Source organism: Bombina bombina, chromosome 6, assembly GCF_027579735.1.
Source record: "Bombina bombina isolate aBomBom1 chromosome 6, aBomBom1.pri, whole genome shotgun sequence".
NCBI classification, from domain to species: Eukaryota; Metazoa; Chordata; class Amphibia; order Anura; family Bombinatoridae; genus Bombina; species Bombina bombina.
Genome location: NC_069504.1, coordinates 1,082,321,090 through 1,082,393,178, shown reverse-complemented (window position 1 = coordinate 1,082,393,178; position 72,089 = coordinate 1,082,321,090).

The following is a 72,089-nucleotide window of genomic DNA, read 5'->3' as shown; positions in this document are numbered from 1 at the left end:
TCTCTGGGCTTGGTCTAGGCTCTGCAATCACAGGTGTAGGATATAAGCAATCATTCTAACCTTGTCCTTTCTGGCATTTCTCCAGCTAGTATCCTGTCTAACTGCAACCTGATTTCTGTCTCCAGCTGCTCACCTCAGTCATGTGTATCCTGCTTCAGACAATCACCTCAGTACCTGTGTATCCTGCTTCAGACACTCACCTCAGTACCTGTGTATCCTGCTTCAGACACTCACCTCAGTACCTGTGTATTCTGCTTCATACACTCACCTCAGTACCTGTGTATCCTGCTTCAGACTCTCACCTAAGTACCTGTGTATTCTGCTTCAGACACTCACCTCAGTACCTGTGTATTCTGCTTCAGACACTCACCTCAGTGCCTGTGTATCCTGCTACAGACACTCACCTCAGTACCTGTGTATTCTGCTTCAGACACTCCCCTCAGTATCTGTGTATTCTGCTTCAGACACTCACCTCAGTACCTGTGTATCCTGCTTCAGACACTCCCCTCAGTACCTGTGTATTCTGCTTCATACACTCACCTCAGTACCTGTGTATCCTGCCATCAGACACTCACCTCAGTACCTGTGTATCCTGCCATCAGACACTCACCTCAGTACCTGTGTATCCTGCCATCAGACACTCACCTCAGTACCTGTGTATCCTGCTTCAGACACTCACCTCAGTGCCTGTGTATTCTGCTTCATACACTCACTAAGGTACCTGTGTATTCTGCTTCAGACACTCACCTCAGTGCCTGTGTATCCTGCTTCAGACACTCACCTCAGTGCCTGTGTATTCTGCCATCAGACACTCACCTCAGTACCTGTGAATTCTGCCATCAGACACTCACCTCAGTACCTGTGTATTCTGCCATCAGACACTCACCTCAGTACCTGTGTATTCTGCTTCAGACACTCACCATAGTACCTGTGTATCCTGCTTCAGACACTCGCCTCAGTACCTGTGTATCCTGCTTCAGACACTCGCCTCAGTACCTGTGTATTCTGCTTCAGACACTCACCTCAGTGCCTGTGTATCCTGCTTCAGACACTCACCTCAGTGCCTGTGTATCCTGCTTCAGACACTCACCTCAGTACCTGTGTATTCTGCTTCAGACACTCACCTCAGTACCTGTGTATCCTGCTTCATACACTCACCATAGTACCTGTGTATCCTGCTTCAGACACTCACCTCAGTACCTGTGTATTCTGCTTCAGACACTCACCTCAGTACCTGTGTATCCTGCTTCATACACTCACCTCAGTACCTGTGTATCCTGCTTCATACACTCACCTCAGTGCCTGTGTATCCTGCTTCAGACACTCACCTCAGTACCTGTGTATTCTGCTCAGACACTCACCTCAGTACCTGTGTATTCTGCTCAGACACTCACCTCAGTGCCTGTGTATTCTGCTTCAGACACTCACCTCAGTACCTGTATATTCTGCTTCAGACACTCACCTCAGTACCTGTGTATTCTGCCATCAGACACTCACCTCAGTACCTGTGTATTCTGCCATCAGACACTCACCTCAGTACCTGTGTATTCTGCCATCAGACACTCACCTCAGTACCTGTGTATTCTGCCATCAGACACTCACCTCAGTACCTGTGTATTCTGCCATCAGACACTCACCTCAGTACCTGTGTATTCTGCCATCAGACACTCACCTCAGTACCTGTGTATTCTGCCATCAGACACTCACCTCAGTACCTGTGTATTCTGCCATCAGACACTCACCTCAGTACCTGTGTATTCTGCCATCAGACACTCACCTCAGTACCTGTGTATTCTGCTTCAGACACTCACCTCAGTACCTGTGTATTCTGCCATCAGTCACTCACCTCAGTACCTGTGTATTCTGCCATCAGACACTCACATCAGTACCTGTGTATTCTGCCATCAGACACTCACCTCAGTACCTGTGTATTCTGCCATCAGTCACTCACCTCAGTACCTGTGTATTCTGCCATCAGACACTCACCTCAGTACCTGTGTATTCTGCCATCAGACACTCACCTCAGTACCTGTGTATTCTGCCATCAGACACTCACCACAGTAGCTGTGTATTCTGCCATCAGACACTCACCTCAGTACCTGTGTATTCTGCCATCAGACACTCACCTCAGTACCTGTGTATCCTGATCAGACACTCACCTCAGTACCTGTGTATTCTGCCATCAGACACTCACCTCAGTACCTGTGTATTCTGCCATCAGACACTCACCTCAGTACCTGTGTATTCTGCCATCAGACACTCACCTCAGTAGCTGTGTATTCTGCCATCAGACACTCACCTCAGTACCTGTGTATTCTGCCATCAGACACTCACCTCAGTACCTGTGTATTCTGCCATCAGACACTCACCTCAGTAGCTGTGTATTCTACCATCAGACACTCACCTCAGTAGCTGTGTATTCTACCATCAGACACTCACATCAGTACCTGTGTATTCTACCATCAGACACTCACCTCAGTACCTGTGTATTCTGCCATCAGTCACTCACCTCAGTACCTGTGTATTCTGCCATCAGACACTCACCTCAGTAGCTGTGTATTCTGCCATCAGTCACTCACCTCAGTAGCTGTGTATTCTGCCATCAGTCACTCACCTCAGTACCTGTGTATTCTGCCATCAGACACTCACCTCAGTACCTGTGTATTCTGCTTCAAACACTCACCTCAGTACCTGTGTATTCTGCCATCAGACACTCACCTCAGTACCTGTGTATTCTGCCATCAGACACTCACCTCAGTACCTGTGTATTCTGCCATCAGACACTCACCTCAGTAGCTGTGTATTCTGCCATCAGACACTCACCTCAGTACCTGTGTATTCTGCCATCAGACACTCACCTCAGTACCTGTGTATTCTACCATCAGACACTCACCTCAGTACCTGTGTATTCTACCATCAGACACTCACCTCAGTAGCAGTGCATGCTGCCATCAGACACTCACCTCAGTAGCTGTGTATTCTGCCATCAGACACTTACTACAGTACCTGTGTATTCTGCCATCAGTCACTCACCTCAGTACCTGTGTATTCTGCTTCAGACACTCACCTCAGTACCTGTGTATCCTGCTTCAGACACTCACCTCAGTGCCTGTGTATTCTGCTTCAGACACTCACCTCAGTACCTGTGTATTCTACCATCAGACACTCACCTCAGTACCTGTGTATTCTACCATCAGACACTCACCTTAGTAGCTGTGTATTCTGCCATCAGACACTCACCTCAGTACCTGTGTATTCTACCATCAGACACTCACCTCAGTACCTGTGTATTCTGCCATCAGACACTCACCTCAGTACCTGTGTATTCTACCATCAGACACTCACCTCAGTACCTGTGTATTCTGCTTCATACACTCACCTCAGTACCTGTGTATTCTGCCATCAGACACTCACCTCAGTACCTGTGTATTCTGCCATCAGACACTCACCTCAGTACCTGTGTATTCTGCTTCAGACACTCACCTCAGTACCTGTCTATTCTGCCATCAGACACTCACCTCAGTACCTGTGTATTCTACCATCAGACACTCACCTCAGTACCTGTGTATTCTGCTTCATACACTCACCTCAGTACCTGTGTATTCTGCCATCAGACACTCACCTCAGTACCTGTGTATTCTGCCATCAGACACTCACCTCAGTACCTGTGTATTCTGCTTCAGACACTCACCTCAGTACCTGTCTATTCTACTATCAGACACTCACATCAGTACCTGTGTATTCTACCATTAGACACTCACCTCAGTACCTGTGTATTCTACCATCAGACACTCACCTCAGTACCTGTGTATTCTGCCATCAGACACTCACCTCAGTACCTGTGTATTTTACCATCAGACACTCACCTCAGTAGCTGTGCATGCTGCCATCAGACACTCACCTCAGTACCTGTGTATTCTACCATCAGACACTCACCTCAGTACCTGTGTATTCTGCCATCAGACACTCACCTCAGTAGCTGTGTTTTCTGCTTCAGACACTCACCTCAGTAGCTGTTTATTCTGCCATCAGACACTCACCTCAGTACCTGTGTATTCTGTCATCAGACACTCACCTCAGTAGCTGTGTATTCTGCCATCAGACTCTCACCTCAGTACCTGTGTATTCTGCCATCAGACACTCACCTCAGTACCTGTGTATTCTGCCATCAGACACTCACCTCAGTACCTGTGTATTCTGCCATCAGACACTCACCTCAGTACCTGTGTATTCTGCCATCAGACACTCACCTCAGTACCTGTGTATTCTGCCATCAGACACTCACATCAGTACCTGTGTATTCTACCATCAGACACTCACCTCAGTACCTGTGTATTCTACCATCAGACACTCACATCAGTACCTGTGTATTCTACCATCAGACACTCACCTCAGTACCTGTGTATTCTACCATCAGACACACACCTCAGTACCTGTGTATTCGGCCATCAGACACACACCTCAGTACCTGTGTATTCTGCCATCAGACACTCACCTCAGTACCTGTGTATTCTGCCATCAGACACTCACCTCAGTACCTGTGTATTCTGCCATCAGACACTCACCTCAGTACCTGTGTATTCTGCCATCAGACACTCACATCAGTACCTGTGTATTCTACCATCAGACACTCACCTCAGTACCTGCGTATTCTGCCATCAGACACTCACCTCAGTACCTGTGTATTCTGCCATCACTCACTCACCTCAGTAGCTGTGTATTCTGCCATCAGACACTCACCTCAGTACCTGTGTATTCTGCCATCAGACACTCACCTCAGTACCTGTGTATTCTGCCATCAGACACTCACCTCAGTAGCTGTGTATTCTGCCATCAGACACTCACCTCAGTACCTGTGTATTGTACCATCAGACACTCACCTCAGTACCTGTGTATTTTACCATCAGACACTCACCTCAGTACCTGTGTATTCTGCCATCAGACACTCACCTCAGTACCTGTGTATTTTACCATCAGACATTCACCTCAGTAGCTGTGCATGCTGCCATCAGACACTCACCTCAGTACCTGTGTATTCTGCCATCAGACACTCACCTCAGTAGCTGTGCATTCTGCCATCAGACACTCACCTCAGTAGCTGTGCATTCTGCCATCAGACACTCTCCTCAGTAGCTGTGTATTCTGCTTTAGACACTCACCTCAGTAGCTGTGTATTCTGCTTCAGACACTCACCTCAGTACCTGTGTATTCTGCCATCAGACACTCACCTCAGTACCTGTGTATTCTGCCATCAGACACTCACCTCAGTACCTGTGTATTCTGCCATCAGACACTCACCTTAGTACCTGTGTATCCTGCTTCAGACACTCATCTCAGTACCTGTGTATTCTGCCATCAGACACTCACCTCAGTACCTGTGTATTCTGCCATCAGACACTCACCTCAGTACCTGTGTTTTCTGCCATCAGACACTCACCTCAGTGCCTGTGTATCCTGCTTCAGACACTCACCTCAGTACCTGTGTATTCTGCTATCAGACACTCACCTCAGTACCTGTGTATTCTGCCATCAGACACTCACCTCAGTACCTGTGTATTCCACCATCAGACACTCACCTCAGTACCTGTGTATTCTACCATCAGACACTCACCTCAGTCGCTGTGTATTCTACCATCAGACACTCACCTCAGTAGCTGTGTATTCTGCTTCAGACACTCACCTCAGTACCTGTGTATTCTACCATCAGACACTCACCTCAGTACCTGTGTATTCTGCTTCAGACACTCACCTCAGTACCTGTGTATTCTGCCATCAGACACTCACCTCAGTAGCTGTGCATTCTGCCATCAGACACTCACCTCAGTAGCTGTGCATTCTGCCATCAGACACTCACCTCAGTACCTGTGTATTCTACCATCAGACACTCACCTCAGTAGCTGTGCATGCTGCCATCAGACACTCACCTCAGTAGCTGTGCATGCTGCCATCAGACACTCACCTCAGTAGCTGTGTATTCTACCATCAGACACTCACCTCAGTAGCTGTGTATTCTGCCATCAGACACTCACCTCAGTACCTGTGTATTCTGCCATCAGACACTCACCTCAGTAGCTGTGCATGCTGCCATGAGACACTCACCTCAGTAGCTGTGTATTCTACCATCAGACACTCACCTCAGTAGCTGTGTATTCTGCCATCAGACACTCACCTCAGTACCTGTGTATTCTGCCATCAGACACTCACCTCAGTAGCTGTGCATGCTGCCATGAGACACTCACCTCAGTAGCTGTGTATTCTACCATCAGACACTCACCTCAGTAGCTGTGTATTCTACCATCAGACACTCACCTCAGTAGCTGTGTATTCTGTTTCAGACACTCACCTCAGTACCTGTGTATTCTACCATCAGACACTCACCTCAGTACCTGTGTATTTTACCATCAGACACTCACCTCAGTACCTGTGTATTTTACCATCAGACACTCACCTCAGTAGCTGTGCATGCTGCCATCAGACACTCACCTCAGTACCTGTGTATTTTACCATCAGACACTCACCTCAGTACCTGTGTATTCTGCCATCAGACACTCACCTCAGTAGCTGTGTATTCTGCCATCAGTCACTCACCTCAGTACCTGTGTATTCTGCCATCAGACACTCACCTCAGTACCTGTGTATTCTGCCATCAGACACTCACCTCAGTACCTGTGTATTCTGCTTCAAACACTCACCTCAGTACCTGTGTATTCTACCATCAGACACTCACCTCAGTACCTGTGTATTCTACCATCAGACACTCACCTCAGTACCTGTGTATTTTACCATCAGACACTCACCTCAGTAGCTGTGCATGCTGCCATCAGACACTCACCTCAGTACCTGTGTATTTTACCATCAGACACTCACCTCAGTACCTGTGTATTCTGCCATCAGTCACTCACCTCAGTACCTGTGTATTCTGCCATCAGACACTCACCTCAGTACCTGTGTATTCTGCTTCAAACACTCACCTCAGTACCTGTGTATTCTACCATCAGACACTCACCTCAGTACCTGTGTATTCTACCATCAGACACTCACCTCAGTAGCAGTGCATTCTGCCATCAGACACTCACCTCAGTGCCTGTGTATCCTGCTTCAGACACTCACCTCAGTACCTGTGTATTCTGCTATCAGACACTCACCTCAGTACCTGTGTATTCTGCCATCAGACACTCACCTCAGTACCTGTGTATTCCACCATCAGACACTCACCTCAGTACCTGTGTATTCTACCATCAGACACTCACCTCAGTCGCTGTGTATTCTACCATCAGACACTCACCTCAGTAGCTGTGTATTCTGCTTCAGACACTCACCTCAGTACCTGTGTATTCTACCATCAGACACTCACCTCAGTACCTGTGTATTCTGCTTCAGACACTCACCTCAGTACCTGTGTATTCTGCCATCAGACACTCACCTCAGTAGCTGTGCATTCTGCCATCAGACACTCACCTCAGTAGCTGTGCATTCTGCCATCAGACACTCACCTCAGTACCTGTGTATTCTACCATCAGACACTCACCTCAGTAGCTGTGCATGCTGCCATCAGACACTCACCTCAGTAGCTGTGCATGCTGCCATCAGACACTCACCTCAGTAGCTGTGTATTCTACCATCAGACACTCACCTCAGTAGCTGTGTATTCTGCCATCAGACACTCACCTCAGTACCTGTGTATTCTGCCATCAGACACTCACCTCAGTAGCTGTGCATGCTGCCATGAGACACTCACCTCAGTAGCTGTGTATTCTACCATCAGACACTCACCTCAGTAGCTGTGTATTCTGCCATCAGACACTCACCTCAGTACCTGTGTATTCTGCCATCAGACACTCACCTCAGTAGCTGTGCATGCTGCCATGAGACACTCACCTCAGTAGCTGTGTATTCTACCATCAGACACTCACCTCAGTAGCTGTGTATTCTACCATCAGACACTCACCTCAGTAGCTGTGTATTCTGTTTCAGACACTCACCTCAGTACCTGTGTATTCTACCATCAGACACTCACCTCAGTACCTGTGTATTTTACCATCAGACACTCACCTCAGTACCTGTGTATTTTACCATCAGACACTCACCTCAGTAGCTGTGCATGCTGCCATCAGACACTCACCTCAGTACCTGTGTATTTTACCATCAGACACTCACCTCAGTACCTGTGTATTCTGCCATCAGACACTCACCTCAGTAGCTGTGTATTCTGCCATCAGTCACTCACCTCAGTACCTGTGTATTCTGCCATCAGACACTCACCTCAGTACCTGTGTATTCTGCTTCAAACACTCACCTCAGTACCTGTGTATTCTACCATCAGACACTCACCTCAGTACCTGTGTATTCTACCATCAGACACTCACCTCAGTAGCAGTGCATGCTGCCATCAGACACTCACCTCAGTAGCTGTGTATTCTGCCATCAGACACTTACTACAGTACCTGTGTATTCTGCCATCAGTCACTCACCTCAGTACCTGTGTATTCTGCTTCAGACACTCACCTCAGTACCTGTGTATCCTGCTTCAGACACTCACCTCAGTGCCTGTGTATTCTGCTTCAGACACTCACCTCAGTACCTGTGTATTCTACCATCAGACACTCACCTCAGTACCTGTGTATTCTACCATCAGACACTCACCTTAGTAGCTGTGTATTCTGCCATCAGACACTCACCTCAGTACCTGTGTATTCTACCATCAGACACTCACCTCAGTACCTGTGTATTCTGCTTCATACACTCACCTCAGTACCTGTGTATTCTGCCATCAGACACTCACCTCAGTACCTGTGTATTCTACCATCAGACACTCACCTCAGTACCTGTGTATTCTGCTTCATACACTCACCTCAGTACCTGTGTATTCTGCCATCAGACACTCACCTCAGTACCTGTGTATTCTGCCATCAGACACTCACCTCAGTACCTGTGTATTCTGCTTCAGACACTCACCTCAGTACCTGTCTATTCTACTATCAGACACTCACATCAGTACCTGTGTATTCTACCATTAGACACTCACCTCAGTACCTGTGTATTCTACCATCAGACACTCACCTCAGTACCTGTGTATTCTGCCATCAGACACTCACCTCAGTACCTGTGTATTTTACCATCAGACACTCACCTCAGTAGCTGTGCATGCTGCCATCAGACACTCACCTCAGTACCTGTGTATTCTACCATCAGACACTCACCTCAGTACCTGTGTATTCTGCCATCAGACACTCACCTCAGTAGCTGTGTTTTCTGCTTCAGACACTCACCTCAGTAGCTGTTTATTCTGCCATCAGACACTCACCTCAGTACCTGTGTATTCTGTCATCAGACACTCACCTCAGTAGCTGTGTATTCTGCCATCAGACTCTCACCTCAGTACCTGTGTATTCTGCCATCAGACACTCACCTCAGTACCTGTGTATTCTGCCATCAGACACTCACCTCAGTACCTGTGTATTCTGCCATCAGACACTCACCTCAGTACCTGTGTATTCTGCCATCAGACACTCACATCAGTACCTGTGTATTCTACCATCAGACACTCACCTCAGTACCTGTGTATTCTACCATCAGACACTCACATCAGTACCTGTGTATTCTACCATCAGACACTCACCTCAGTACCTGTGTATTCTACCATCAGACACACACCTCAGTACCTGTGTATTCGGCCATCAGACACACACCTCAGTACCTGTGTATTCTGCCATCAGACACTCACCTCAGTACCTGTGTATTCTGCCATCAGACACTCACCTCAGTACCTGTGTATTCTGCCATCAGACACTCACCTCAGTACCTGTGTATTCTGCCATCAGACACTCACATCAGTACCTGTGTATTCTACCATCAGACACTCACCTCAGTACCTGTGTATTCTGCCATCAGTCACTCACCTCAGTAGCTGTGTATTCTGCCATCAGACACTCACCTCAGTACCTGTGTATTCTGCCATCAGACACTCACCTCAGTACCTGTGTATTCTGCCATCAGACACTCACCTCAGTAGCTGTGTATTCTGCCATCAGACACTCACCTCAGTACCTGTGTATTGTACCATCAGACACTCACCTCAGTACCTGTGTATTGTACCATCAGACACTCACCTCAGTACCTGTGTATTTTACCATCAGACACTCACCTCAGTACCTGTGTATTCTGCCATCAGACACTCACCTCAGTACCTGTGTATTTTACCATCAGACATTCACCTCAGTAGCTGTGCATGCTGCCATCAGACACTCACCTCAGTACCTGTGTATTCTGCCATCAGACACTCACCTCAGTAGCTGTGCATTCTGCCATCAGACACTCACCTCAGTAGCTGTGCATTCTGCCATCAGACACTCTCCTCAGTAGCTGTGTATTCTGCTTTAGACACTCACCTCAGTAGCTGTGTATTCTGCTTCAGACACTCACCTCAGTACCTGTGTATTCTGCCATCAGACACTCACCTCAGTACCTGTGTATTCTGCCATCAGACACTCACCTCAGTACCTGTGTATTCTGCCATCAGACACTCACCTTAGTACCTGTGTATCCTGCTTCAGACACTCATCTCAGTACCTGTGCATTCTGCCATCAGACACTCACCTCAGTACCTGTGTATTCTGCCATCAGACACTCACCTCAGTACCTGTGTTTTCTGCCATCAGACACTCACCTCAGTGCCTGTGTATCCTGCTTCAGACACTCACCTCAGTACCTGTGTATTCTGCCATCAGACACTCACCTCAGTACCTTTGTATTCTGCCATCAGACACTCACCTCAGTACCTGTGTATTCCACCATCAGACACTCACCTCAGTACCTGTGTATTCTACCATCAGACACTCACCTCAGTACCTGTGTATTCTACCATCAGACACTCACCTCAGTCGCTGTGTATTCTACCATCAGACACTCACCTCAGTCTCTGTGTATTCTACCATCAGACACTCACCTCAGTAGCTGTGTATTCTGCCATCAGACACTCACCTCAGTACCTGTGTATTCTGCCATCAGACACTCACCTCAGTAGCTGTGCATGCTGCCATGAGACACTCACCTCAGTAGCTGTGTATTCTACCATCAGACACTCACCTCAGTAGCTGTGTATTCTACCATCAGACACTCACCTCAGTAGCTGTGTATTCTGTTTCAGACACTCACCTCAGTACCTGTGTATTCTACCATCAGACACTCGCCTCAGTACCTGTGTATTTTACCATCAGACACTCACCTCAGTACCTGTGTATTTTACCATCAGACACTCACCTCAGTAGCTGTGCATGCTGCCATCAGACACTCACCTCAGTACCTGTGTATTTTACCATCAGACACTCACCTCAGTAGCTGTGCATGCTGCCATCAGACACTCACCTCAGTAGCTGTGTATTCTACCATCAGACACTCACCTCAGTACCTGTGTATTTTACCATCAGACACTCACCTCAGTAGCTGTGCATGCTGCCATCAGACACTCACCTCAGTACCTGTGTATTTTACCATCAGACACTCACCTCAGTAGCTGTGTATCCTGCTTCAGACACTCACCTCAGTACCTGTGTATTCTACCATCAGACACTCACCTCAGTAGCTGTGTATTCTGCCATCAGACACTCACCTCAGTAGCTGTGTATTCTGCCATCAGACACTCACCTCAGTACCTGTGTATTTTACCATCAGACACTCACCTCAGTAGCTGTGTATCCTGCTTCAGACACTCACCTCAGTACCTGTGTATTCTACCATCAGACACTCACCTCAGTAGCTGTGTATTCTGCCATCAGACACTCACCTCAGTACCTGTGTATTTTACCATCAGACACTCACCTCAGTAGCTGTGTATCCTGCTTCAGACACTCACCTCAGTACCTGTGTATTCTACCATCAGACACTCACCTCAGTACCTGTGTATTCTACCATCAGACACTCACCTCAGTAGCTGTGTATTCTGCCATCAGACACTCACCTCAGTAGCTGTGTATTCTGCCATCAGACACTCACCTCAGTAGCTGTGTATTCTGCCATCAGACACTCACCTCAGTAGCTGTGCATGCTGCCATCAGACACTCACCTCAGTACCTGTGTATTTTACCATCAGACACTCACCTCAGTAGCTGTGCATTCTGCCATCAGACACTCACCTCAGTAGCTGTGCATTCTGCCATCAGACACTCACCTCAGTACCTGTGTATTCTACCATCAGACACTCACCTCAGTAGCTGTGCATGCTGCCATCAGACACTCACCTCAGTACCTGTGTATTCTACCATCAGACACTCACCTCAGTAGCTGTGTACCATGTCTCTTCTAGCCACTCACCACAGTACCTTAGAATACTAATCTGTCTGCTACTGTGAGTTTGCTCATCTACCTGAACTGCTTTTTGCATTTAAATATCTGCATGCACAGTCATCAGGCTCATTAACCCTATAAGCACCACAATTTAAACCAATCACCTGGCTACACATCAATGCGAAGAAAAAAACAAAACGTTTTAGAGGTTATAACTCTCCAAAAAAAATGTTCTTTTGTAATTCAGACGGAGAATACAATTTTAATTAAAGGGACAGTCTAGTCCAAAATAAACTTTCATGATTCAGATAGAGAATGTAATTTTAAACACGTTTCCAATTTACTTTAATCACCAATTTTGCTTTGTTCTCTTGATATTCTTAGTTGAAAGCTTAACCTAGGAGGTTCGTATGCTAATTTCTAAGCCCTTGAAGGCCGCCTCTTCTCTCAGGGCATTTTGACCGTTTTTCGCCACTAGAAGGTGTTAGTTCACGTTTATCATATAGATAACACTGTGCTCACGCATGTGGCATTCCAGTGAGCAAGCTCTGATTGGCTAAAATGGATGTCTGTCAAAAGAACTGAAATAAGGGGGCAGTCTGCAGAGGCTTAGATACAAGGTAATTACAGAGGTAAAACGTGTATAATTATAACTGTGTTGGTTATGCAAAACTAGGGAATGAGTAATAAAGGGATTATCTATCTTTTAAAACAATAAAAATTCTGGTGTAGACTGTACCTTTAATTTTACCAATTTACTTCTATTATCATTTTTGTTTTGTTCCCATGGTGTTCTTTGTTGAAGAGATACCTAGTAGGTCTCTGGAGTACTACATAGAAGGAAATAGTGCTGTCATCTAATGCTCTTGCAAATGGATAAGATTCTTGCAATACTGCTACCATATAGTGTTCCAGACACGTGCACACTCCTGAGCATATTTCAACAAAAGATAACAAGAAAATTTGATTATCGAAGTAAATTCGGTTATTTAAAAATGCATGCTCTATCTGAATCATGAAAGACAAATGTTAGGTTTCAAGTCTCTTTATGACAAGCCTATGTATGTTGACTTTCCTTTTCTCTGTAAGGGGTTAACTAGTGTGGTTCTAACCTACAGCAGCGAGAGCACGCTATTGCTGAATGTCTCCTGGAGTGAGGCAAACAGTAATAATGCTTCTTGCTGCTTTCTGTGAGATCCAGGCGATTATAGAGTTAAAAAAAACCTTAAAGCAATGTGCAGGGTGCATCTGTGTCATTAAGGGGTTAAATTGCAGAGTGTTCTAGTGTATTACTTAATCATATTTATCTTTACTGTGGCCAATCAGGGGAGAAATAGAAATGAGTAGCATTGTGTAGCATATAGCAGTCACATTTCAGAAGATGCTCTTCAGCATTTCAGAGAGTATTGAAAAAAACTAGACATGTGCGTTTCGTTTTGTTCCGAATTTAAATTCGGACGGATTTGTCAAATTCGGAGATTCGGATCGATTTCAATTTCCAAATTACCGTAGCACTGAATCTAATGAATAAATCCGAATTAGTTCGGATTTATTCTGATGGCTATGGACTAATCACAATTACACTAGTATTGTACTGTATATTAGGTTATATCACTCTGCTATGTGTTACACCTAATATTACAGTACATAATACTAGTCTAATACACAGCACATCCCACCTAACACATACCGAACTTCCGAATTTAGGAATGGAATCCGAACCGAATACATCCAAATTTATTCGAATCCGAAACAAATGCATTCGAATGTATCCAAATTCAATTCGATCCGAAAACAAAATTCGAAAACATCCGAATCGATCCGAAACAAATGTTTTCGCTGCGCACAAGTCTAAAAAAAACACACACAAATGTGTCAATATGCATGAAAAGTGGAAAATTATAAAGCGACGTAAATTTAAAAAACATAATTTATGCTTACCTGATAAATTCCTTTCTTCTGTTGTGTGATCAGTCCACGGGTCATCATTACTTCTGGGATATTATCTGCTCCCCTACAGGAAGTGCAAGAGGATTCACCCAGCAGAGTTGCTATATAGCTCCTCCCCTCTACGTCACCTCCAGTCATTCGACCAAAGACCAACGAGAAAGGAGAAGCCAAGGGTGTAGTGGTGACTGGATTATAATTTAAAAAATATTTACCTGCCTTAAAAAACAGGGTGGGCCGTGGACTGATCACACAACAGAAGAAAGGAATTTATCAGGTAAGCATAAATTATGTTTTCTTCTGTTATGTGTGATCAGTCCACGGGTCATCATTACTTCTGGGATACCAATACCAAAGCAAAAGTACACGGATGACGGGAGGGATAGGCAGGCTCATTATACAGAAGGAACCACTGCCTGAAGAACCTTTCTCCCAAAAATAGCCTCCGAAGAAGCAAAAGTGTCAAATTTGTAAAATTTGGAAAAAGTATGAAGCGAAGACCAAGTTGCAGCCTTGCAAATCTGTTCAACAGAGGCCTCATTCTTAAAGGCCCAAGTGGAAGCCACAGCTCTAGTAGAATGAGCTGTAATTCTTTCAGGAGGCTGCTGTCCAGCAGTCTCATAGGCTAAACGAATTATACTACGAAGCCAGAAGGAGAGAGAGGTAGCCGAAGCCTTATGACCTCTCCTCTGACCAGAGTACACGACAAACAGGGAAGACGTTTGTCGAAAATCCTTAGTTGCCTGCAAGTAGAACTTGAGGGCACGAACTACATCCAGATTGTGTAGAAGACGTTCCTTCTTTGAAGAAGGATTTGGACACAAGGATGGAACAACAATCTCTTGATTGATATTCCTGTTAGTGACTACCTTAGGTAAGAACCCAGGTTTAGTACGCAGAACTACCTTGTCTGAGTGAAAGATCAGATAAGGGGAATCACAATGTAAGGCTGATAACTCAGAGACTCTTCGAGCCGAGGAAATAGCCATTAAAAATAGAACTTTCCAAGATAACAATTTTATATCAATGGAATGAAGGGGTTCAAACGGAACACCCTGTAAAACGTTAAGAACTAAGTTTAAACTCCATGGCGGAGCAACAGTTTTAAACACAGGCTTGATCCTAGCTAAAGCCTGACAAAAAGCCTGGACGTCTGGATTTTCTGACAGACGCCTGTGAAACAAGATGGACAGAGCTGAGATCTGTCCCTTTAATGAGCTAGCCGATAAACCCTTTTCTAAACCTTCTTGTAGAAAAGACAATATCCTAGGAATCCTAACCTTACTCCAGGAGTAATCTTTGGATTCACACCAGTATAGGTATTTACGCCATATCTTATGGTAAATCCTTCTGGTAACAGGCTTCCTAGCCTGTATCAGGGTATCAATAACCGACTCAGAAAAACCACGTTTTGATAAAATCAAGCGTTCAATTTCCAAGCAGTCAGCTTCAGAGAAGTTAGATTTTGATGTTTGAATGGACCCTGAATCAGAAGGTCCTGTCTTAGAGGTAGAGACCAAGGCGGACAGGATGACATGTCCACTAGATCTGCATACCAAGTCCTGCGTGGCCATGCAGGCGCTATTAGAATCACTGATGCTCTCTCCTGTTTGATTTTGGCAATCAATCGAGGAAGCAGCGGGAAGGGTGGAAACACATAAGCCATCCTGAAGTTCCAAGGTGCTGTCAAAGCATCTATCAGAACCGCTCCCGGATCCCTGGATCTGGATCCGTAGCGAGGAAGTTTGGCGTTCTGGCGAGACGCCATGAGATCTATCTCTGGTTTGCCCCAACGTCGAAGTATTTGGGCAAAGACCTCCGGATGAAGTTCCCACTCCCCCGGATGAAAAGTCTGGCGACTCAAGAAATCCGCCTCCCAGTTCTCCACTCCCGGGATGTGGATTGCTGACAGGTGGCAAGAGTGAGACTCTGCCCAGCAAATTATCTTTGATACTTCCATCATTGCTAGGGAACTTCTTGTCCCTCCCTGATGGTTGATGTAAGCTACAGTCGTGATGTTGTCCGACTGAAACCTGATGAACCCCCGAGTTTTTAACTGGGGCCAAGCTAGAAGGGCATTGAGAACTGCTCTCAATTCCAGAATGTTTATTGGCAGGAGACTTTCCTCCTGACTCCATTGTCCCTGAGCCTTCAGAGAATTCCAGACAGCGCCCCAACCTAGTAGGCTGGCGTCTGTTGTTACAATTGTCCAGTCCGGCCTGCTGAATGGCATCCCCCTGGACAGATGTGGCCGAGAAAGCCACCATAGAAGAGAGTTTCTGGTCTCTTGATCCAGATTCAGAGTGGGGGACAAATCTGAGTAATCCCCATTCCACCTGGTGCAGTGGAAGTTGATGCTGTTCCTGATTTGAAATTCCGAAAGGGACGAAAATTAGACTGTCTAGCCTTAGCTTTGGCTTTGTCTTGAGGTAGAGCGTGGCCCTTACCTCCTGTAATGTCAGCAATAATTTCTTTCAAACCGGGCCCAAATAAAGTTTGCCCCTTGAAAGGTATATTAAGTAATTTGGACTTAGAAGTTACATCAGCCGACCAGGATTTTAGCCACAGCGCCCTACGTGCCTGAATGGCGAATCCTGAATTCTTAGCCGTAAGTTTGGTTAAATGTACTACGGCCTCCGAAATGAATGAATTAGCTAGTTTAAGGACTCTAAGCCTGTCCGTAATGTCGTCCAGCGTAGCTGAACTAAGGTTCTCTTCCAGAGACTCAATCCAAAATGCTGCCGCAGCCGTAATCGGCGCGATGCATGCAAGGGGTTGTAATATAAAACCTTGTTGAACAAACATTTTCTTAAGGTAACCCTCTAATTTTTTATCCATAGGATCTGAAAAAGCACAGCTATCCTCCACCGGGATAGTGGTGCGCTTAGCTAAAGTAGAAACTGCTCCCTCCACCTTAGGGACCGTTTGCCATAAGTCCCGTGTGGTGGCGTCTATTGGAAACATCTTTCTAAATATTGGAGGGGGTGAGAACGGCACACCGGGTCTATCCCACTCCTTAGTAACAATTTCAGTTAATCTCTTAGGTATAGGAAAAACGTCAGTACTCGCCGGTACCGCAAAGTATTTATCCAACCTACACATTTTCTCTGGTATTGCAACAGTGTTACAATCGTTAAGAGCCGCTAAGACCTCCCCTAGTAATACACAGAGGTTTTCCAATTTAAATTTAAAATTTGAAATATCTGAATCCAATCTGCTTGGATCAGAACCGTCACCTACAGAATGAAGCTCTCCGTCCTCATGCTCTGCAAGCTGTGACGCAGTATCAGACATGGCCCTAGAATTATCAGCGCACTCTGTTCTCACCCCAGAGTGATCACGCTTGCCTCTTAGTTCTGGTAATTTAGCCAAAACTTCAGTCATGACAGTAGCCATATCTTGTAATGTTATCTGTAATGGCTGCCCAGATGTACTAGGCGCCATAATATCACGCACCTCCCGGGCGGGAGATGCAGGTACTGACACGTGAGGCGAGTTAGTCGGCATAACTCTCCCCTCGCTGTTTGGTGAAATTTGTTCAATTTGTACAGATTGGCTTTTATTTAAAGTAGCATCAATACAGTTAGTACATAAATTTCTATTGGGCTCCACCTTGGCATTGGAACAAATGACACAGGTATCTTCCTCTGAATCAGACATGTTTAACACACTAGCAATAAACATGCAACTCGGTTACAATCTTATTTAACAAAAACGTACTGTGCCTCAAGAAGCACTAAACGATTAAATGACAGTTGAAATAATGAACTGAAAAACAGTTATAGCATCACTCTTTAAAAACAACACAACTTTTTAGCAAAGGTTTGTTCCCATTAGTAAAGTAACACTAATTAAATTTTAAACATAAAAATTACAGAGCAACGTTTTAAATCACAGTCACTATATAAGTCTCACAGCTCTGCTGAGAGAATCTACCTCCCTTCAAAGAAGTTTGAAGACCCCTGAGTTCTGTTAGAGATGAACCGGATCATGCAGAAAATACAACAGTAACTGACTGGAAATTTTTGATGCGTAGCAAAGAGCGCCAAAAACGGCCCCTCCCTCTCACACACAGCAGTGAGAGAGAAACGAAACTGTCATAATTAAAACAAGCAAACTGCCAAGTGGAAAAATAATGCCCAAATATTTATTCACTCAGTACCTCATTAATGCAAACGATTCTACATTCCAGCAAAAACGTTTAACATGAAAAATACCTATTAAAAGGTTTAATGTACTTTTACAGAGTAATTCCGGTGAAATACCATCCCCAGAATACTAAAGTGTAGAGTATACATACATGTTCATTATAACGGTATGGCAGGATTTTCTCATCAATTCCATTCAGAAAATAAAAACTGCTACATACCTCAATGCAGATTCAACTGCCCGCTGTCCCCTGATCTGAAGTCTTTACCTCCCTCAGATGGCCGAGAAACAGCAATATGATCTTAACTACTCCGGTTAAAATCATAAGAAAAAACTCTGGTAGATTCTTCTTCAAACTCTGCCAGAGAGGTAATAACACGCTCCGGTGCTATTGTAAAATAACAAACTTTTGATTGAAGTTCTAAAAACTAAGTATAATCACCATAGTCCTCTCACACCTCCTATCTAGTCTTTGGGTGCAAGAGAATGACTGGAGGTGACGTAGAGGGGAGGAGCTATATAGCAACTCTGCTGGGTGAATCCTCTTGCACTTCCTGTAGGGGAGCAGATAATATCCCAGAAGTAATGATGACCCGTGGACTGATCACACATAACAGAAGAAAAAATGCAATACACATGATTAGATTGTTTACAGGCACTAAACAGTATAAAACCAGATTTATATGTAGCATTAAAATAAATCAATACTATGAAAAGGAAAGAGAAGGCAGAAACAAGTATAAAAAAAACATACATGGTAATAATCACTATTTTACAGTGGAAGTAAAATAAATATTATAGCTAGCGCCCAACCAAAATACTAAAACATTTGTGTGAAAAACAAAAATTTTTGTGTAGAATAATTAGATCACATCTGGAAACACCCTGTTAAAATGTAAACTCTCATCTGATTTCCTTTTTCATATATATGTTATGGCTGCTTTGTGTATTAAGAGCACATTTCTCTGAACTGACAAATCATGTAATATGGAGATATGCAATAAGATTGGGCTATTTTAATGCTCAGTTTTTATGTTCTCTAAGAGTAATTTTGTTGTTTTGCCTTATTGCCATTTACCCCAGATGGCTTTATTATTTCTTTTGTATTCGTAACCACTGATAATCTTATGTTACGTTTCCAGTGTGCAGAGCTATGTAAATTATTTTTCTTGTATCTAATAACCAGGGTCATTGCTCGATTAAAAAGAGTAAAGATGTAACTTAACCCCTTTGTGCCAGCAACATATAGATCAATAACACCCTACTTTGGCTCCCAGTAACGGACATAGAAGTGTGATTGATACCCTGAGCTACCAGTAATGAAAAACAAAAGCAATCAAGAAACCCATTTGTATGGAAACACATTTAGTTCAGTGATTTTGCCCTTAATGACTGGCAGTAGCACACACAGTGCTTTGATTTAACTCTTTTTCAACGGCAACACATATAAATAAATTACATACATCCCAACTGTCCTGGATCTTGCAGGACTGTCACGGGCTGGGAGGTCTTGCTGCTGTCCTTCCCACAGTTTCTCTGGTCCAATGTCATGGCTTCTGAGGACTGCCCTGGCTCCGATCATGGCATGCCCAGACTTCTGTTCAACCCTTCTTATGACATGGCCTTTATCTCCTGATAGAACTCCACCCACAAAAGACCTTTTGGACAACTCTCAAATGTTCTCTCCCATCCCTCTGTTCTGAAAACCCTCACAGGAACATTGGGAAGTATGCAGTAATTTTACTGTACTTTACTTTTACTGTATCACAAACCAATGATTTACCCTTCTATGCCACGAATAACAATGCACATAATAACCTATTTACGTTCTTAGCTTCCCACAACACATTGTCATAAAAAATAGGATTTTCTGTAGATAGTTTTGGTAACTGTCCCCTGTCTTAATTCTTTCTCTCACTTGTGAGCATGCTTTTCCAAAGCTTGATTCTTTACAAATAAGAGGTGACCTGCAAAACTTTTCGGCATGTTTACATCTAACCATCGTTATTGTAAAGTCATTTGGTACTGAGAGTTACAGAAATGTACATGTGTATTTAATAACGATATGCAGTACATGATACAGTATCTTGCAATGCTAATGAGATCTGTAGGAAACACGAGAAAACAGAAATCACCACTGTAGCATCTAGAAATGGTGTTTATCTTATTCTTAAAATATTTATTTTTATTTAATGCTCACATTTTTGTGATTGTAATTTACAGTACTTTCATCTTTTTTAAATGAGATTTCTATGAGCAATAGCATAACTGTGATTGGGAAAATGCTTTTCATTCCATCTTTTTTATTGGTGACCAAGATCTTTTGCACAAGTTTCTTTTTTTTTTTTTAAACCCAGAAAATCTAATATCGTGTTTTAAATAATCATGATTTACAATATCTTTAGCACTGTGTCTTCATCTTAATAATAAAATAGAAATAATATACAGCAAATACAAAACCTCGTTCTGTGCAGTGATATTTTAAACCTTGTAACTTAAAGTTTTTATGATTTACAGTATAATTGTTTATATCCCCTTACAGAAGACGATATCAGTTGCACACATTTTCTATATAAAGAAAAAAAGATTCCCAAACCTCAAAATGCCTATAAATACACCCCTCACCACACCCACAATTCAGTTTTTACTAACTTTGCCTCCTATGGAGGTGGTGAAGTAAGTTTGTGCTAAGATTTCTACGTTGATATGCGCTTCTCAGCATTTTGAAGCCTGATTCCTCTCAGAGTACAGTGAATGTCAGAGGGATGTGAAGGGAGTATCGCCTATTGAATGCAACGGTTTTCCTCACGGGAGATCTATTTCATAGGTTCTCTGTTATCGGTCGTAGAGATTCATCTCCTACCTCCCTTTTCAGATAGACGATACAATCTCATATTTCATTACCTCTACTGATAACCGTTTCAGTACTGGTTTGGCTATCTGCTATATGTGGATAGGTGTCTTTGGTAAGTATGTTTTAATTTACTTAAAGTGAATGTAAATTTTGATGCTAAAGTGCCCGGTTTTTAAAACTTTGATTAAAAACAGGGGCACTTTAATTCATCAAAATTTACATTTCACTCCTGTTGTGTAAAAAAACTTACCTTTGAAACTGCAAAGCAGCTCCAGCTTCCTTCAGTCTCACAAGCCATTTCTGGTGTCAGAAATGATTGATAGGTTATCCTCCAATCACAGCTTCCCCCCCAGTGTCTGATTCACTGCTGTGATTGGAGGATGCCTCATTTTAGACCCAGGAAGAGGCTTTGAAACGGGTGGAGGAAGATGGAGCTGCTGTGAAGATTAAAAGGTAAGTTTTTTTTGTTTTTTGTTTTTTTCACAACAGGAGTGAAATGAAAATTTTGATGAATTAAAGTGCCCTTGTTTTTAATCGAAGTTTTAAAAACCGGGCACTTTAGCATAAAAATTTACATTCACTTTAAGACACTCTCAGCTATGGTTTGGCACTTTATGTATGTATATAAAGTTCTAAATATATGTATTGCCATGATTCAGGTTTCAGTATATTTCCTTTTGCAGACTGTCAGTTTCATTTCTGGGAAATGCATTTTTTTAGGAAAATTATTTCTTACCTGGGGTATAGTCTCTTTTTCAAATTGACTCTCTTTAAATTTGCGGGCAGAATTAGGCTCGCGAGGGCGCAAAATGCCAAAATTTATTGCGTCATCTTTGGCGCAAGATTTTTTTGGCGCAAAGTTACGTTAGTTGAATCAAATTAGTCATTTCTGGCGTCTTAGTTTTTTTTTTTTTTATTAATAATATTTTTCTGTTTGTTGTGTGTCACTCTTGGCGCCAAATATTTTCCTTACTTTAAAACCCCATTCCTTTTGCCTCTGGCCTTTTTTCTATGTCAGAGGGCTATGTTTGCATTTTTTCCCATTCCTGAAACTGTCATATAAGGAAATTGATAATTTAGCTTTATATGTTTTTTTCTTTTACATTTGCAAGATGTCTCAATCTGATCCTGTCTCAGAATCTACTGCTGGATCCCTGCTACCTGATATCGGTTCTATCAAAGCTAAGTGCTTTTGTTGTAAACTTGTGGAGATTATACCTCCAGCTGTGGTTTGTAATAGTTGTCATAATAAACTTTTACATGCAGAAAATGTTTCCATCAGTAGTAGTTCATTACCTGTTGCTGTTCCCTCAACATCTAATGCTCAGGATATACCTGTAAATTTAAGAGAATTTATTTCTGATTCTATTCATAAGGCTTTGTCTGCCATTCTGCATTCTAATAAACGTAAAAGGTCTTTTAAAACTTCTCATAGAGCTGATGAAATTTCAAATGACCGACAACATACTGATTTATTCTTCTCTGATGAGGATCTATCTGATTCAGAAGATCCTGCCTCAGATATTGACACTGATAAATCCTCTTATTTAAAATGGAGTATATTTGTTCTTTATTAAAAGAAGTGTTGATTACATTAGATATGGAGGAAACTAGTCCTCTTGATATTAAAACTAGTAAACGTTTAAATTCTGTTTATAAACCTCCTGTGGTTATTCCAGAGGTTTTTCCAGTTCCTGATGTTATTTCAGATATGATTTCTAAAGAATGGGATAGGCCTGGTACTTCTTTTATACCTTCTTCAAGGTTTAAAAAATTGTATCCTTTGCCAACTGTTAGTTTGGAGTTTTGGGAAAAGATCCCCAAAGTTGATGGGGCTATCTTGCTAAACTTACTACTATTCCTATGGAAGATAGTACTTCTTTTAAAGATCCTTTGGATAGGAAACTTGAATCTTATCTAAGGAAGGCTTATTTATATTCAGGTCATGTTCTTAGGCCTGCAATTTATTTGGCTGATGTTGCAGCTGCTTCGACTTTTTGGTTGGAAACTTTAGCGCAACAAGTATCGGATCATGATTTGTCTAGCATGGTTAAATTAATTCAACATGCTAATAATTTCATTTGTGATGTCATTTTTGATATCATCAAAATTTATGTTAGATATATGTCTTTAGCTATTTTAGCTAAAAGAGCTATATGGCTTAAATCTTGGAATGCTGATATGACTTCTAAGTCCAGATTGCTATCTCTTTCTTTCCAAGGTAATAAATTATTTGGTACTAAGGGTAAATCTAAAGCTTCTAATCGTTTTCGTTCCTTTCAACATAATAAGGAACAGAAATCTAATCCTTCCCCAAAGGAATCTGTTTCCAATTGGAAGTCTTCTTCAAATTGGAATAAATCTAAGCCATTTAAAAGATCAAAGCCAGCCCCCATGTCCGCATGAAGGTGCGGCCCTCATTCCAGCTCAGCTGGTAGAGGGCAGATTAAAATATTTCAAAGATGTTTGGATCAATTCAATCCAAAATCATTGGATTCAGAGTATTGTCTCTGAGGGGTACAAAATAGGTTTCAGAGTAAGTTAACAAATGGGGTAAACTGCGGGATTGGTGGGGAATATAAGCACACCTTTAAAACGTTATCCCAAAGTTTACACGGATTGTGGTGTTAAAGACCAAACAGCAAACGTTACTTTCAAGAATCCTTTTTCCACAAGCTCTCGCTTTTAAGAGAGCCCGGCAAGGTCTATCGCTATTTACACCACCTAGCGCTATACCCATTTGCCTGTATTAAAGACCTTCACAGGAAACCTCATAAGAAAGCGGCTCTAATTTATCCGCATGGAACAGACTTCAAAAGAACCCAGCAGGAGGAGTGGCTACACTGTAGCAAGCCATCGGTCACTGACCGAAAGAAGAACCATACACAGAACAACTAGCCTCCTGGATTGGAGTCCGGTCAAAGACTAACCCCACATCTACTTACCGAGGATCCGCAAGAAGTCACGATATAAAGATCACCACCAAGTTTGAATCACGGACCGCATATCAACTTTACTCAGAAGTCATCTCAGAGCAAGCGATCAAAATACCAACTCACAAATGGTCACTGACCGTAGGAGGATAACCTTAGAATCCTTTTTGGAAAAAACACATTTTCATCACAGACCTACTAATATAGTGTGATCAACCGACACACTGTAAGGTAAAAAAGGAATTATTCCATTCACTTACGAAATAATAAATCAGCAAAGTATTCTCTGGTCTGACTATGCATGTGAGTGGAGTTTTAACAGAGTTTTGAGGAAGCAGCCCTAGTGACTAGGTTAATCTAGACCACTGCGTGATCATGAAATCTGTGATCGGGAATTTGTGATACTTTCTCCCTGTACTGCGTTTTGGATCCCATAAGATTAGCTCACGTGGCTTTATTCCTACAATATCCGATTCAAGCTTTGTCCATATGATCGTATCCTCCAGGTCATTAAGGAGAGTAGTCTGCTAGTCGGGCTGTCTGATAGTAATGTTTAAAATTTGGTGCCCCCACCCCCCCATCTTCCTATTCCTATTGAGTATATCTGAGGGGATTCTAGCTTTTTTACTACCCCTTATGAAACCATTTATTCGTTTTTGAAGGTCATCGAGGTCAGGGGCCGGGACTCCTATTTGGTAAGGTGCGGAACAGATAAAGAATCTGTGGCAATACCATCATTTTAACCGCAGAAAGCCTTCCGTACCAAGAGAATATCAGTCTATTCCAACTATTCAAGTCTCGTTTAATAGATTTATATAATGGAGGGTAGTTGGCCTGATATAGGTTTGTTGAGTGTTTTGTGAGGTTGATCCCTAAATACCTAAGATGATGTTTGACCCATTTGAATTTGAAGTTTGCTTCTGTTAACTTTTTAGTATGCTCTGGGAGCTCTATGGGCATGGCTTCACATTTTTCTAAGTTTACTTTGTAACCAGATATTAAGGAGAAGGAATCGAGAGTGTTGTAAAGGTTCGGCAGTGTGATTAGTGGTCTGGTCAAAGAGAGAATAATATCATCAGCAAAAAGTTTGAGTTTATATTCTTTTTGCCTTACCGTCACTCCCGTTATATCAGGGGATTTTCTAATATGTTGGGCTAGGGGTTCTATGCAGATTGCAAATAACAAAGGGGACAACGGGCACCCCTGGCGAGTACCATTAAGAACCGCAAATCTGTTGGACTGATGTCCCATAGCCCTAACACATGCTGAGGGAGTCGAGAATATGTTCTTAATTGCATCCAAAAACGGTCCCATTATACCTATCCTATTTAAGACTGCCTGCATGCAATCCCAGTCAACTCTGTCAAACGTCTTCTCTGCGTCCAAAGAGAGCAACAGAGAAGGCGTTTTTGTCTCTTGTAGATAGTCGAGTAGGGTTACCATTCTTCTGATGTTGTCTGGAGCCTCTCTATTTTTAATAAAGCCGACCTGGTCCGGGTGTATTAATTTGGGAAGGAGATGTTTAAGATGGTTAGCTAAAATTTTTGTAAATATTTTTAGGTCCTGGTTGATTAGAGATATCGGTCTATAATTTTGACATAACGTCCTGTCTTTGCCTGGTTTGGGTAGAACTATAATTTTAGCTTCTAGAAGTTCAGGGGGGATAGCATGACCCTGTAAAATGCAATTACATAGTTTAACCAATTTAGAGGTGAGAGAGGGCTTAAATAGTCTCTATAATAGTCGCCTGGAAAGCCATCAGGACCGGCTGCCTTACCCGGTTTTAAGTCTTGAAGGACACTAATTATCTCCCTTTCCGAAATATCTGCATTTAAGGAATCTAAGTCCTGCTGGCTTATCTCAGGCATGGTGGCCTCCTCTAAGAATGTATTCAGTAGTTGCAGTGTGTTTGCTGTTTTGTTCACTTTCCTTCCATCATATAAAGAACTGTAATATGCTGCAAAAGTGTTGACTATATCTTTAGGTTTAGAGGTCAGTACCCCTTTGGTGTTGTAGAGGGCAAGTATAGACATATCTCTAGTCCTATTTCTAAGTTTGTGGGACAGGAATTTGTCAGGTTTGTTTGCGTAGATAAAGTATTTCGATTGGAGTCTTAACCCTGCTCTGATCGACTGGTCATTAAGGATGTTGTTAAGGGACTGACTTTTGTCTTGTAGTTTTTTATATAAGCTAACGGAATTGGACCATTTGTGTCGCCTCTCCAAGGTTGCTATTTCTGTTTGCAGGGTATTATATAGTGCCTGTGCCTTGCGTTTAGTTTGTGATTTGATTTGGATTAAAAGACCCCTCATTACTGTTTTATGTGCTGCCCACACCTGTATATGGGTTATCTACCCTGCCTGTGTTGAGGTTCCAGAATTCTGACATGTTTTTGAGGATCATATCCTTGTGCAATGGGTTTTTAAGAGTTGTGGGGTCATATGTCCAGCTTCTCACAGAGTTAGGTGGGAGAAGCCCCTCTAATTTTATTATCACTATGGAGTGGTCAGACCACACACATGAAATATTTACGGTGTGCCGCATAATAAAACGTGTGATCCGATGTCACACCATATAGGGCTTTCCAAGAGTCCACTAAATTATGTCCCTCCATGGAATGCAGTATTAATTTAATTTTCTTGTTATTTCTAGTGTGAGTATCAGTGTTGACAGTGGTTGTTATCTGATCTTGTGGATATAAAGAAACATTAAAATCACCTGCTAGGACAATCCTAGTTGAGTTCCAGCTTGTAAGGAGGTAGGACAATTTATTAAAAATTGTTCCTGATGCTCATTTGGGGCATATACATTACAGAAAACTATTTCTACTTCATTTAGAGTGCCTTTGATAATGAGGTATCTACCTTCCTTGTCACTAATGGTTTCAGTATGATTAAAGTTCAGGGAGGAGTGTAATAGGATGGATACCCCTCTTTTTTTCTGATTTATGGTGGAATGGTAGTGTATTGGAAACTGTCTTTCCCAGTATTTGGGGACATATGCTGACATAAAGTGCTTCTCTTGTAGAAATATTACATTAGCCCCTAAGTGTCTGAATTGTGACATTGTCTTCCTTTTTGTTTCGGAGTAAGACTTCTCACATTGTGAGAGATTAGAGTGATATTAGTATGAGTCATTTGGGTTTTTACTGTGTGTGCAGGTCTCTCTATGTGACGTAATAACTCTGGTCAGATAGCATTGTGTATGGAGCTCACCTGGCCCCGTTGTCCCTAGGGCCCAGACAGAGGAATCCGCCAATTGCTCGTGTAGTAGGTAGAGCAGTAGTCCTTGCGAGGAGGGGGGTAGGGCAAAGAGAAAGTGAAGAGAGGAAAAGAGTCTGAAGAAGAAACAAAGAAAAAGAAAACAGGTTAATAACATTAAACAATGCAATAAAGAGCCAAACAAATAAACCAGAAATAAAAAACAAAAAATTATGTTCCTGACTCATCAGATATGTATCTAGGGGGATTCTCAGGAACTAAGAAGAAGCCATTTGTCTTCTAACATAACTTTATAAGGGGTAAATTGACCAGAAGGTCATTAAACTAGAGGCCATATATAAGTACCCTTTGTCTCAGTGTTTATCAGAACGTGAAGTAACACTATTATAAACTAGCTGGTTGTAACTACACCTACTAAATAATATATGAGGAATGTAACAACACCTTATAGATGTAACATTTACTATTGCCTGTAAATAAACTTTGTACTCAGACCAATAGGCTAGAGTCAATGACCCGCACCTCCTTTGCGTGGGTTCAACCTGTGGAAAAAAGAGAAAACAACCCAGACATAGTAAATTTAGTTCTTCATTTTTTCTTGGGCCTCTTCTTAGAAATCCTTGCCCATTGTGATCTCTGCGACCTCAAGGGCACTCTCTGGGATTTGGTCGTCTCACTTGGTGAAGAGGGTTCTGGTATTGTTGGTACCTCTAGATCCAAAGCTGCACAAATGTCTGGAATCCCAGCTGCGTCTCTGATTGTGAGGATTTTATTATCTTTAGTTATGTGTAGGGCAAATGGATACCCCCACCTATATTGAATTTGATTTTTCCGTAGAAGGGTAGTTAGGGGTCTCAGGGTTCCTCTTCTTTGCAGTGTTCTGGTGCTTAAGTCCTGATAAAAATGGACCACGTTGCCCCGGAACTTAAGTCGGTTGTTTAGCCGCCTCTTTAAGGATTTTATCCTTTTTCAGGAAATCTCAAAAATGCTACAATAGCGTCTCTTGGAGGAAGGTCGGCTCTAGGTCTAGGTTTTAAAGCTCTATGAGCCCTCTCAATTTCAATTTCTGTGGAGGGGTCCACCCCTGTGATCACACAAAACAGCTGGTGAAGATAAGATGGGAGATCTGCAGTCTTGACTGATTCTGGTATGCCTTTGAGACGTATGTTGCATCTCCTATTTCTGTTTTCCATGTCTTCAATCTTACCCAGTAGATCATTAACCACTTGCTGTTGTTGTGAGACCTGTTGGACCGCCATCTCTACATCTTCCACCAAGTTGTCATTGTTGTCCTCCAAAGTTTCCACTCTCTGGCCTAATTCAGATATATCTTGTTTGATGTCATTTAGGCTCGCATTCATGGACGTATGCATAGTGTCTATTTTCGCCCATAACTTATCAAAGCTGCTGGTGATATCTTGTTTGGAGACAAGTAGATGTAAGTCAGCTCTTGTTAAAGGGGTATTATCTTCTAGGAAGTCAGACATTATTGGTGTGGTTTCACTCGCACCCTCTGCCTCTTTAGTATTATCTGCTGAGTTGTCCGCTTGGGGAAGTTTGAAGTAGGATGTAACAGAAGTGGTTTTACTTGATTTCTCTAGTTTACTTAGTCTCTTAGAAGCCATTCTATCTCTCTTGTAAGCAGAAAAATTAATATGTTACACTTCTTAGAAAGAGGAGGGCTATTAGCAGTTGCCTGCCACCTCCTCCAGGTTTGGCAACTGAAAGATTGTCAATTTCACCAGGCTGCAATACCAGAGTTGACCACACGGTGGGAGGCTTGTATTAGAAATGAAGAGTCTTTGAGCAAAAACAGATTCTGCTAGGAAAAATAGGAGAGTAGGCCTAGACTATGGTCTAGATTTATTTTTACTGACCTATCTCACCAAGTTGCATTTACAAAACAGGCTCCAGAGATGTATATGGGCAGTTTTCATGTATTTGTAATAAAATAACCTCAAAATAATGGACTGAAGACCTTACTTGTAAAATTATTTATGAAATGAAAAGTTCCTGACATTTGTGCCACGTGGAAGACATTAACGTGTGTAACTTCACCCTCACATCTCAGGGATTTACATTTGCTAAGCAGGCGAATAGTGTTAGTATTCCATGTATCACACTTTTATAATAACCTTTCTTTAAGTGTGCAGTGTTCCTGAGGACTATTAGTTTGACCAACCTCTGGAGCAAACCGGGTATCTGCTTATGTACCGGGTCTTTGCGGTATAAGTGAGGCCAGGGTCTTGTCTTAGTCAGCTGTATGTTATTTGCCCTTTAAATTGTAACTGGGGCTTAGTAAACCCTGCGGGGGGAATAAAGGCCTTCTGACCGTTACTCACAATTTGAAGGGTTCCAGCCCGAGTTTACCGCATCCACCTTTCTGATCTTGCTGATATTGAGATGCCTCCTCAATGCGCTACAGACCGGGACGCTGCTTTTTATGTCCCTGTATGTAGTATCGCTACGTCTCTCCGGTCAGCTTAAGAAAATGGTGGCATGCCGTTTCACATATGATCCTGTTTTTTAGGTGAAGGCGTGGGACTGAACTCCCTAAATGTGACCTCCTTCTTCCTTAACGCTTCATCTAGCTTATGAAGCGGTCAAATGACCCCTTGGTGAAAAATTAATTGACTGCAGGCTCGTCTCCGTGCCCTGGAACACGGAGCAAAGAACCTCCATCTTGGTCCTCGGCAGACTCCGCCCCTCCTTGGCATTCTTTTAGAATTCCTAGAATTGTACAGTTTCTTCAGGATGGTTTGGATAAAGGTTTGTCTGCAAGTTCCTTAAAAGGACAAATCTCTGCTCTTTCTGTTTTATTCCACAGCAAAATTGCTAAACTTCCTGATATTCACTGTTTTGTACAGGCTTTGATTCATATCAAGCCTGTCATTAAATCAATCTCTCCTCCTTGGAGTCTTAATTTGCTTTTGAAGGCCTTACAGGCTCCTCCATTTGAGCCTATGCATTCTTTGGACATTAAACTACTTTCTTGGAAAGTGTTATTTCTTTTGGCCATCTCTTCTGCTAGAAGAGTTTCTGAATTATCTGCTCTCTCTTGTGAATCTCCTTTTCTAATTTTTCATCAGGATAAGGCAGTTTTGCGGACTTCATTTAAATTCTTACCTAAGGTTGTGAATTCTAACAACATTAATAGAGAAATTGTTGTCCCTTCTTTGTGTCTTAATCCTAGGAATTCTTTGGAAAGATCTTTACATTCTTTGGATATGGTGAGAGCTCTGAAATATTATGTTGAAGCTACTAAAGATTTCAGGAAGACTTCTAGTCTATTTTGTTAGTTTTTTCTGGTTCCAGGAAAGGTCAGAAGGCTTCTGCAGTTTCTTTGGCATCATGGTTAAAGCTTTTGATTCATCTAGCTTATTTGGAGTTGGGTAAAACCCTGCCTCAGAGAATTACAGCTCATTCTACTAGATCAGTTTCCACTTCTTGGGCTTTTAAGAATGAAGCTTCAGTTGATCAGATTTGCAAAGCAGCAACTTAGTCTTCTTTGCATACTTTTACTAAATTTTACCATTTTGATGTATTTGCTTCTTCGGAAGCAGTTTTTGGTAGAAAAGTTCTTCAGTCAGCTGTTTCAGTTTGATTCTTCTGCTTCTAATTTAAATTTTTTCTTTTCATTTATGAGACTAAATTTATGATTTGGGTTGTGGATTAATTGTTTTCAGCCGAAATTGGCTGTTTTTATTTTTTTATCCCTCCCTCTCTAGTGACTCTTGCGTGGAGTTCCACATCTTGGGTATTGCTATCCCATACGCCACTAGCTCATGGACTCTTGCCAATTACATGAAAGAAAACCTAATTTATGTAAGAACTTACCTGATAAATTAATTTATTTCATATTGGCAAGAGTCCATGAGGCCCACCCTTTTTCTGGTGGTTATGATTTTTTTGTACAATTATTTCCAAATTCCTTTGATGCTTTTTACTCCTTTCTTTATCACCCCACTTCTTGGCTATTTGTTAAACTGAATTGTGGGTGTGGTGAGGGGTGTATTTATAGGCATTTTGAGGTTTGGGAAACTTTGCCCCTCCTGGTAGGATTCTTTATCCCATAAGTCACTAGCTCATGGACTCTTGCCAATATGAAAGAAATTAATTTATCAGGTAAGTTCTTACATAAATTAGGTTTTCCTGCACTGCTTTTCTTGATTTCAGATAAAAGTCACTCCAAATCAGAAAAACCTAAAAAAAAATTTTTTCTCAATTAAAATTAAAAAACAGAATTTATGCTTACCTGATAAATTACTTTCTCCAACGGTGTGTCCGGTCCACAGCGTCATCCTTACTTGTGGGATATTCTCTTCCCCAACAGGAAATGGCAAAGAGTCCCAGCAAAGCTGGCCATATAGTCCCTCCTAGGCTCCGCCCACCCCAGTCATTCGACCGACGGACAGGAGGAAATATATATAGGAGAAACCATATGGTACCGTGGTGACTGCAGTTAGAGAAAATAATTCATCAGACCTGATTAAAAAACCAGGTCGGGCTGTGGACCGGACACACCGTTGGAGAAAGTAATTTATCAGGTAAGCATAAATTCTGTTTTCTCCAACATTGGTGTGTCCGGTCCACGGCGTCATCCTTACTTGTGGGAACCAATACCAAAGCTTTAGGACACGGATGAAGGGAGGGAGCAAATCAGGTTACCTAAACGGAAGGCACCACAGCTTGCAAAACCTTTCTCCCAAAAATAGCCTCCGAAGAAGCAAAAGTATAAAATTTGTAAAATTTGGCAAAAGTGTGCAGTGAAGACCAAGTCGCTGACTTACATATCTGGTCAACAGAAGCCTCGTTCTTGAAGGCCCATGTGGAAGCCACAGCCCTAGTGGGGTGAGCTGTGATTCTTTCAGGAGGCTGCCGTCCGGCAGTCTCATAAGCCAATCGGATAATGCTTTTAAGCCAAAAGGAAAGAGAGGTAGCAGTCGCTTTTTGACCTCTCCTTTTACCAGAATAAACAACAAACAAGGAAGATGTTTGTCTGAAATCTTTAGTAGCCTCTAAATAGAACTTTAGAGCACGGACAACGTCCAAATTGTGTAACAAACGTTCCTTCTTTGAAACTGGATTCGGACACAAAGAAGGTACAACTATCTCCTGGTTAATATTTTTGTTAGAAACAACTTTCGGAAGAAAACCAGGCTTAGTACGCAAAACCACCTTATCTGCATGGAACACCAGATAGGGCGGAGAACACTGCAGAGCAGATAACTCTGAAACTCTTCTAGCAGAAGAAATAGCAACCAAAAACAAAACTTTCCAAGATAGTAACTTAATATCTATGGAATGTAAAGGTTCAAACGGAACCCCTTGAAGAACTGAAAGAACTAGATTTAGACTCCAGGGAGGAGTCAAAGGTCTGTAAACAGGCTTGATCCTAACCAGAGCCTGAACAAATGCTTGAACATCTGGCACAGCTGCCAGTCTTTTGTGCAGTAAAACAGATAAAGCAGAGATCTGTCCCTTTAGAGAACTTGCAGATAATCCTTTCTCCAAACCTTCTTGTAGAAAGGATAGAATCTTAGGAATTTTTATCTTGTTCCATGGGAATCCTTTGGATTCACACCAACAGATATATTTTTTCCATATTTTATGGTAAATTTTTCTAGTTACAGGCTTTCTAGCCTGAATCAGAGTATCTATTACAGAATCTGAAAACCCACGCTTTGATAAAATCAAGCGTTCAATCTCCAAGCCGTCAGTTGGAGGGAAACCAGATTCGGATGTTCGAATGGACCCTGAACAAGAAGGTCCTGACTCAAAGGTAGCTTCCATGGTGGAGCCGATGACATATTCACCAGGTCTGCATACCAAGTCCTGCGTGGACACGCAGGAGCTATCAAGATCACCGAGGCCCTCTCCTGATTGATCCTGGCTACCAGCCTGGGAATGAGAGGAAACGGTGGGAATACATAAGCTAGGTTGAAGGTCCAAGGTGCTACTAGTGCATCTACTAGGGTCGCCTTGGGATCCCTGGATCTGGACCCGTAGCAAGGAACCTTGAAGTTCTGACGAGACGCCATCAGATCCATGTCTGGAATGCCCCATAATTGAGTTATTTGGGCAAAGATTTCCGGATGGAGTTCCCACTCCCCCGGATGGAATGTCTGACGACTCAGAAAATCCGCTTCCCAATTTTCCACTCCTGGGATGTGGATCGCAGACAAGTGGCAGGAGTGATCCTCCGCCCATTGAATTATTTTGGTCACTTCTTTCATCGCCAGGGAACTCCTTGTTCCCCCCTGATGATTGATATATGCAACGGTCGTCATGTTGTCTGATTGGAACCTTATGAATTTGGCCTTTGCTAGCTGAGGCCAAGCTCTGAGAGCATTGAATATCGCTCTCAGTTCCAGAATGTTTATCAGGAGAAGAGACTCTTCCCGAGACCATAAACCCTGAGCTTTCAGGGATTCCCAGACCGCGCCCCAGCCCACTAGACTGGCATCGGTCGTGACAATGACCCACTCTGGTCTGCGGAAGCTCATTCCCTGGGACAGATTGTCCAGGGTCAGCCACCAACGGAGTGAATCTCTGGTCTTTTGATCTACTTGAATCATCGGAGACAAGTCTGTATAATCCCCATTCCACTGTTTGAGCATGCACAGTTGTAATGGTCTTAGATGAATTCGTGCAAAAGGAACTATGTCCATTGTTGCAACCATCAATCCTATTACTTCCATGCACTGCGCTATGGAAGGACGAGGAACAGAATGAAGTACTTGACAAGAGCTTAGAAGTTTTGATTTTCTGACCTCTGTCAGAAAAATCCTCATTTCTAAGGAATCTATTATTGTTCCCAAGAAGGGAACTCTTGTCGACGGGGACAGAGAACTTTTTTCTTTGTTCACCTTCCATCCGTGAGATCTGAGAAAGGCTAGGACGATGTCCGTATGAGCCTTTGCTTTTGACAGGGACGACGCTTGTATTAGGATGTCGTCCAAGTAAGGTACTACTGCAATGCCCCTTGGTCTTAGAACCGCTAGAAGGGACCCTAGTACCTTTGTGAAAATCCTTGGAGCAGTGGCTAATCCGAATGGAAGTGCCACAAACTGGTAATGCTTGTCCAGAAAAGCGAACCTTAGGAACTGATGATGTTCCTTGTGGATAGGAATATGTAGGTACGCATCCTTTAAATCCACGGTAGTCATAAATTGACTTTCCTGGATGGTGGGTAGGATCATTCGAATAGTTTCCATTTTGAACGATGGTACCCTGAGAAATTTGTTTAGGATCTTCAAATCCAAAATTGGTCTGAATGTTCCCTCTTTTTTGGGAACTACGAACAGATTGGAATAAAATCCCATTCCTTGTTCTCTTATTGGAACTGGATGTATCACTCCCATCTTTAACAGGTCTTCTACACGATGTAAGAATGCCTGTCTCTTTATTTGGTTTGAGGATAAGTGAGACCTGTGGAACCTTCCCCTTGGGGGTAGTTCCTTGAATTCCAGGAGATAACCTTGAGAAACTATTTCTAGCGCCCAAGGATCCTGAACATCTCTTGCCCAAGCCTGAGCAAAGAGAGAGAGTCTGCCCCCCACTAGATCCGGTCCCGGATCGGGGGCTATCCCTTCATGCTGTTTTGGTAGGAGTGGTAGGCTTCTTGGCCTGCTTACCCTTGTTCCAGCCTTGCATTGGTTTCCAGGCTGGTTTGGGCTGTGAGGCATTACCCTCTTGCTTAGAGGATGCAGAATTAGAGGCTGGTCCGTTTCTGCGAAAGGGACAAAAATTAGGCTTATTTTTAGCCTTAAAAGACCTATCCTGTGGGAGGGCGTGGCCCTTTCCCCCAGTGATGTCTGAAATAATCTCTTTCAATTCTGGTCCAAATAATGTTTTACCTTTGAAAGGGATGTTAAGCAATTTTGTCTTGGAAGACACATCCGCTGACCAAGACTTTAGCCAAAGCGCTCTGCGCGCCACGATAGCAAACCCTGAAATTTTCGCCGCTAATCTAGCTTATTGCAAAGCGGCATCTAAAACAAAAGAGTTAGCCAATTTAAGTGCGTGAACTCTGTCCATAACCTCCTCATATGGAGTTTCTCTACTGAGCGACTTTTCTAGTTCCTCGAACCAGAAACACGCTGCCGTAGTGACAGGAACAATGCATGAAATTGGTTGTAGAAGGTAACCTTGCTGTACAAAAATCTTTTTAAGCAAACCTTCTAATTTTTTATCCATAGGATCTTTAAAAGCACAACTATCTTCGATAGGAATAGTAGTGCGTTTGTTTAGAGTAGAAACCGCCCCCTCGACCTTGGGGACTGTCTGCCATAAGTCCTTTCTGGGGTTGACTATAGGAAATAATTTCTTAAATATAGGGGGGGGGGACAAAAGGTATGCCGGGCTTTTCCAACTCTTTATTTACTATGTCCGCCACCCGCTTGGGTATAGGAAAAGCGTCGGGGGGCACCGGAACCTCTAGGAACTTGTCCATCTTACATAATTTCTCTGGAATGACCAAATTGTCACAATCATCCAGAGTAGATAACACCTCCTTAAGCAGTGCGCGGAGATGTTCTAATTTAAATTTAAATGTCACAACATCAGGTTCAGCTTGATGAGAAATTTTTCCTGAATCTGAGATTTCTCCATCAGACAAAACCTCCCTCATGGCCCCTTGAGATTGGTGTGAGGGTATGTCAGAACAATTATCATCAGCGCCCTCTTGCTCTTCAGTGTTTAAAACAGAGCAATCGCGCTTTCTCTGATAAGTAGGCATTTTGGATAAAAGATTTGCTATGGAGTTATCCATTACAGCCGTTAATTGTTGCATGGTAATAAGTATTGGCGCACTAGATGTACTAGGGGCCTCCTGTATGGGCAAAACTGGTGTAGACACAGTAGGGGATGATGTAGTATCATGTTTACTCCCCTCATTTGAGGAATCATCTTGGGCAACATCATTATCTGTGGCATTACTGTCCTTACTTTGTTTGGACGCTATGGCACAATTATCACATCAATTTAAATGGGGAGACACATTGGCTTTCATACATATAGAACATAGCTTATCTGAAGGTACAGACTTGTTAAACAGGCTTAAACTTGTCAACAAAGCACAAAAAACGTTTTAAAATAAAACCGTTACTGTCTCTTTAAATTTCAAACTGAAAACACTTTATTACTGAATATGTGAAAAAGTATGAAGGAATTGTTCAAAAATTACCAAAATTTCACCACAGTGTCTTAAAGCATTAAAAATATTGCACACCAAATTTTAACCCTTAAAATAACGGAACCGGAGCCGGTTTTAAATTTAACCCCTATACAGTCCCAGCTATAGTCTTTGCTGAGACCCAACCAAGCCCAGAGGGGAATACGATACCAAATGACGCCTTCTAGAAGCTTTTTTAGTGATTCTTAGATCCTCACACATGCATCTGCATGCCCTGCTCTCCAAAAACAACTGCGCAGTAATGGCGCGAAAATGAGGCTCAGTCTATAACTAGAAAGGCCCCCTGACTAAAAAAGGTGTCCAACACAGTGCCTGCCGTTTTTTAAACGTTCCCCAAGATTATAAATGCCAATTGTTAGCTAGAATCTGAATAATATGCCCCAATAAAGCAATCGAATTAGCCCATAAAAATGTCTACCAGTTTTTTAGCCCTTTTTAAGCCCTTTATTCTTTTATGTTTGACTAAGAAAATGGCTTACCGGTCCCCATGAGGGGCAATGACAGCCTTCCAGCATTACTCAGTCTTGTTAGAAATATGGCTAGTCATACCTTAAGCAGAAAAGTCTGCTAACTGTTTTCCCCAACTGAAGTTACTTCATCTCAACAGTCCTATGTGGAAACAGCAATCGATTTTAGTTACTGTCTGCTAAAATCATCTTCCTCTTACAAACAGAAATCTTCATCCTTTTCTGTTTCAGAGTAAATAGTACATACCAGCACTATTTTAAAATAACAAACACTTGATAGAAGAATAAAAACTACATTAAAACACCAAAAAACTCTTAACCATCTCCGTGGAGATGTTGCCTGTGCAACGGCAAAGAGAATGACTGGGGTGGGCGGAGCCTAGGAGGGACTATATGGCCAGCTTTGCTGGGACTCTTTGCCATTTCCTGTTGGGGAAGAGAATATCGCACAAGTAAGGATGACGCCGTGGACCGGACACACCAATGTTGGAGAAAAGTAATTCAACAAGCAAATTCTATATTCCCATCATGCACCTATGCAAATGGCAGTCAGATATTTTAATCCTTATCAGGTGGCTAATTTTGTACATGTAAATGATTATTTTTCTTAGACACTGTACAAAAGGGATCAATCCAAACACAACAATGTTTGATATATATATTATTATTTTCACACAATTTTCCCCAATCTTTGTTCTTTTTGGGAAATGTAACTTTTAGGAAAGGTTGGGCAGTAGTAAAATAATCATCAGTGCAGCGTAAATCCAGTACAAATGATTGCTTATTGGTACCCGTTGGTTTTAACTGGAGCCACAAATAGTAAACTAAGGCCAATATTTAGAAATTGCTAAGTGAGAAAAAATGTAAAATGCTGAGGGACGTTAAACGATGAAAGGGAAAAAGTAAAAAACAGTTCCAGATAATTCATTATCTGCTGCATTGTAAACTAAGCCAATAGCTCCCCCAATATCATGCATGCAAGCAAAACTATAAAAATAGCCACACAACTATACCCGGAAGATTTTCATTTAACAATGCAGGGGCCTAGTTATCAACGCGTCTACTTTACCTGCCTTCGCCGGTTCAATACGCCCGCCTAAGCTCGCCTACCATCGCCGCCGCGGACCTGCAAAATTTCGCCTAAGTTATCAATAAAGCTGTCAAAAAGCCGCGCACCAAGTATGGGGCAATGAGCAGCGGAGTGTGAGAGTTATCACTCATCCGATCTCGCTGCTCTTCGGCTTTTTCCCAGCTTTATTGCTAGCCTGTCACTAAGCACCCACACTAACTACACTGTTCTACCCCCTATACCGGCGCCCCCAGAGCCCCCTGCAACTAAATAAAGTTATTAACCCCTAAACCGCCGCTCCTAGACCCCGCCGCAACTCTTATAAATGTATTAACCCCTAAACCGCCGCTCCCGGACACCGCCGCCACATACATTCTACCTAGTAACCCCTATCCTGCCCCCCCATAATAAATTTCTTAACCCCTATCCTGCCGATCCCGGACCTCGCCGCAACTAAATAAATAGTTTAACCCCTAAACCGCCGCTCACGGACCCCGCCACAACCTATATTAAACTTATTAACCCCTAATCTGCCCCCCCTACACCGTCGCCACCTATAATAAATGTATTAACCCCTATCCTGCCCCCCCCCTACACCGCCACCACTGTAATAAAATTGTTAACCCCTAAACCTAAGTCTAACACTAACCCTAAAACCCCCCTAACTTAAATATTAATTAAATAAATCTAAATAATATTTCTCTTATTAAATAAATTAATCCTATTTAAAACCAAATACTTAACTTTAAAATAAACCCTAAGATAGCTACAATATAAATAATAATTATATTGTAGCTATTTTAGGATTTATTTTTATTTTACAGGCATCTTTCAATTTATTTTAACTAGGTACAATAGCTATTAAATAGTTATTAACTATTTAATGGCTACCTTGTTAAAATAAAGAGAAATTAACCTGTAAAATAAAAACTAACCTAAGTTACAATTACACCTAAAACTACACTATACTTAAATAAATTATTCCTAGTTCACAGAATGGCTGCGTTCGGCTCTAAAAAAGGAGCGTAGAGCATAATTTACCGCCACTTCAACTCTCAATACCAGTGGTGCTTACGGACTTCCTAAATCTGCACCTAACACCCTAACATGAACCCCGAGTCTAAACACCCCTAACCTTACACTTATTAACCCCTAATCTGCCGCCCCCGCTATTGCTGGCACCTGCATATTTTTTTAACCCCTAATCTACCGCTCCGTACACCGCCGCAACCTACATTATCCCTATGTACCCCTAATCTGCTGCCCCTAACACCGCCGGCTCCTATATTATATTTATTAACCCCTAATCTGCCCCCCCCCAACGTCGCCGCTACCTACCTACACTTATTAACCCCTAATCTGCCGACCGGACCTCACCGCTACTATAATAAATGTATTAACCCCTAATCCACCTCACTCCCGCCTCAATAACCCTATAATATATAGTATTAACCCCTAATCTGCCCTCCCTAACATCGCTGACACCTAACTTCAAGTATTAACCCCTAATCTGCCGACCGGACCTCACCGCTACTCTATTAAATTTATTAACCCCTAAAGCTAAGTCTAACAGTAACACCCCCCTAAGTTAAATATAATTTTAATCTAACAAAATAAATTAACTCTTATTAAATAAATTAATCCTATTTAAAGCTAAATTCTTACCTGTAAAATAAACCCTAATATAGCTACAATATAACGAATAATTATATTGTAGCTATTTTAGGATTAATATTTATTTTACAGGCAACTTTGTAATTATTTTAACCAGGTACAATAGCTATTAAATAGTTAATAACTATTTAATAGCTACCTAGTTAAAATAAATACAAAGTTGCCTGTAAAATAAATATAAATCCTAAAATAGCTACAATATAATTATAATTTATATTGTAGCTATATTAGGGGTTATTTTACAGGTAAGTATTTAGCTTTAATTAGGATTAATTTATTTAATAAGAGTTAATTTATTTAATTAAAATTATATTTAATTTAGGGGGGTGTTAGTGTTAGGGTTAGACTTAGCTTTAGGGGTTAATAAATTTAATAGAGTAGCAGTGAGGTCCGGTCGGCAGATTAGGGGTTAATACTTGAAGTTAGGTGTCGGTGATGTTAGGGAGGGCAGATTAGGGGTTAATACTATTTATTATAAGTTTAGTGAGGCGGATTAGGGGTTAATAACTTTATTATAGTAGCGGTGAGGTCCGGTCGGCAGATTAGGGGTTAATAATTGTAGGTAAGGTAGCAGCGACGTTGGGGGCGGCAGATTAGGGGTTAATAAATATAATATAGGGGTCAGCGGTGTTAGGGGCAGCAGATTAGGGGTACATAAGTATAACGTAGGTGGCGGCGGTGTGCGGTCGGCAGATTAGGGGTTTAAAAAAATGAATAGTGGCGGCGATGTGGGGGGGGCCTCGGTTTAGGGGTGCATAGGTAGTTTATCGGAGTTAGTGTACTTTAGACCACAGTAGTTAAGAGCTTTATGAACCGGCGTTAGCCCAGAAAGCTCTTAACTCCTGGCTTTTCTCTGCGGCTGGAGTTTTGTCGTTAGATTTCTAACGCTCACTTCAGCCAAGACTCTAAATACCGGCATTAGAAAGATCCCATTGAAAAGATAGGATACGCAAATGGCGTAGGGGGATCTGCGGTATGGAAAAGTCGCGGCTGGAAAGTGAGCGTTAGACCCTTACCTACACGACTCTAAATACCAGCGTTAGCCCAAAACCAGCGTTAGGAGCCTCTAACGCTGGTTTTGACGGCTAACGCCAAACTCTAAATCTAGGCGTAAGATAGCTACAATATAATTAATAATTACATTGTAGCTATTTTAGGATTTATATTTATTTTACAGGTAACTTGGTATTTATTTTAGCTAGTTACTATAGTTATTAAATAGTTATTAACTATTTAATAACTACCTAGCTAAAAAAAAATAAAAAATTACCTGTAAAATAAATCCTAACCTAAGTTACAATTAAACCTAACACTACGCTATCATTACATTAATTAAATAAATTACCTACAAATAACTACAATTAAATTAAATAAACTATCTAAAGTACAAAAAATAAAAAAAATAAGTTACAAACATTTAAAACATATTACAACAATTTTAAACTACTTACACCTAATCTAAGCCCACTAATAAAATAACAAAGCCCCCCAAAATTAAAAAAGTTCCCTACCCTATTCTAAATTAAAAAGTTCAAAGCTCTTTTACCTTACCAGCCCTTGAAAGGGCTTTTGCGGGGCTTGCCTGTAAAAGAAAAATACAACCCCCCCCCAACATCAAAACCCACCACCCACATACCCCTAATCTAACCCAAACCCCCCTTAAAAAAACCTAACACTACCCCCCTGAAGATCATCCTACCTTGAGTCGTCTTCAGCCAGCCGACCATCGATGGAACCGAAGAGGAGATCCCGAGCAGCAGAAGTCATCATCCAAGGGGCGCTGAAGAAATCTTCCATCCGGGCGATGTCATCTTCCAAGCGGCGTCTTCAATCTTCATCCATCCGGAGCGGAGCGGAGCCATCTTCAGACGAGCCGACGCGGAGCCATCCTCTTCTTCCCGACGACTACCGACGAATGGATATTCCTTTAAGGGACGTCATCCAAGATGGCGTCCCTTCAATTCCGATTGGCTCATAGGATTCTATCAGCCAATCGGAATTAAGATAGGAATATTCTGATTGGCTGATTGAATCAGCCAATCAGATTGAAGTTCAATCCGATTGACTGATCCAATCAGCCAATCAGATTGAGCTTGCATTCCGATCGCATTCTATTGGCTGTATATTATAGCTATATTAGGGTTTATTTTAAAGGTAAGTATTTAGTTTTAAATAGGATTAATTTATTTAAGAAGAAAAATATTATTTAGATTTATTTAATTAATATTTAAGTTAGCGGGTGTTAGGGTTAGGGTTAGACTTAGGTTTAGGGGTTAATAATTTTATTATAGAGGGCGACGGTATAGGGGGGCAGGATAGGGGTTAATAGGTATCATGTAGGTGGCGGCGGGGTCTGGGAGCGGTGGTTTAGGGGTTAATACATATATTATAGTTGCGGTGGGCTCCGGGAGCGGCGGTTTAGGGGTTAATCAGTTTATTAGAGTGGCGGTGGGCTCCGGGAGTGGCGGTTTAGGGGGTAATAACTTTATTTAGTTGCGGCGGCGGATCAAAGCTTACGTCACAAAATTCTACTTTTGCCGGTATCTAGGGCTTGATAACTAAGGCGAATCAGCCTCGCCACAAATACGCTGCGGAATTCCAGCGTATTTGAGGTTGACGTCTTGATAACTAGGCCCCATAGTCTTCAACATTTTTGAAGCGAGAGTGTAGAATGTAAGATTTAGATTAAGAGCTGAAAACATATATATGCCGCCTCTTTCCTTTTTGGCTACAGCTTGTCAAGAACATGTGAAATGATAGACAAGTTTCTCAGAAGTGTTAGACTGGATAAAGGGATTGGTAACTTGGCACACTTCAAACCTTACTCGGAAATTCTTTATTCAACAATGTAAACACAGAGTTAAAGTTTGGAAATTCTCTTAGGAGACAGCTGAAACTAGATTCTTTTCTCCTTTTTCATATGTCATAACAGTCACTTGGCTAAAAAAAGTTATTTCTGTTCCTGCTGAAGTTATGCATATGTATTATTAAGGAGGCCCATAAGATTATGTAGGCCTTATTTGCCAGTTAAAATTCATCTAGCAAGACCAAACTTTTACAAAGATATGTTTTTTTTTCATATTTGAATTTACAAACTTATAGCAACTTCCTAGAACTTAGTTGTTGTTTGTATTGTAGGAGCTGACTAAAGTACTAGAGAGAGTTCAGCTACCAATATTAGTCTCATTGCTCTCTTATCCCTGGCCTCTGTTGAAACACTGTGTTAATGTTCAGTCCATCAGTAAGGGCTTGTGGTGAGCTGAGCCTCTCAGTAATTGATTCCAGTTTGTAACATTTGAAACAACAGCACTCCACCTGACACTGAGAAGATTTGTACTCGGGTAGGAAAGCAGTTTGCTGTTTGTGACATCACTTACTGAAGCATTAAAACATTGAAAACAATTACCCTGTAAAACCAAATTTACAATTTTTTGGGAAAAAGAAAAATTATAGGTATGCATTTACCTCATGTTCAACTTCTTATGAGCCTTTTTTCTGTGTTGCAGCCTTTTTCTCTCTACTGCCTTTCACTTGATCTCCACATTAGCAGCTTGTGCTTCTTATGTCTTCAACAAGTAGCCTGAGTTCCTAGTTTCCTCAGCAAGCAACCTTCATTCTTGGGGGCCTATATCAAAGCATCAACTGATAATACACTGGAATTCTACGTAGTAATTGTCGCAAGATTGTTCTGCCGTAGTTATCAAAGCGTCAAGATTGGCAAATGTTGAAATTTGTGACATAAGATGCCATATAACTCAATGGGAATCAGAAAACACTGAAAGCTTATGTTCGATGCTGCAAGAGAATGAATCATATGACATAATAAAATTGAATTAGAAACTTTAATAAACTTGTATACCCTTTCTAAATCAAACAATATTATTGCTCCACATTTGGTGCATTACTACTTATGGATTATGCTACAAATTTTTCTTTCCTGACAAAGCCAGGGGACAATATTATTTCTACAAATTTGGTGCAATGTTTTGCCCCAAACTTGTCGCACTAATAGATATAGAGATAAAAATGAAATAAATACACAACATAATATAGCTAACTACCTTTTTATTTTTTGGAAAAATCTATGTGCACCATGTTTAAGCCATGTAATACAAGTCCCACGCTCCACTTCGCGCCATATTTTACTCAACACTTTTCACACCAATTATGATGCAAACTCCTAAATAACCCACAGACTAGTGAATGTTTCCACCAATTTTGTTTGGAATATGCATAATCACATGATTTATGACATCAGCAAATCTGATTCAAATACACATTATAAACTATCACTAACGAAAAAAATTGCTCGATATTTGTGTCATTGATCATTCATCAGAACTTGTAAGTGCCTTTTGTTACATTTCATATTATACTTTGAAAGTATGTATATATGAAATTAGTATTAAAGATAAACATTGATGCTGAAATTAGGACACCCAGTGTAATATTTTAGACAAGGATTTTAAAATTCGAATTGATGTTTTATTCAATATAATCTTAAGATGATAGCTCAAAGGGATAGCCCACTTAACATTAAACTGTCATGATTCAGATACAGCAGAAATCACCTTTTCACTGGCATGCTATTTTCAGTGTATTTCTTCCTTCTCTTGGATTTCTTTTTCAGTACAAAATGTCATCTTATACACCAGCCCATTTTATAACACCTGTGAAGGGGTGATTTTTAAAACTAGATTGCAATCAGGAGGGGTTACACAGGAACAAAAAGATAGAGTATGGTGTACACAGACATACACCGCACGCATAGGGGGTACTTACTTGTAGCTATAATATTAGTACAAATATAAAGCAAACAATAAAAAATAATGCAATCAATCAAAAGATATCCAATCCAAATTCGTAAATACTAGAGTGTGGGTCAATGCAAATATCAATAGATGTCCATACAAACAATCCTGAAAGATGGAGGCAGCTCTCTGTCATAGGACGGTCATCCTGATGTATCGTGATCTGAGAAGAAAAAGGAGCAGAGGCGCCAAACATGGCCTAGTAACGTCAGGGCACCAACACACAGAACCGACAGGATGAAATATACTCACAAGTGAGGCGCACCCAAATTGGTGCTATTGTGGCAGACTGGAACTTAAGCAGTGGTCCAGCTCACTAATCACCTCCTTGGAGTCTCGGCTGGAGGTGATCAGTGAGCTGGACCACTGCTTAAGTTCCAGTCTGCCACAATAGCACCAATTTGGGTGCGCCTCACTTGTGAGTATATTTCATCCTGTCGGTTCTGTGTGTTGGTGCCCTTACGTTACTAGGCCATGTTTGGCGCCTCTGCTCCTTTTTCTTCTGGGGTTACACAGGTACAGAGAGAAAACTGGCCCAGCTCTTAAAATATCTATTGATTGCAAATAAATACATATGATACCTGATTACATGCTATATTCACAATTATTCCTGATCAGAATAATAATACATTTTCACTATATACTGTACATATAGTGGTATAAATAAACAGATATGAAATACAATATTGTTTAGAACAAAAAAAAGAATTTAGGGACATGTAAACATGTTTGCAAACACACACACACACATATATATATATTTTTTTTTATTATTATTATTATTATTATTATTATTATTATTATTATTATTATTATCCCAGTATGAATCCACCCTCCTTAGTTCAACTACCTGGTTAATCTGTTTAGCATAATATCTTAAAAAAAAACCAGTAATAAACCAGGATTTTCATTAAAAAAGTCAAATTTATTGACGTTTCGGCGAATTAACTCCCCTTCTTCAGAACAATAATAACACTAACATGCAGTGCTTAAATAGTATACATACATACATAAAATGGTACCTCCCCCTTTCTGTGAAAAAAGGCGCCAAACATACATCATATCTGGTATAAACTTAACATTGTTACACTGGAAGTATACTACAAGTACTTCCGTGTGATATCTTTTACAACAACACAACCCATAGGACTTTATCGCCCATCAATATCACACACTCAAATAGCACCGGAAGCGTACAACAAAGATTTCCGGGTAACATGTAAAAAGAAATCCTGGGCTTTATTGCCCATATAAACCATATATTCAATATGTATTAGGAACAACCCCCCATTGTATGTGTCAAATCATATCATATCCGCTCGATCATAAAGTCATACCATATGACCTCGGTGTCAAACCATGTGCATCCACAAAGACGTCCACCGGACATTGCATCACTTTCGGTTTAAGGTGCACCGGAAGACTACTATGATGACGCAATATCCGGGTGAGAACTTTAAGCGGTACGGGTGCAAATACCTGTTATGTATTACACCCTGTACCTCAGATGTTTAAAGTAAACTAATATTGTATAAAAAAAACTTATACCTTAACAAGAATGATGCAGCAAACATCTTAACAATGCTATGTCACCCATTTACAAAAATATATTTTTCAATCTGGTAAGTAAAGAGTGCAAATATACAAAGTCTTAAATCAAACAGCATTTTGAACAAATATACACAAATAAAAAACAACTTATCACGAGGATAGACAACTATCATATTGTTTAACTCGTAGTTACACTAGAAATGCAAATTATATTTAGAGGCTCATTTCCACAATATCATTTATTACATATTTCGACAATACAGCACTATGTATTTCTCAACAGCTTGGGACTAGAGCACATTACTATGATATATCAATTCTCTCTCTTCTCAGCCACTTGGTTGTAACTGGAGTATAATGTGAACTTCATGGGAGGAGGCAAGCTGCTTTATCTGGTCTAGGGGGAATTATTTTAAATTTGAAAAATCTTTTTACCTCCAAGTAGCGGGCACGGCGATGGGGTCAAACATGGCCCCATCATATGCCAACCTTTTTATGGTCAGCTTTGAAAACCAATTTCTATGGTCGAAGGATGTAATATTTTACAAGAGTTACATCAACTACAATTTTTGATCTGGAGAGGGGGCACAAAAACACAATTTATGCTTACCTGATAAATTTATTTCTCTTGTGGTGTATCCAGTCCACGGATCATCCATTACTTGTGGGATATTCTCATTCCCAACAGGAAGTTGCAAGAGGACACCCACAGCAGAGCTGTAATATAGCTCCTCCCCTAACTGTCATAGCCAGTCATTCGACCAAAAACAAGCCGAGAAAGGAGGAACCATAGGGTGTAGTGGTTACTGTAGTTTAAATTTAAAAATTACCTGCCTTAAAATGACAGGGCGGGCCGTGGACTGGATACACCACAACAGAAATAAATTTATCAGGTAAGCATAAATTGTGTTTTCTCTTGTAAGGTGTATCCAGTCCACGGATCATCCATTACTTGTGGGATACCAATACCAAAGCTAAAGTACACGGATAAAGGGAGGGACAAGGCAGGAACTTAAATGGAAGGAACCACTGCCTGTAAAACCTTTTTCCCAAATATAGCCTCCGAAGAAGCAAAAGTATCAAATTTGTAAAATTTTGAAAAAGTATGAAGCGAAGACCAAGTCGCCGCCTTGCAAATCTGTTCAACAGAAGCCTCATTTTTAAAGGCCCAAGTGGAAGCCACAGCTCTAGTGGAATGAGCTGTAATCCTTTCAGGAGGCTGCTGTCCAGCAGTCTCATAGGCTAAGCGGATTAAGCTTCTTAGCCAAAAAGAAAGAGAGGTTGCCAAAGCCTTTTGACCTCTCCTCTGTCCAGAGTAGACAACAAACAAAGCAGATGTTTGACGAAAATCTTTAGTAGCTTGTAAGTAAAACTTTAAAGCACAGACCACGTCCAGATTGTGTAACACAAGGATGGAACCACAATGGAACCCAGGTTTGGTACGCAGGACTACCTTATTCGTATGAAAAATCAGATAAGGAGAATCACATTGTAAGGCAGATAGCTCAGAGACTCTATGAGCCGAGGAAATAGCTACCAAAAAAAAAAACTTTCCAAGATAAAAGTTTGATATCTATGGAATGAAGAGGTTCAAACGGAACTCCTTGAAGAACCTTAAGAACCAAGTTTAAGCTCCATGGTGGAGAAACATGTTTAAACACAGGCTTGATTCAAACTAAAGCCTGACAAAATGCCTGAATGTCTGGAACATCTGCCAGATACTAGTGCAAAAGAATAGACAGAGCAAAAATCTGTCCCTTTAAGAAACTAGCTGACAATCCTTTTTCCAAACCTTCTTGGAGAAAAGATAAAATCCTAGGAATCCTGACCTTACTCCATGAGTAACCCTTGGATTCACACCAATAAAGATATCTACGCCATACCTTATGGTAAATTTTCCTGGTGACAGGCTTTCGTGCCTGTATTAAGGTATCAATAACTGACTCGGAGAAGCCATGCTTTGATAAAATCAAGCATTCAATCTCCAGGCAGTCAGCCTCAGAGAAATTAGATTTGGATGGTTGAAAGGACCCTGAAGTCGAAGGTCCTGTCTCAGAGGCAGAGACCATGGTGGAAAGGATGACATGTACACTAGATCTGCATACCAGGTCCTGCGTGGCCACGCAGGTGCCATCAGAATCACCGATGTTCTCTCCTGCTTGATCTTGGCAATCAGTCGAGGGAGCAGAGGAAACGGTGGAAACACATAAACCAGGTTGAAAGACCAGGGCGCTGCTAGAGTATCTATCAGTGTCGCCTTGGGATCCCTGGACCTGGATCCGTAACACGGAAGCTTGGCGTTCTGGCGAGACGCCATGAGATCCAGTTCTGGTTTGCCCCAACGGAGAATCAGTTGTGCAAATACCTCCGGATGGAGTTCCCACTCTCCCGGATGAAAAGTCTGACGACTTAGAAAATCCGCCTCCCAGTGCTCTACACCTGGGATATGGATAGCTGATAGGTGGCAAGAGTGAATCTCTGCCCAGTGAATTATTTTTGAAACTTCTAACATCTCTAGGGAACTTCTTGTTCCCCCTCGATGGTTGATGTAAGCTACAGTCGTGATGTTGACCGACTGAAATCTGATGTACCTCAGAGTTGCTATCTGAGGCCAAACCTGAAGAGCCTTGAATATCGCTCTTAGTTCCAGAATATTTATTGGAAGGAGAGACTCCTCCTGAGTTCACAATCCCTGAGCCTTCAGGGAGTTCCAGACTGCACCCCAACCTAGAAGGCTGGCATTTGTTGTTACAATAGTCCAATCTGGCCTGCGAAGGTCATACCTTTGGACAGATGGACCCGAGATAGCCACCAGGGAAGAGGATCCCTGGTCTCTTGGTCCAGATTCAGTTGAGGGGCCAAATCTGTGTAATCCCTGCTCCACTGACTGAGCCTGCATAGTTGCAGCGGTCTGAGATGTAAGCGTGCAAACTGCACTATGTCCATTGCCGCTACCATTAAGCCGATTACTTCCATACACTGAGCCACCAAAGGGCGCGGAATGGAATGAAGAACCCGGCAGGAATTTAGAAGCTTTGATAACCTGGACTCCGTCAAGGTAAATTTTCATTTCTACAGAATCTATCAGAGTCCCTAGAAAAGAAACTCTTGTGAGTGGGGATAGAGAACACTTTTCCTCGTTCACTTTCCACCCATGCGACCTCAGAAATGCCAGTACTACGTCCGTATGAGACTTGGCAATTTGGAAGTTTGACGCCTGTATCAGGATGTCGTCTAAATAAGGGGCTACTGCTATGCCCCGCTGCCTTAGGACCGCCAAAAGCGACCCTAGAACCTTTGTAAAGATTCTTGGGGCTGTAGCTAATCCAAAGGGAAGAGCTACAACTGGTAATGCCTGTCTTGAAAGGCAAACCTGAGAAACCGATGATGATCTTTGTGTATCGGAATGTGAAGATAAGATGGTAGGATGGTACGAATAGTTTCCATCTTGAACGACGGAACTTTGAGGAATTTGTTTAAGATCTTTAGATCCAAAATCGGTCTGAAGGTTCCCTCTTTTTTGGGAACCACAAACAGATTTGAGTAAAAACCCTGTTCCTCTTCCTCCTTTGGAACTGGATCGATCACTCCCATAACTAGGAGGTCTCGTAAACAGTGAAAGAATGCCTCACTCTTTATCTAGTTTGCAGATAATTGTGAAAGGTGAAATCTCCCTTTTGGGGGGGAAGCTTTGAAGTCCAGAAGATATCCCTGGGATATAATTTCCAATGCCCAGGGATCCTGAACATCTCTTGCCCACGCCTGGGCGAAGAGTGAAAGTCTGCCCCCTACTAGATCCGTTACCGGATAGGGGGTCGTTCCTTCATGCTGTCTTAAAGGCAGCAGCAGGCTTTTTGACCTGCTTACCTTTTTTCCAGGTCTGGTTTGGTCTCCAGACCGTCTTGGATTGAGCAAAAGTTCCTTCTTGTTTATTATTAGAGGAAGTTGATGCCACACCTACCTTGAAGTTTCGAAAGGCACGAAAATTAGACTGTTTGGCCCTAGATTTGGACCTGTCCTGAGGAAGGGCACAACCTTTTCCTCCCGTGATATCAGCAATAATCTCCTTCAAACCAGACCCGAATAGGGTCTGCCCCTTGAAGGGAATGTTAAGTAGCTTAGATTTTAAAGTCACGTCAACTGACCATGATTTAAGCCATAGCGCTCTGCGCGCCTGTATAGCAAAACCAGAATTCTTAGCCGTTAGTTTATTCAAATGAACAATGGCATCAGAAATAAAATAATTGGCTAGCTTAAGTGCTCTAAGTTTGCCAAGTATGTCATCCAATGGAGTCTCTACCTGTAAAGCCTCTTCCAGAGACTCAAACCAGTACGCCGCAGCAGCAGTGACAGGGGCAATGCATGCAATGGGCTGTAGGATAAAACCTTGTTGAATAAATATTTTCTTAAGGTAACCTAATTTTTTATCCATTGGCTCTAAAAAAGCACAACTGTCCTCGACAGGGATAGTAGTACGCTTTGCTAGAGTAGAAACTGCTCCCTCCACCATAGGGACTGTCTGCCATAAGTCCCATGTGGTGGCGTCTATTGGAAAACATTTTTCTAAAAATAGGAGGGGAAGAGAACGGCACACCTGGTCTATCCCATTCCTTATTAATAATTTCTGTAAACCTTTTAGGTATTGGAAAAACATCAGTACACACTTGCACTGCAAAGCATTTATCCAGTCTACAAAATTTCTCTGGCACTGCAATGGTATCACAGTCATTAAGAGCAGCTAAAACCTCCCTAAGTAACACGCAGAGGTGTTCAAGCATAAATTTAAATGTAGAAATATTAGAATCAGGTATCTTTCCTGAGTCATTAACATCACCCACTGACTGAAGCTCTCCTTCCTCAGCTTCTGCATATTGTGTGAGGCAGTATCAGACATGGTTCTTAAAGCGTCAGTATGCTCTGCATTTTGTCTCACCCCAGAGCTATCTCGCTAACCTCTAAGTTCAGGTAGTCTGGCTAATACCGCTGACAGTGTATTATCCATGACTGCCGCCATGTCTTGTAAAGTAAACGCTATGGGCGCCCTAGATGTACTTGGCGCCATTTGAGCGTGAGTCCCTTGGGTGGGAGTCAAAGGGTCTGACACGTGGGGAGAGTTAGTCGGCATAACTTTCCCCTCGTCAGATTCCTCTGGTGATAATTTTTTTAAAAACAGAATATGATCTTTATTGCATAAAATGAAATCAGTACATTTGGTACACATTCTAAGAGGGGGTTCCACCATGGCTTTTAAACATAATGAACAAGGAGTTTCTTCTATGTCAGACATGTTTATACAGACTAGCAATGAGACTAGCAAGCTTGGAAAACACTTTAAATCAAGTTAACAAGCAAATATAAAAAACGGTACTGTGCCTTTAAGAGAAACAAATTTTGTCAGAATTTGAAAAACAGTGAAAAAATGCAGTAAATCAAACGAAATTTTTACAGTGTATGTAATAGGCTAGCAGAGCATTGCATCCACTTGCAAATGGATGATTAACCCTTTAGTTCAAAAAACGGATCAAAAAAACGAAATAGACTTTTTTTTTTTTTTTTTTAACAGTCACAACCAACTGCCACAGCAAGCTGTGGTCCTACCTTCCCCAATAAACGACTTTGGAAAGCCTTTGAGCCCTTTAGAGATGTCCTATAGCCTACAGGGGACTCCTGAGGGAAGCTGGATGTCACAGTTTGTAATTTTAACTGCACCAACTGTAACTTTTATACTATAACAGTGGAAAGCCTCAGTAAAACTGTTTCTAGTCAAAATTTAAGCCAGCCATGTGGAAAAAACTAGACCCCAATAAAGTTTTATCACCAATGCATATATAAAAATGATTAAACATGCCAGCAAACGTTTATATTGCAATATCATAAGGGTATTACCCCTGGGAGTAAGCATGATACCAGTCGTTATTAAATCACTGTATTCAGGCTTAACTTACATTAATCCGGTATCAGCAGCATTTTCTAGTGTTTTCCATCTCTAGAAAAAATTATAACTGCACATACCTGATAGCAGAATAAACTGCACGCCATTCTCTCGCTGAAGTTACCTCATCTGTGTAATCCCCTCAGACATATGTGAGAATAGCAATGGATCTTAGTTACAACCTGCTAAGATCATAGAAACCTCAGGCAGATTCTTCTTCTATTTACTGCCTGAGATAAAATAGCACAACTCCGGTACTATTTAAAAATAACAAACTTTTGATTGAAGAAAATAAACTAACTATATTTAACCACTCTCTCCTACACCATCCTAGCTTGTTGATAGTTGCAAGAGAATGACTGGCTATGACAGTTAGGGGAGGAGCTATATTACAGCTCTGCTGTGGGTGTCCTCTTGCAACTTCCTGTTGGGAATGAGAATATCCCACAAGTAATGGATGATCCGTGGACTGGATACACCTTACAAGAGAAAAGTCTACAAGAGTGGTTTCAAGAATTTAATATCACAAACCCAACAGTTAGATTTAAGATGTCCTACAGTGAGAGCCAAATTGAATTTTTAGATTTGCTGATTATGAAGGGGCAATCTGGATTGGAAACAACATTATACTCCAAGCCCACTGACCGCAATTCTCTTTTGCCATGCCCCATCCCTGGTCAGAGGGATTATTAAATCACAATATTTAGTAGCTATAACAGAAACATGGTACAATGATTTGCATGACTGGGACATAGTCATACCTGGATACAGGTTATTTAAAAAGAACAGAGTAGGAAAGAAAGGTGGAGGAGTTGCTTTGTATGTAAATGAAAATATAAAGGTTACTGAAATTGTAGGAACAAATGATGAGGTGGAAAGTATTTGGGTGACTTTGGAAATTGGAGATAAAAATGTTTTTAGAATAGGGGTTGTATATAGGCCTCCATTGCAGGATGAAAAACTGGACAATCTGTTATTAGATGAAATAACCAAAATGACCATGAAGGGTAAGGTTATAGTACTGGGGGACTTTAATTTGCCAGATATAGACTGGAAGATTCCTTCTGCTAGATCGGCTAGAAGCAGGTATATTCTTGAATCTCTGCTAGGGGAATCACTTGAACAATTAGTCAAGGAACCAACTCGTAAGGAAGCTATATTAGATCTAATACTTACAAACAGTGATACAGTTTCAGATGTGTCTGTAGGTGAGAACTTAGGATCCAGTGATCATCAATCTGTTTGGTTTAGTATTCATGTTCAGGAACTGTACACCCAGACTAAAACAAAAGTTTTAGACTTTAGGACGGCAGATTTTTCATTAATGGGAGAATACCTAAAAAACTATTTAAAGGGGAAAAATCTTATTACAGGGGTTCAAGAACAGTGGGAATTTGTGAAAGGTGCCATTTTAGATGCAACCGCACACTGTATTAGACATGTCTGTAAAAGTAAAAGAAAGCGGAAACCAATTTGGTTTTCCAAAGAAGTAGCACATGCTGTAAAGACAAAAAAGATAGCTTATAAAAATTACAGACACACACAAGCAGATGATGATATGAAAATATGGAGACTCCAACAAAAAAAGACTAAGCAGTTAATTAGGAAGGTTAAAGCTGATGCAGAAGAGAAGATAGCACAGTCAGTAAAACATGGGGACAAAACATTCTTTAGATATATCAGTGAAAGAAGAAAAAATAAGGTAGGAATAGTAAAATTGAAATCAGTTGATGGTAGAATAATAGAAGGAGATAAGCAGATTGCAGACTGTCTCAATGATTACTTCTGTTCTGTTTTCACTAAAGATTGTGAAGATACAATGTCTACATTAAGGGATGCTATGCAAAATAGAAACAAGCTTAACAGTAATCTTTTTACAGAGGATGAGGTTTTGTTAGCATTATCAAAAATAAATGTTACAAAGGCAGTGGGTCCTGATAATATTCATCCAAGGGTTTTAAAAGAACTTCGTTCAGTGCTAACTGTCCCATTAACTGATCTGTTTAATCAGTCACTATTAACAGGAGCTGTCCCAGATGATTGGAGAATAGCAAATGTAATACCTCTTCATAAAAAGGGCAGTAGAGAAGAATCTGGCAACTACAGGCCAGTTAGTTTAACTTCAGTAGTAGGGAAATTAATGGAAAGCCTCTTAAAGGAAAGAATTATGACTTACATAAAGACAAACAATTTAGAGGACCAAAATCAGCATGGTTTTACTTCAGGGAGATCATGTCAGACTAATCTAATTGACTTCTTTGATTATGTAACAAAAGTATTAGACAAGGGAGGAGCAGTTGATGTAGCATATCTAGATTTCAGCAAAGCATTTGACACCGTCCCACACAATAAACTTATTCACAAACTATATCTCCTTGGTCAAGATTCAAAAATTGTGAACTGGGTGGAATGCTGGCTTAAGGACAGAAAACAAAGTGTCTTAGTAAATGGAGTTCATTCAGCAGAGGGGGCTGTTACTAGTGGTGTTCCTCAGGGGTCAGTTCTGGGGCCTGTTTTGTTTAACATATTTATCTGCGATATCAGCAAAGGGCTACAGGGGAAAGTATGTCTCTTTGCAGATGATACAAAAATTTGCAACAGAGTGGATGTTCCAGGGGGGGTAGACAAAATGAGAAGTGATATACAACAATTGGAGGATTGGACAAACGACTGGGATCTAAAGTTTAACACAGCAAAGTGTAAAATAATGCATTTAGGGAAGAAAAATCCAAATGTTAATTACAGACTCAATGACACTTTACTGACTGTTACAGACGAGGAACAGGACTTGGGAATTATTATTTCAGATGATTTAAAACTTAGTAAACAATGTAGTAAGGCAGCGAGTAAGGCTAGCAGAATGCTTGGATGTATTGGTAGAGGTATTTGCAGCAGAAATAGTAAGGTTCTTATGCCACTTTATAGATCATTAGTTAGGCCTCATCTTGAGTATTGTGTGCAGTTCTGGAGGCCATATCTTCAGAAGGATATTAACAAACTTGAATCTGTGCAAAGGAGGGCTACCAAAATGGTACATGGTCTAAAAAATAAAACTTACCAGGATAGGCTCAATGACCTAAATATGTATAGCTTAGAGGAGAGAAGGGAAAGAGGTGATATGATAGCAACTTTCAAGTACATTAAAGGGTTTAGTAAAACTGAGGCTGTGGGTATTTTACATAAAATGGAAAATTCAAGAACAAGGGGTCATGAGCTCAAGCTAAAGGGTAGTAGATTCAGGAGTAATTTGAGGAAGCACTTCTTTACAGAAAGAGTGATTGATTTATGGAATAAACTTCCTCAAGAGGTAGTAGCAACAAACACTGTGGGGGACTTTAAAAATGCATGGGACAAGCATAGGGCTATCCTACGAACTAGATAAGTTTATACTGTTAGGTAAGGTGGGGCAGACTTGCTGGGCCTATGGCTCTTATCTGCCGTCAATATCTATGTTTCTATGTTTCTATATATTAGGGCAATTAGAAATAATTCTAACAGAGAGAAGGGGGAGTCAGGTTTACAGGAGATGCACAACAAATTCTTGAACAGAGGATAAAAACAAGCAACGCTTGAAGCAGTGAGAGAGCATATAAGAGCATATAAGAGGTCACTCAGGACAAGCTTCTACAAAAAGGAAAAAGAAATCAAGCATTGGATAAGAATATCATCTTTACAACCACCTTTGCTCCTAATACATCTAGGGTGGGACAGTCTATAAAGAAATTCTGGCATATCCTACTTTCAGATTCCAAACTGAAGCTTGCTAAGGGATCTAGTCCTATAGTAGGATTCAGACGCAATACTGACCTCAGAGACCTTTTGATCATTTCTGATCCGGTCAGATGTTACACTAATGAGGATTCAAGGAGAACATGGAAAGGTTGTTTTAGATGACCAAACTGCACCACATGCAATGGGTTGATTGCCACCAGGAAATTCAACCATCCCCATGGTAGTCAAAAATATACCATCACCCACTCAATCACATGCACTACCACCCACCTGGTGTATATGTTGATATGCCCATGTGGCCTACATTACATAGGGAAGACCCAGGGGACTATTCGCGAACGGATGGTAAACCATCGTATGGCTATAAGGCAGGCCATCAAGAAAGGGGTATTGGAGCAGCCGGTGGCACGCCACTGGATGGAGGCAAAACATACTGTATCTTCAGTCAGAGTGATTCTGATTGACCATAGTCCCAGGCCATTATGAGGCGGTGACAGAAACAGATTGCTTCTAAAAAGAGGCAGAGTGAATGTTCAGGGTGCACGCCATATACCCCAAGGGACTCAACTCTATGCCTGATTTTGGCTCTTTAACATAAGGAGCATTGTGGATGTAGTACATAGTCGGTATGGAGCAAGCATGGTTGTGGATGGGGACAGTATTGGGGTAACCTTCAGTCTATTGACTGAAGGAGTGTTGTTGATCACTGTCAGAGATGACCACATTTGTGATAGCAGATTATTTTTTAGTCTGCATGTTCGCATGTATACCCCCTAGACCAGATTAAGCAGCTTGCCTACTCCCCTGAAGTACTCATTATACTCCAGTTATAACCAAGTGGCTAAGTAGAGAGAGAATTGATATATCATAGTAATGTGCTCTATGAGAAATACATAGTGCTTTATTGTCGAAATATGTAATGAGTGATATTGTGGAAACAAGCTTTTAAAATATTCAATTGGAGCCAAACATAGTAAACTAAAGGTCAATATTTAAAAATTGCTAAGTGAGAAAAAATGTAAACTGCTGAGAGATGTTAAACGATGAAAGGGAAAAACTAAAAACATTTCCAGATAATTCTTTATCTGCAGCATTGTAAACTAAGCCAATAGCTCCCCCAATATCATGCATGCAAGCAAAACTATAAAAATAGCCACACAACTATACCCGGAAGATTTTCATTTAACAATATAATCTTCAACATTTTTGAAGGGAGAGTGTAGAATGTAATATTTAGATTAAGAGCTGAAAACGGATATATGCCGCCTCTTTCCTTTTTGGCTACAGCTTATCAAGAACATGTGAAATGATAGACAAGTTTCTCAGAAGTGTTATAGACTGGATAAAGGGATTGGTAACTTGGCACACTTAAAACCTTACTCAGAAATTCTTTATTCAACAATGTAAACACAGAGTTAAAGTTTGGAAATTCTCTTAGGAGACAGCTGAAACCAGATTCTTTCCTCCTTTTTCATATGTCATAACAGGCACATGGATAAAAAGTTATTTCTGTTCCTGCTGAAGTTATGCATATGTATTATTAATGAGGTCCATAAGATCATTTAGGCCTTATTTGCCTATATTATTATATTTTTATACGGCTAGATTTAGAGTTTTGTCGGTAACGACCCGCGTAGCTAACGCTGGCTTTTTTCTGGCCGCACCTTTCAAATAACTCTGGTATTGAGAGTCCACAGAATGGCTGCGTTAGGCTCCAAAAAAGGAGCGTATAGCATATTTAACGCAACGTCAACTCAATACCAGAGTTGCTTACGGACGCGGCCAGCCTCAAAAACGTGCTTGTGCACGATTCCCCTATAGGAAACAATGGGGCTGTTTGAGCTGAAAAAAAACCTAACACCTGCAAAAAAGCCGCGTTCAGCTCCTAACGCAGCCCCATTGTTTCCTATGGGGAAACACTTCCTACGTCTGCACCTAACACTCTAACATGTACCCCGAGTCTAAACACCCCTAACCTTACACTTATTAACCCCTATTCTGCCGCCCCCACTATCGCTGACCCCTGTATATTATTTTTAACCCCTAATCTGCCGCTCCGTAAACCGCCGCTACTTACATTATCCCTATGTACCCCTAATCTGCTGCCCCTAACACCGCCGACCCCTATATTATATTTATTAACCCCTAATCTGCCCCCCACAACGTCGCCTCCACCTGCCTACACTTATTAACCCCTAATCTGCCGACCGGACCTGAGCGCTACTATAATAAAGTTATTTACCCCTAATCCGCCTCACTAACCCTATAATAAATAGTATTAACCCCTAATCTGCCCTCCCTAACATCGCCGACACCTAACTTCAATTATTAACCCCTAATCTGCCGACTGGAGCTCACCGCTATTCTAATAAATGTATTAACCCCTAAAGCTAAGTCTAACCCTAACACTAACACCCCCCTAAGTTAAATATAATTTTAATCTAACGAAATTAATTAACTCTTATTAAATAAATTATTCCTATTTAAAGCTAAATACTTACCTGTAAAATAAATCCTAATATAGCTACAATATAAATTATAATGATATTATAGCTATTTTAGGATTAATATTTATTTTACAGGTATCTTTGTATTTATTTTAACCAGGTACAATAGCTATTAAATAGTTAAGAACTATTTAATAGCTAAAATAGTTAAAATAATTACAAATTTACCTGTAAAATAAATCCTAACCTAAGTTACAATTAAACATAACACTACACTATCAATAAATAAATTAAATACAATTCCTACAAATAAATACAATGAAATAAACTAACTAAAGTGCAAAAAATAAAAAAGAACTAAGTTACAAAAAATAAAAAAATATTTACAAACATTAGAAATATATTACAATAATTTTAAACTAATTACACCTACTCTAAGCCCCCTAATAAAATAACAAAGCCCCCAAAAATAAAAAAATGCCCTACCCTATTCTAAATTACTAAAGTTCAAAGCTCTTTTACCTTACCAGCCCTGAACAGGGCCCTTTGCGGGGCATGCCCCAAGAAGTTCAGCTCTTTTGCCTGTAAAAAAAAAACATACAATACCCCCCCCCCCAACATTACAACCCACCACGTCATCCAAGATGGCGTCCCTCGAATTCCGATTGGCTGATAGGATTCTATCAGCCAATCGGAATTAAGGTAGGAATATTCTGATTGGCTGATGGAATCAGCCAATCAGAATCAAGTTCAATCCGATTGGATGATCCAATCAGCCAATCGGATTGAACTTGATTCTGATTGGCTGATTCCATCAGCTAATCAGAATATTCCTACCTTAATTCCGATTGGCTGATAGAATCCTATCAGCCAATCGGAATTCGAGGGACGCCATCTTGGATGACGTCATTTAAAGGAACCGTCATTCGTCGTTCAGTCGTCGGCCAGGATGGATGTTCCGCGTCGGAGGTCTTCAGGATGCTGCCGCTCCGCTCCGGATGGATGACGATAGAAGATTCCGCTTGGATGAAGACTTCAATCGGATGGAAGATCTCTTCTGCCCCGCTTGGATGAAGACTTCTACCGGATGAAGGACCTCTTCTTGCTCCGCTTGGATGAAGAATTTGGCTCGGCTGGGTGAAGACGACTCAAGGTAGGAAGATCTTCAGGGGCTTAGTGTTAGGTTTATTTAAGGGGGGTTTGGGTTAGATTAGGGGTATGTGGGTGGTGGGTTGTAATGTTGGGGGGGGGTATTGTATGTTTTTTTTTACAGGCAAAAGAGCTGAACTTCTTGGGGCATGCCCCGCAAAGGGCCCTGTTCAGGGCTGGTAAGGTAAAAGAGCTTTGAACTTTAGTAATTTAGAATAGGGTAGGGCATTTTTTTATTTTGGGGGGCTTTGTTATTTTATTAGGGGGCTTAGAGTAGGTGTAATTAGTTTAAAATTGTTGTAATATATTTCTAATGTTTGTAAATATTTTTTTATTTTTTGTAACTTAGTTCTTTTTTATTTTTTGTACTTTAGTTAGTTTATTTCATTGTATTTATTTGTAGGACTTGTATTTAATTTATTTATTGATAGTGTAGTGTTAGGTTTAATTGTAACTTAGGTTAGGATTTATTTTACAGGTAAATTTGTAATTATTTTAACTATTTTAGCTATTAAATAGTTCTTAACTATTTAATAGCTATTGTACCTGGTTAAAATAAATACAAAGTTACCTGTAAAATAAATATTAATCCTAAAATAGCTATAATATCATTATAATTTATATTGTAGCTATATTAGGATTTATTTTACAGGTAAGTATTTAGCTTTAAATAGGAATAATTTATTTAATAAGAGTTAATTAATTTCGTTAGATTAAAATTATATTTAACTTAGGGGGGTGTTAGTGTTAGGGTTAGACTTAGCTTTAGGGGTTAATACATTTATTAGAATAGCGGTGAGCTCCAGTCGGCAGATTAGGGGTTAATAATTGAAGTTAGGTGTCAGCGATGTTAGGGAGGGCAGATTAGGGGTTAATACTATTTATTATAGGGTTAGTGAGGCGGATTAGGGGTTAATAACTTTATTATAGTAGCGGTGCGGTCCGGTCGGCAGATTAGGGGTTAATAAGTGTAGGCAGGTGGAGGCGACGTTGAGGGGGGCAGATTAGGGGTTAATAAATATAATATAGGGGTCGGTGGTGTTAGGGGCAGCAGATTAGGGGTACATAGCTATAATGTAGGTGGCGGCTCTTTGCGGTCGGCAGATTAGGGGTTAATTATTGTAGGTAGCTGGCTGCGACGTTGTGGGGGGCAGGTTAGGGGTTAATAAATATAATATAGGGGTCGGCGGTGTTAGGGGCAGCAGATTAGGGGTACATAAGTATAACGTAGGTGGCGGTCGGCAGATTAGGGGTTAAAAAAATGTAATCGAGTGTCGGCGATGTGGGGGGGCCTCGGTTTAGGGGTACATAGGTAGTTTATGGGTGTTAGTGTACTTTAGAGCACAGTAGTTAAGAGCTTTATAAACCGGCGTTAGCCCAGAAAGCTCTTAACTACTGACTTTTTTCTGCGGCTGGAGTTTTGTCGTTAGAATTCTAACGCTCACTTCAGACACGACTCTAAATTCCGGAGTTAGAAAGATCCCATTGAAAAGATAGGATACGCAATTGACGTAAGGGGATCTGCGGTATGAAAAGGTTGCGGCTGAAAAGTGAGCGTTAGACCCTTTTTTGACTGACTGCAAATACCGGCGGTAGCCTAAAACCAGCGTTAGGAGCCTCTAACGCTGGTTTTCACGGCAACCGCCAAACTCCAAATCTAGGCCATAATTATTAAGTAACTTATGCAAGTTAATATTCATCTGGATATCAAGACTAAACTTTTACAAAGATATGTCTTTCTTTGATATTTGAATTGACAAACTTACAGTAACTTCCTAGTACTTAGTTGTTGTTTGTATTGTAGGAGCTGATTAAAGTACTAGAAAGAGTCAACTACCAATATAAGCCTCATTGCTCTCTTATCACTGGCCTCTGTTGAAACACTGTGTTAATGTTCAGTCCATCAGTAAGGGCTTGTAGTGAACTGGGCCTCTCTGTCATTGATTCCAGCTTGTAACATTTAAAAAACAGCACTCCTAATGCATTTTGTTTAGACAGCCAGCATCCTAGTTTAGTTCATTTATTTACTGTAATGTATATTTTAGAACTCTGTTTCATATTGTTCCAATCGACAAACATGTGATTGATGCGGCACTAAATGGGGAGCTAGAGTCCCTAATTATAGACTCTTATCAAACACTGTTTTATAATACTATGTACTGATTTGGGACTTGGAATTCCCTCATAAGAATCAACACCATTGTATATTCAATAATCACAATAAAAGTTTGAAAATTAAAAAAAAAAAAAAAAAAAAGTAGTTGTACCATATGTTGTCAATTTTAATACAGGTAGCCCTCATTTTACGCTGGGGTTATGTTCCAGAAGGAATGGTTGTAAATCGAAACCGTAGTAAATTGAAACCCAGTTTATAATGTAAGTCAATGGGAAGTGAGGGAGTTCCAGGCCCCTCTCAAAATTGTCATAAGTAACACCTAATACATTTTCTCTTGTTAAGTGTATCCAGTCCACGGATCATCCATTACTTATGGGATATTAACTCCTCCCCAACAGGAAGTGCAAGAGGATTCACCCAGCAGAGCTGCTATATAGCTCCTCCCCTAACTGCCATTACCAGTCATTCTCTTGCACCCAACGAATAGATAGGATGTGTGAGAGGACTGTGGTGATTATACTTAGTTTCATACCTTCAATCAAAAGTTTGTTATTTTATAATAGCACCGGAGTGTGTTATTCCTTCTCTGGTAGAATTTGAAGAAGAATCTACCTGAGTTTTTCTATGATTTTAGCCGGAGTAGTTAAGATCATATTGCTGTTTCTCGGCCATCTGAGGAGAGGTAAACTTCAGATCAGGGGACAGCGGGCAGATTAATCTGCAAAGAGGTATGTAGCAGCTTATTATTTTCTGACAATGGAATTGATGAGAAAATTCTGCCATACCGATATAATGTAAACTCAGCCTTAAATGCAGTAGCAGCAACTGGTATCAGGCTGTCATGTATGTATATTTTACACTTCAGTATTCTGGGGAATGGCACTTCACTGGAATTATACTGTATGCATAAAACTTTAGCCTAATTTGCAGGGACTAGCAACAGGTTTTTTAATAACACTCAATTTATTAATGTTAAACGTTTTTTGCTGGCATGTAAAATCGTTTAATTTTCTGAGGTACTGGGTGAAAAAATGTTTTGGGCACTATTTTTTTCCACTTGGCAGTCGTTTTATTTAATTTATGACAGTTTACTGATCTCTCTCACTGTTATGTGTGAGGGGGTGGGGCCTTTTTTGGCGCTTTTGCTACGCATCAAAAAATTCAGTCAGAAGTTTATTGTCTTCCCTGCATGATCCGGTTCATCTCTACAGAACTCAGGGGTCTTCAAAACTTGTTTTGAGGGAAGTAATCACTCACAGCAGAGCTGTGAGATTGTAGTTGACTGTGATAAAAAAACGTTTATTTCTGTATTTTTTTTTCTGCTATCAGGGTTAGTTATCCTTTGCTAATGGGAGCAATCCTTTGCTAAAATTGTGTTTTTTACAAAGATTTGATGCTATAACTTTTCAGTTTATTAATTTTCAACTGTCATAACTTTTTCTGTGCTTCTTATAGGCACAGTACGTTTTCATATTATAGTAAATTACTTGAAAAGTATTTCCAAGTTGCTAGTTTATTTGCTAGTGTGTTAAACATGTCTGATTCAGAGGAAGATATCTGTGCTATATGTGCTAAAGCCAAAGTGGAGCCCAATAGAAATTTATGTACTAACTGTATTGATGCTACTTTAAATAAAAGTCAATCTGTACAAATTGAACATATTTCACCAAACAACGAGGGGAGAGTTATGCCGACTAACTCGCCTCACGTGTCAGTACCTGCATCTCCCGCTCGGGAGGTGCGTGATATTGTAGCGCCGAGTACATCTGGGCGGCCATTACAAATCACATTACAGGATATGGCTACTGTTATGACTGAAGTTTTGGCTAAATTACCAGAACTAAGAGGTAAGCGTGATCACTCTGGGGTGAGAACAGAGTGCGCTGATAATATTAGGGCCATGTCAGACACTGCGTCACAATTTGCAGAACATGAGGACGGAGAGCTTCATTCTGCGGGTGATGGTTCTGATCCAAACAAACTGGATTCAGATATTTCAAATTTTAAATTTAAGCTGGAAAACCTCCGTGTATTACTAGGGGAGGTGTTAGCGGCTCTGAATGATTGTAACACAGTTGCAATACCAGAGAAAATGTGTAGGTTGGATAAATATTTTGCGGTACCGGCGAGTACTGATGTTTTTCCTATACCTAAGAGACTTACTGAAATTGTTACTAAGGAGTGGGATAGACCCGGTGTGCCGTTCTCACCCCCTCCGATATTTAGAAAGATGTTTCCAATAGACGCCACCACACGGGACTTATGGCAAACGGTCCCTAAGGTGGAGGGAGCAGTTTCTACTTTAGCTAAGCGTACCACTATCCCGGTGGAGGATAGCTGTGCCTTTTCAGATCCAATGGATAAAAAGTTAGAGGGTTACCTTAAGAAAATGTTTGTTCAACAAGGTTTTATATTGCAACCTCTTGCATGCATTGCGCCTGTCACGGCTGCAGCAGCATTTTGGTTTGAGTCTCTGGAAGAGACACTTGAATCAGCTCCATTAGATGAGATTACACACAAGCTTAAAGCCCTTAAGTTAGCTAACTCATTTATTTCAGATGCCGTAGTACATTTAACTAAACTTACGGCTAAGAATTCCGGATTCGCCATTCAGGCACGCAGAGCACTGTGGCTAAGATCCTGGTCAGCTGACGTTACTTCTAAATCTAAATTGCTTAATATACCTTTCAAAGGGCAGACCTTATTCGGGCCCGGGTTGAAAGAAATTATCGCTGACATTACAGGAGGTAAAGGCCATGCCCTGCCTCAAGACAGAGCCAAACCTAAGGCTAGACAGTCTAATTTTCGTTCCTTTCGTAATTTCAAAGCAGGAGCAGCATCAACTTCCTCTGCACCAAAACAGGAAGGAGCTGTTGCTCGCTACAGACAAGGATGGAGACCTAACCAGTCCTGGAACAAGGGCAAGCAGGCCAGGAAACCTGCTGCTGCCCCTAAGACAGCATGAATCGAGGGCCCCCGATCCGGGAACGGATCTAGTGGGGGGCAGACTTTCTCTCTTCGCCCAGGCTTGGGCAAGAGATGTCCAGGATCCCTGGGCGTTAGAGATCATATCTCAGGGATACCTTCTAGACTTCAAATTCTCTCCCCCAAGAGGGAGATTTCATCTGTCAAGGTTGTCAACAAACCAAATAAAGAAAGAGGCGTTTCTACGCTGCGTACAAGATCTTTTATTAATGGGAGTGATCCATCCGGTTCCGCGGTCGGAACAAGGACAAGGGTTTTACTCAAATCTGTTTGTGGTTCCCAAAAAAGAGGGAACTTTCAGGCCAATCTTGGATTTAAAGATCCTAAACAAATTCCTAAGAGTTCCATCGTTCAAAATGGAAACTATTCGGACAATTTTACCCATGATCCAAAATGGTCAGTACATGACCACAGTGGATTTAAAGGATGCTTACCTTCACATACCGATTCATAAAGATCATTACGGGTATCTAAGGTTTGCCTTTCTAGACAGGCATTACCAGTTTGTAGCTCTTCCATTCGGATTGGCTACGGCTCCGAGAATCTTCACAAAGGTTCTGGGTGCTCTTCTGGCGGTACTAAGACCGCGAGGAATTGCGGTAGCTCCGTACCTAGACGACATTCTGATACAAGCTTCAAGCTTTCAAACTGCCAAGTCTCATACAGAGTTAGTACTGGCATTTCTAAGGTCGCATGGATGGAAGGTGAACGAAAAGAAGAGTTCTCTCTTTCCACTCACAAGAGTTCCCTTCTTGGGGACTCTTATAGATTCTGTAGAAATGAAGATTTACCTGACAGAAGACAGGTTAACAAAGCTTCAAAATGCATGCCGTGTCCTTCATTCCATTCAACACCCGTCAGTAGCTCAATGCATGGAGGTGATCGGCTTAATGGTAGCAGCAATGGACATAGTACCCTTTGCACGCCTACATCTCAGACCGCTGCAATTGTGCATGCTAAGTTAGTGGAATGGGGATTACTCAGACTTGTCCCCTACTCTGAATCTGGATCAAGAGACCAGAAATTCTCTTCTATGGTGGCTTTCTCGGCCACATCTGTCCAGGGGGATGCCATTCAGCAGGCCGGACTGGACAATTGTAACAACAGACGCCAGCCTACTAGGTTGGGGCGCTGTCTGGAATTCTCTGAAGGCTCAGGGACAATGGAATCAGGAGGAGAGTCTCCTACCAATAAACATTCTGGAATTGAGAGCAGTTCTCAATGCCCTTCTGGCTTGGCCGCAGTTAACAACTCGGGGGTTCATCAGGTTTCAGTCGGACAACATCACGACTGTAGCTTACATCAACCATCAGGGAGGGACAAGAAGCTCCCTAGCAATGATGGAAGTATCAAAGATAATTCGCTGGGCAGAGTCTCACTCTTGCCACCTGTCAGCAATCCACATCCCGGGAGTGGAGAACTGGGAGGCGGATTTCTTAAGTCGTCAGACTTTTCATCCGGGGGAGTGGGAACTTCATCCGGAGGTCTTTGCCCAAATACTTTGACGTTGGGGCAAACCAGAGATAGATCTCATGGCGTCTCGACAGAACGCCAAGCTTCCTCGTTACGGGTCCAGATCCAGGGATCCGGGAGCGGTTCTGATAGATGCTTTGACAGCACCTTGGACCTTCGGGATGGCTTATGTGTTTCCACCCTTCCCGATGCTTCCTCGATTGATTGCCAGAATCAAACAGGAGAGAGCATCAGTGATTCTAATAGCGCCTGCATGGCCACGCAGGACTTGGTATGCAGATCTAGTGGACATGTCATCCTGTCCACCTTGGTCGCTACCTCTGAAACAGAACCTTCTGATCCAGGGTCCCTTCAAACATCAAAATCTAATTTCTCTGAAGCTGACTGCTTGGAAATTGAACGCTTGATTTTATCAAAACGTGGTTTTTCTGAGTCAGTTATTGATACCTTAATACAGGCTAGGAAGCCTGTTACCAGAAAGATTTACCATAAGATATGGCGCAAATACTTATATTGGTGCGAATCCAAGAGTTACTCATGGAGTAAGGTTAGGATTCCGAGGATATTGTCTTTTCTACAAGAAGGTTTAGAAAAGGGTTTATCCGCTAGTTCCTTAAAGGGACAGATTTCAGCTCTGTCCATTCTTTTACACAAACGTCTGTCAGAAGTTCCGGACGTTCAAGCTTTTTGTCAGGCTTTAGCTAGGATCAAGCCTGTGTTTAAAACTGTTGCTCCACCATGGAGTTTGAACTTAGTTCTTAATGTTTTACAGGGGGTTCCGTTTGAACCCCTTCATTCCATTGATATCAAGTTGTTATCTTGGAAAGTTCTGTTTTTAATGGCGATTTCCTCGGCTCGAAGAGTCTCTGAGTTATCTGCCTTACATTGTGATACTCCTTATCTGATTTTTCATTCAGACAAGGTAGTTCTGCGTACTAAACCTGGGTTCCTACCTAAGGTGGTCACTAACAGGAATATCAATCAAGAGATTGTGGTTCCATCTTTGTGTCCTAATCCTTCTTCGAAAAAGGAACGTCTGCTACACAATCTAGATGTAGTCCGTGCCCTGAAATTTTATCTACAGGCAACTAAGGATTTTCGACAAACGTCTTCCCTGTTTGTCGTTTATTCTGGTCAGAGGAGAGGTCAAAAAGCTTCGGCTACCTCTCTCTCCTTTTGGCTTCGTAGCATAATACGGTTAGCCTATGAGACTGCTGGACAGCAGCCTCCTGAAAGAATTACAGCACATTCTACTAGAGCTGTGGCTTCCACTTGGGCCTTTAAGAATGAGGCTTCTGTTGAACAGATTTGCAAGGCTGCAACTTGGTCTTCTCTTCATACTTTTTCCAAATTTTACAAATTTGACACTTTTGCTTCTTCGGAGGCTGTTTTTGGGAGAAAGGTTCTTTAGGCAGTGGTTCCTTCCGTATAAAGAGCCTGCCTGTCCCTCCCGTCATCCGTGTACTTTAGCTTTGGTATTGGTATCCCATAAGTAATGGATGATCCGTGGACTGGATACACTTAACAAGAGAAAACATAATTTATGCTTACCTGATAAATTTATTTCTCTTGTAGTGTATCCAGTCCACGACCCGCCCTGTCACTTTAAGGCAGGTAATTTTTCCATTAAACTACAGTCACCACTGCACCCTATGGTTTTCCTTTCTCTGCATGTTTTCGGTCGAATGACTGGTAATGGCAGTTAGGGGAGGAGCTATATAGCAGCTCTGCTGGGTGAATCCTCTTGCACTTCCTGTTGGGGAGGAGTTAATATCCCATAAGTAATGGATGATCCGTGGACTGGATACACTACAAGAGAAATAAATTTATCAGGTAAGCATAAATTATGTTATTTTTACAGCTTTGAAATGAAGACTTTAAATGCTAAACAGCATTATAAACCTAATAAAATAATCACACAACACAGACTTCACTTGCATTTTTCTGCAAACAGTTCTTTCTATGCATTCCAATCTGGACTGATTTATAGACAGGAAGATCTTGTTCCTTTGAAATCTGCTTGATAGCTCATGTCTGGTTAAACTGATTAATTTCAGCTTGCTTTGCTGCAACACAAGCGGACGGCTCCACCTACTGGCTATTTTAATCAATGCACTGCTTCTCAATGCTTTTCAATAGCAGTCACATGACTGGAAAAAAAGGTTGTTATTCTGAAACGGTGCAAATTGAACCGTTGTAAAACGAGGGCCACCTGTATTATATACAATTAACATATTTATTAATGGAAAAAAAACAGCACTCCACCTTACACTGAGAAGATGTGTACTCGGTAGGAAAGCAGTTTTCTGTTTGTTACATTACTTACTGAAGCACTAAAACACTGAAAACATTACTCTGTAAAACCAAATTTACAATTTTTTTTAAAAAAAAAGAAAAATTGTAGTTCAAACTTAAAGATTTAAGCTTATGAGAATTTAAAAAGAAAAAAAAAACTAGGCCAAGAGTGCAATTAACCCTTTGATTGCTAAGCAATTTCCCACCTGGGTGCTAAGATGGATTTGAGGATTTTTTTTTTTTTTTAAATATATACGGCTAGATTACGAGTTTTTCAGAAAGAGCTGCTTGGTACTAACTTGCAAGTTATTGTCACTGCTCACTTCCCTACAGCGCTGGAATTACAGGTTTTCGTAAACCCAGTGTTAACAGGCAAGAAGTGAGCGCAGAGCAAAATTGTGCTCCATACCGCACTCCAATACCAGCGCTGCTTAAGTCAGCGGTGAGCTGGTTTTTACGTGCTTGTGCACAATTTCCCCATAGACATCAATGGGGAGAGCTGGCTGAAAAAAAGCCTAACAAACACCTGCAATAAAGCCGCGTAAAGCTCAGTAATGCAGCCCCATTGATTCCTATGGGGAAACTAAATTTATGTTTACACCTAACACCCTAACATGAACCCTGAGTCTAAATACCCCTAATCTGCCATCGCCGACACCTACATTATACTTATTAACCCCAATCTGCCGCGCATAACATCACCGCCACCTACATTATACTTATTAACTCCTAATCTGCTGCTCCGGACATCGCCGCCACTATAATAAACATATTAACCCCTAAACCGCCGCAACCCCCGCATCGCAAACACTAGTTAAATATTATTAACCCCTAATCTGCCGCCCCTAACATCGCTGCCACCTACCTAAATTTATTAACCCCTAATCTGCCACCCCCAACGTCGCCGCCACTATACTATATTTATTAACCCCTAAACCTAAGACTAACCCTAACACCCCCTAACTTAAATATAATTAAAATAAATCTAAATAAAACCTACTATTAATAACTAAATACTTACCTATAAAATAAACCCTAAGATAGCTACAATATAACTAATAGTTACATTGTAGCTAGCTTAGGTTTTATTTTTATTTTACAGGAAAGTTTGTATTTATTTTAACTAGGTACAATAGTTATTAAATAGTTATTAACTATTTAATAACTACCTAGCTAAAATAAATACAAATTTACCTGTAAAATAAAACCTAACCTAAGTTACAATAAAACCTAACCTTACACTACAATTAAATAAATTACCTACATTTAAATACAATTACCTAAATTACAAAAAAAAAATATTAATTAGATTTATTTTAATAAGAATTTAGTTAGGGGTGTTAGAGTTAGATAGGGTTATTATACTTAATATATCTATAATATAATAACTATATTAAAGGGACATGAAACCCAATTTTTTTCTTTTGTGATTTAGAAAGAGCATGTCATTTTAAACAACTTTCTAATTTACTTCTATTATCTCATTTGCTTCATTCTCTTGATATCACTTACTGGAAAGCATATCTAGATATGCTCAGTAGCTGCTGATTGGTTGCAGCACATAGAGGCCTTGTGTGATTGGCTCACACATGTGCATTGCTATTTCTTCAACAATGGATATATAAAGAATTGAGCAAATTAGATAATAGAAGTAAATTGGAAAGTTGTTTAAAATTACATGCCCTATCTGAATCATGAAAGTTTAATTTTGCCCCTTTAACTATATTAACCCTAATATAATTAGGGTTAATATAGTTAATATAGGTGGCGGCGGTATAGTGGGATTAGATTAGGGGGTAATGTATTTAATATAGGTGGCGGCGGTGTAGGGGGATTAGATTAGGGGTAATACATTTAATATAGGTTGCGGCGGTGTAGGGGGATTAGATTAGGGGGTAATACATTTAATATAAGTGGCGGCGGTGTAGGGGAATTTAGATTAGATGCAAAAGAGCTGATTACTTTGTGTCAAAGCCCCACAAAAAGCCCTTTTAAGGGCTGGTAAAAGAGCTGATTACTTTAGGACAATGGCCTGCAAAAAGCCCTTTTAAGGGCTGGCAATAGAGCTGTTTACTTTGGGGTAATGCCACGCAAAAAGCCCTTTTCAGGGCTATTTGTAGGGTTAGACATAGGTTTAGTGGTAGGGATAGTTTAGTATTTTAGGGGTTAAATAATTTAATATATGTGGCGATGGTATAGGGGGATTAGATTAGGGATTAATAATGTAATATAGGTGGCGGCGGTATAGTGGGATTAGATTAGGGGTTAATAATTTTAATATAGCTGGCAGGGGGGTAGGAGCTCACATTAGGGGGTAGTTAATGTAGGTGCCGGCGGTGTAAGGGGCTCACATTAGGGGGTAGATAATGTAGATGGCTGCGGTGTAAGGGGCTCACATTAGGGGGTAGTTAATGTAGGTGGCGGCGGTGTAAGGGGCTCACATTAGGGGGTAGTTAATGTAGGTGGTGGCGGTGTAAGGGGCTCACATTAGGGGGTAGGTAATGTAGGTGGCGGCAGAGTAAGGGGCTCACATTAGGGGGTAGGTAATGTAGGTGGCGGCGGAGTAAGGAGCTCACATTAGGGGGTAGTTAATGTAGGTGGCGGCTGGGTCCGGGAGTGGCGGTTTAGGAGTTAATAACTTTATTGGGTGCGGCGGGGTCCAGGAGCGGCGGTTTAGGGGTTAATACATTTATTATTATGAGAGTGAGGGGGGATAGCGGATAGAGGGGTATACATGTCGGGCTATGTTTTGGACAGTACGGGAGATTTTATAATTTAGTCAGGTTTTGTAGGTGTCAGCAGTTTCTAAAGTGCCGTAAGTCACTGGCGACTCCAGAAATTTGTACTTACGCAGATTTCTGGACATCGCTGGTTTATCAGACTTACGGCACTTTAGCAATTGCCGGCGGGGTATATTGGATTGCTCGAGTTGCAAGCTGAAACTACGGACAGCGGGGGTTCCCTAGCTTGCGCCGCAAACTACGATCTATATCGGATCGCGCCCCTAGTGTTTGCGATGCGGGAGTACAGCGGTTTAGGGGTTAATATGATTATTATAGCGGCGGTGATGTCCGGAGCGGCAGATTAGGGGTTAATAATTTTATTTTAGTGTTTGCAATGCGGGAGGGCCTCGGTTTAGGGGTTAATAGGTAGTTTATGGGTTTTAGTGTACTTTTTATGTTACGCCGTTGTAGCATAAAACTCTTAACTACTGACTTTCAGTTTACGGTATTGATCTTGACGGTATAGGGTGTATCGCTCACTTTTTTGCCTCCCAGGCAGACTCATAATACCGGCGCTGTGGAAGTCCCATTGAAAAAAGACTTTACGCAAATTGCGTAAGTTAATTTGCGTTAAGGCCAAAAAAGTGTGCGGTGCCCCTAAACCTGCAAGACTCGTAATACCAGCGGTAGTGAAAAAGCAGCGTTATGAGGCTTAACGCTGCTTTTTCACTCGTACCGCAAAACTCGTAATCTAGACGATTTTCTTTTAACTTTTTTTTTTCTATATCCCCAAGACTTATACCGTTGGAAAGGTTAGCTGATTACATTTCCCATGGTGGTCTTGGGGTTCTGAATTATTACAGTAAACTGTTGGGGTTCATGTTCCTTAAAGGGACAGTCTAGTCAAAATTAAACGTTCATTATTCAGATAGGGCATGCAATTTTACACAAATTTACAATTTACTTGTATCATCAAATTTCCTTTGTTCTCTTGGTATTCTTTGTTGAAAGCTAAACTAGGTAGGCTCATATGCTAATTTCTAAGCCCTTGAAGGATGTCTCTTATCTCAGGGCATTTTTGAC